Source organism: Pseudopodoces humilis, chromosome 6 (genome assembly GCF_049639895.1).
Source record: "Pseudopodoces humilis isolate 2021_Gansu_Grassland_sample_001 chromosome 6, ASM4963989v1, whole genome shotgun sequence".
Lineage (NCBI taxonomy): Eukaryota > Metazoa > Chordata > Aves > Passeriformes > Paridae > Pseudopodoces > Pseudopodoces humilis.
Genome location: NC_142205.1, coordinates 37,826,415 through 37,898,503, shown reverse-complemented (window position 1 = coordinate 37,898,503; position 72,089 = coordinate 37,826,415). Strand labels below are relative to the sequence as shown.

The following is a 72,089-nucleotide window of genomic DNA, read 5'->3' as shown; positions in this document are numbered from 1 at the left end:
AATTCATCAATTTGTAGCACTGTTTTCATATAAAACTTGTTTTTCATATAAAACAATAAAAATGAAAGTATAAAAAAGTCTCCTTCTGAATCTTCTATGCTTTTTTAGTGTTGAACAAAACCAAGATTTAATGGAACATTAAGGCAAGACTTAGCCTATAAGCCATAATTTTTATTTTATGTATTAGCAAGTATTGAGTAAATCAATCTCCTACCATGATTGTTGCATTGCACTGTTGATAATTTTCCTAGCTGGGTAAAGAAGTCTCTGTCAGTCTTGATGAAAAGTATATAATCATTATTCTGAACTGCATTTATAATCATCTTCATTTTAAAGTTCCTGCTTTTCTTTGCTGTGGCCAATTTTCATTAAAGCCTCCTGCTGCTGTTCATTTCCACACTACACTCCAGAACTCCATTTCTAGGCAGGGAACATCACAATCATAAAAATTTCAAAACTGTTGAATTGCTAAGTTTCCCCTTTTGCAGGACAAATCAATGTGTATACGACAAAGTAGGCAGTCTCAGTTCTAAGCCACATGGACCACCCCTATTGCTCATTGACCAAATGCAAGGAAATCATTCCAGGGCAAAACAACAATTTTATTTTCTTTGCACTTCTGAGAGGAACACTATGATAAACGACTTACTGAGTCTTCTGTATTTAATTTGGATTGTGCAACGGGCTTGTTGCTTTGCACAACATTGACAAAAAACAAACCAAACCAAAAACACACATACACACGACTTCAAATGAGTACAAACCCTCATCCTGACTGTATTCTTGAGAAGGCTGGATACATACCTGAGTAATGAATGTACTTTTACCCATTCTTTCCATTTTTTAGACTTACCTCAAGTGAATCAGCCATTCCCACTTGCTAACCAAGATGCCTTCAGTAAACAGGGTATCACAAATTATCAAAATACCACCAGAAGACGACAGATGACAAAGACTTTCACTGGGAGGAGCTGGCATGCAAATCAAGGCTCAGAGCTAAGCCGTTGTGCTTGACCCTAGCTGGAATTCTAGCTAGGCTTTCTGTAGGGTAACCAAACACAGGAGCTCTCAGGCTCACGCATCTAAAGTCTCTCTCTAAAGATCTACCTTCATTCTGGTTATAAGGTTCTCCAAGCAACATAGTAAGAGCACATCTTGGTTAGCATGAAAACATAATTAAAAGCATGAAAATTAAAAATTTTTTCTTAATAGCTTTTTGATTTATTAGCTGAGTTTTACTTGTTGATTGGTTTTGTTGAGTTTGTGATCTTGGGTTTTTTGTTCTTTGCTTTTATAGCAATGGGCTGATACTGTTAAAAAGTAATTTGATTGTTGTTATTGTAAAGCAGAATTTAAAATTACAGTGGATTTTAGTATATGAGTTATGGCCCAGGTTCAAACTTCACTTATATGGCTCAATATGGAACAAATCTGATGTAACAAATTAGCCCAGTTCTCCTAATGACATAACTAGATCTCACACTTCACAGCTAAAATGCTATTATATATGCTACAATATACTTGCTCCCAACAGCACTGCCAAAATTTCAAAAGAAAAATCTTAAAATTCAAAATTAAATCAAAGTATTTTATACAACTATTATATATAATTACTTTTTTTCAACTTCTCATATGGTATTTTTATTGTTGTAATCTCAGGTATGTTTCTGTTGGCAGGAGCCACCAATACATTTGAAAAGCTTTGCATTAAATTGCCTTTCTATGCCATTCTGCATGCTTGGCCTAAACAGAACAATTTTTTCCTCCTTAACTACTTTAAACCACATGGAAAGAAAGAAATTGTAAAACATGATTTCCCATATGAATTATCGCATTTCTTATGATTAAATTTCAGGCAGTTATAATGTTATCTGTTTCTTCTGACAAGTACAATTATTGTTGGCATGAGCACCCAAATTGTATTTCACTTTCTGAAAAAAGAGCTCATTACAACCAGGAAAGTCTCTAGTAAAAGGAAGGCATAGGAAAAAGTACTTTATAAATATTGACTTACCCTTAGTACCTGTCAGCAAAAATGCAAATGGTCACAAATCACAGCTGTAGAGGAAATACAATAAAACTCAGAAACAGATAGTATTATACACTGGCAACAGTAAAGTGATTTCCAGATTCCCATTTGTCCAAACTGAAAACAACCTAAACAAAACAAAGATGCTCTAGATGGATGTTTTTTTCCGTAATTAATATATTATTTTTTATATATATATTTGTATTCTGTATCATTATAGGGTAGAATATTTTATATCAATGTTGGTTTTGCAAAAAAGTTCAAAACCAGCTTCTATTCTATTCTGTTCCTATTCTGTTCCTTGCCTCGTATATTTGACCACAGATGTTAAAATGTTTTAAATCACCCATGATCTAAGGATGCAGCCTGATTGCTGATCTGAACCCTTCTGCTGTTGCTCATCGTCAAGAAGCAAAAATTTTACAGGTATGACACTGAGCAGTTAGTTAGCAAGTGGATCCTTCCCTCTTGGAGAAATGGTATTCCCAGACCTTCAGAGGACCTCCATACCAAATATCATGTTTCCTGATGCCTTACAAATGAACTTACTGTTCCAGCAATAAGATTGGGAACATGGAATAAGATTTCTGAGGCTACTGAGGAAACAGTTATTTCTAAAATCAGAATTTAAATATTTATAAGTATAGTACCTCAGTGGTCACTACAAAAGACAGTTTGAGGAGAGAGAGGGGTGTAGTGCAGGGTAGAGAGAGTGCATATGCATTCACTGCTGCATTCCCTTCCCACACAGTAAATTAATTCCTTGAAAGTTTATTGCAATCACTGTGAGTCGTTATCTGCAGTGGCTTAGTACAGTTCATATAAATTTTCCCCACTCTCAGTTCCAAGCCTGCAGCCAGGACAACTAGGAATGCCTCCTGACTCCTCAGGTGAAGCCTGAGGTCTACTGGGATCTGTTAAAGTTTAGCACTTTACTAGGATCAGAACTCTTTTGTCCCCATTGAGCCTCTACCTAGAACATTTTGCACTCAGGTAGCTGATCACCCAAAGCAAGCTAGAGGAAGATATATCCTGTACAATGGCTTATCCAAGTAGATACACTGGTAATTTCTGTAGAAATCCCTGAATTAATTTATGATTCAAGCCTCAAGTTGGCTCATGGTTTTGTTTCTGTTATGGGGATCTTTTTTATTTTAAATCCCATACAGATACAGAATTAAGTGGCTCATAGACATGTCATGTAGAAAAATAATTCAAAATACTACTTTATTCTTTTGCCTTATGCTTCCAGTCTTTTTTTCTCCTCTTGAACAGAGACCAACTTCATATACATTGCTGAGACAAAACAATCTTAAGTTTCTTTTTCCCAAAAATAGCTTTTTGTTACAGGGCAGAAAAAAAAATTATTCAATTTTATATTTGTTTTTTCATAGCAGTTCCAGGCTTTTACTGACATTATCATTGCAGAAGCACAACCATTTAACAGATTTCAGAGATTTTATTTAGTGATGTCATCTGTGCTTTAGGTACAGGTATAAGCCTTGATACGTGGGTGTGACACATTCAGCAAGGACTGGCTTTCTTTTTACCTACATGAAGATATTTAGAAAACACTGATTACTTAAAAAAAATTAAAAAAAGCAAAAAAACCCACATATGCCCTTTTTTCCAAATATCCTGCTCACTCTAATATATCAAAGGTTGACTGAAGAGCAAACATTGTATGGGACAAAAAATACAAGAATGCACGTTTTATCAAACTTATAGAGAAAAGCAGGGCAGGGAGGAGGTCAGTTGTAAAGGTAACAAATGACAGATGGTAAGAAATACAGGGAAGTTACCCTGTTCATCTTGCCTGTTAGATGAATGATGTATACTGCTGAATGTCTGTAGAAAGGTTTCATGAGATCTGTGAAAAATGCAGGGGTATTGTTTGGGAGAAGAACTGCACATCTGGAACTTGGGAGACATTTCTAGGGGTATTTACAAGAAGCCTCAATCTTCCCCTTAGATAAATCAGAAGGATTTCTGCCACTGGCTTTAAAAGGGAGTGAGATTAATCCTTTGGGTTTCCTGCCAAGGGAATGTGGAACAAGGCTGTCCATGAACTCATATGCCAAATGGGAAAAAGTAAAGCAGGTGAATTTAATATTTAATATTTTATTTTAATACTTCAATAAAGCACTGCCATTCAATATAAACATCCAAAAATGAGAGCACTAAAAAAAAGAAAAAAAAAAAAAGAAAAAAAAAGAAGAAAGAAAAAAAAAAGAAAAAAGCTATTTTTCAATATATGTCTCTTATAAAAATGTAAAATAGTCTATGAAAAATACGATCAAAATTTGCAAGGAGAACAATAGAAGATAACTGAAATTCACCCAAGGTGAAATTAAAAGAAAATAGGGCAACAAAGATCAATTATCAAGTATAATTGAATAACCAAGAACAACAGAAGCAATGAGAATAGTTTTAAATATGGAATACTCTGAAAAATTGAAAGGAATTTAAAATTACTAGGTGAATCAGAAGCAGAATGAAGAATAAGAAAGAGGCTGTCTATTACAGGAGAAGAGAAAAGAGAGATATTCATACACACAGAGAAATCTCACTCCAGGAAGATCTCTTATAGTATGCACATGTAGTTCTTTAAAAGTCAGAAAATTAACTGGATGTGGCTATGCCACCTTCAAGCAGAAATTCTATCATGAGTCTGAATTAAGTGTTCCTGTAACTACTTTTAAAGATGTACAGTCTTAGAATCTGTCTTTGTTCTATATAAAACACAGTTTTGTTTCTTTCTGTGCTCATTTGTCAGCATTAAAATATTTTCTTTTAAAATTTGAGATAGTTTACCTGCTCATGCAGCTTGTGTTGGACCACATGCCACACAAAGCCTGATTCATGTCACATACTTACTATTTGGTCAGACATTCTATGTCTGAAAAAAATTACACTAGAAGATTCCATGAAGGAATATTTTTTCAGCTTAACTAGAAAAGTTTTTGTCTTTGTTTTTCCCATTATATTGAAAATGCAAACATTAAAGCAGTAATTCTTCCACTGCATACTCCCTTATGTACCTCTACTCCCACAAAAATAAAATCTCCTTGGTTCCCTGAAGCATAAGGCCAAAGCTGTGTGTCATATTATTGTACTTAATTATTTCAAAATTGCTTATTCCTCTTGCTTTGGCACTCAATTCAAAATAAATGAGGGATTTTATATTGCTTCTGAATGTTGATGTAGGTTGTAATAGTAGCAAGTAGCAATACATTTTGGCAGTTCTATGGAAATCATCCAAAGGTTGCTTTTAATACTTCCCGGGTATTCATTTAGGCAAAATAACGAAATACCATCCATGTGTTTCCATTTATTAACAGTCCCTCAGGAGTGCAGGCAATCAAAGTCTTGACTTAGTGACTTCTCCAATTTGCTTTTAAAAGTGTTCGGTTTGGGGATTTTTTCTTCATTTCTGTCTATAGAAAAGTATTTATTCTAGCAAGGACATAGTGTAAAGAGAGGGGACATGAGATTTATATTTGTCAAAATTCCCCGTTTAGTCCACAGTCTCAAGCAGAGCCTTTAACAGTTTCATTGTCATCCAAAATGAGACTTAATTCTAAGTGGGATGGTGCATCATGCCAGTTTTCCAAAACAGGTTTTATGCTGTAATTTCTTAAATTCTTTCAGATATCTGAAGTCTTACAGAGTTCCCTCAGGATGAAGACAGAGATCTTGAACTTGCTTTTACTTTCTGACCTAAGCCTGAAGAATAGGAGGGTTGTGTCAAAGATGTTTACAAAAAGCTGTTTTGCTGATGAGATTTGCTTTATGAATGTGCAGAGGTTCATGCTTCCTAAATTATGAAAATTTTCACTATTAAATCAGGTTTTCACAACAAAATCTCCTGTTCAGAAATTGCAAGAAGAACATATATAAGCAAGACCAGTGATAATGCTTCCTTGCATATCCTCCCTATCACACAGATCAAAGTTCAGAAGGCAAGCAATTAATAGAAAATTAAACTTCAGCTAGGGAATGGAGTGCTCTTAAGCTTCAGCACAGCACAGAATGAGGTGTAAAACACAAGTGTGGTAATACACAAACTGAAAACCTTTGTGCTTTTCCTTTTTCTTAGCTAGAACTTCTCACAAACTGAAAAACTTTGTGCTTTTCTTTTTTCTTAGCTGGAACTTCTATATTTCTTCATGCCATACAATTCTTATCAATTCATAAATAACTATACACATAAAAATGATTAGTTTCAACTAACATGATATCTCTGATACTGTAGCAGAAAAATAAGATTACACCTGGTGAACCTGTCACTGCTCAGCAAGAAACGAAAAAGAATTCCTTGTAACAATAATGTGCCACTATTGTCATTAAAAGTATGGTAATCCTCTTGAAAAGAATAGTTGCTAATAATAGTTGCTAAGAATAAGAAGCTGACCTTGCTGGAATTCAGCCCTGAATTTGTTGCCAAATTATTTGTGCCAAAATGCAAGAAATTTCTTTGGGTTACAGGACTGAAAATGAAGGCAATTGAAGAGCATATTATGCATATTATGCATCCTAGGTACCCAAGACAAGTTCTGCAGGGGCTGGAGCTATGCACAACATTAACTATTCCATCAAGATTTACTATATGTTATTAATAAAAAAAATATTAATTCACCATAGAATCCTATTGCTTTTTGTACTATAAAAGTTAGCTATCATCCTGTCTTGGTTAGATGACCAGCCAGCCCTAAAGATAAAAGTACTAAAAATGCAAATGGAGAATTGGAAGACTCAGATAAAGGAATGGCAGATTTATTAAACAATTACTATATATTTTCTGCCCTTAGATGAAGAAAGAAGATTGATGGACTGCTGTGCACCATATTGAATGGTATAATACAGTTAGCAATTGTAGTGCACACCCAGCAATGGAAATGGGTCTGAAAAGATCAGTCATGTATTAAAATAGACAAAGTACTCTGTCTAGTGATACATTGCTAAGAGACTAGAAGGAAATGAAGATGGAAATGAAGAAAGTTTTTTTGTCACACTAATCAAAAGCCTGAAAAATATTAGAACATTACAACTACCCAGAAAATAGCCATAGAAGAGACTCTGGTGGTTTTACCCAGTCTGAAACAAAACTATTGTGACACCTTCTTAATTCACAGCCAGCAAAAAGAAAAACTTTCTGAAGGATGAGCCTTCTAGCACTACCTAAAATACCACAATAGAGGTGCATTTGTAATTTCCCTGACAACAGGGTGCAAAAACCAGAATTCTCCTTGTGTGTCGTGGCATAAGCTTACTTACCCTGGTACTTCAGAAGGTTTTGGTGCATCCACTGATCTGTATATCATGGCAACAAGACTTCTGACTTCTGGAAGTCCAATGACTGCAGAGCAGATACGTACAAACCATAGTCTGGCTTGAAGAAAAAGCAGAGGTAGAAAAGCTCAGTAGCTTTTCTTGCCTTGAACCTTCAGTATTGATTTCTCCATACGACTACTTTGGCAAAGAAGTAAATGGAGATTTGAGGTATTTAATAGTACAAGTTCACATCCTGCACATTAAGATTCTCTTTTTATAAAACTTAATGCCACCCTCTCATAAATGACAGAAGATACAGTTTTAAGGGAGTGTTCTTATAAGGATAATGTCATACTTGTAGTACAAAACTAGGTTCAGTGTCTTTATAAAGTAGTTGAGCACTGAAGAAGGATGAACAGAGTTACAGACATATTAATATCAGATTTAGTACAAAGGATATATTCCACAGTGAATGAAAAACATGCTCTGACAGAGACCAAACATTAATTTAAAAGAAAAATGTCCTCAGTGACTTGCAGGAAATTTTTAAATGTTTTACCATTACAGCAGGCGTGTGGAAATACTGCATACTTTAGTTTTTCAGAAGCATCTGATAAGAGCATAACCCGAATATCACCTAACAGAAAAAAAAAGGCAAGAAGGAGACATAACAAAAGATCCCAGCACCACTTGTGGGGTAAGAGCAGAGCTGAGGTAAACAGAAGCTGGTGACTGGGTTGTAGGCCAGGCCACATGTCCTCATGAGGATGCAAAGGAGGTGTTCTGCTATCTCCTCAACCCCTCTGTGTGGGAATGCCAGGCATTTTGTGCATGAAGCAAAGGACTTCTGCAACAGACAGAGTATCATTTTTGCTCCCAGACAGGGAGGTGAAACCGACACAAATTAAAGGGAAGAGAGATGGGAGATACCCTGCAAGTAAGAATGAGAGAATTTACTTCCCCTCTGATGTTAAGCAATAAGTGAGTTGTGATTCAGTCCTTCTCTGATCCCTGCTGCTTTCCAAGACTGTGCACTCCTGAGTTGTCAGAATCCTGAAGAGACCTGCACCAGAATAGCCAAAGGTGGGTTTATAGGATCAAATAAATGTGTATTAGAATGAAAACAAAACCGACCAAAGAATAACAAATAACCAACCAACCACAAAACCAAAACACAGCTTGCTGCTTGCGCTCTTATTATTTTAAAAGTAACTTTTAATTAAAATTATTGTCAAAGTAGGACAATTTGTATTTTAAAATACATTGGAAAGGTCTGCAATTTTGCATCCACTTAGAGAAACTGATTTGTTGTAGCCTGTTAGGAAGTGGGGGCAACTGCCTGGCAAGAGACAGATTCACATAAGATGCATACAGAGAGAAAACAATGTGAGCAAGATGGCATTGCCACAGTAAGCAACAGAGCAAATACATTTTTGTAAGAGGATGAGAATATGGAATAAATCAGGCAAGTGATATCAGAATTCCCTGGGAGTGATTTTTCCTAGAAACCCCACTGAATAAAGTCAAGCTTTTCAAACCATGAACCTTGCACAAATGCAATAAAGTAAAATCTTCCAAGACCTTATTTTGCACTAGTTTTCTCCACATGGATTTAAATTAACAGGTGGGCCTGTTTTCTACCAGATATTTTATTGTTTCAGGGATTTAGAACATGTGTAGTGAATAAAGACAGGGGCTTTCCCAGAGGCAGAAGCTGCTCCTGTGAACAAGAACACAAATAGCACAATGCTGAGCTGGATGCTACCGCTCCATCTGACAGGATCTATGTCCACAGAGCTGTGCTGGCTCCACTGAGGCTAAACAAAGCAGACAAAGTGGAAATGCCATACTAATGCAGATCTGCTGAACTCTGCATGTAAGCAAAGAGCTGTAACTGTGCAGCAACACATTAATGTGAACTGTGATAGAATCACAGAATCACAGGATTGTTTAGGTTGAAAAATACCTCTAAGATCATCAAGTCTGACCATTACCCCAGTACTCCCAAGACCACCACAAAACCATGCCCCTAAATGCCATATCTACGTATCTCTTTAATACCTCCAGAGATGGTGACTCTACCACTTGGCAGCCTGTTCCAGTGCTTGACAACCCTTTCAGTGTAGAAATGTTTCCTAAGATAGAGTCTAAACCTCCTCTCACACATCTTGGGGCCCTTTTCTCCTGTCCTGTCACTTGTTAGCTGTGAGAAGAGACCAACCCCTCTACAATATCCCTCCTTTCAGGCAGTTGTAGAGAGTGACAAGATCTCCCCCAGATTTCCTTTTTTCCAGGCTAAACAACCCCAGCAGCCTCAGCAGCTCCTCAGAAGACTTGTGCTCCAGATCCTTCACCAGCTCCATTGCCCTTCTCTGGATTCTCCAGCCTCTCAATGTGTTTCCTGTAGTGAGGGGCCCGAACTGGACACAGGGCACAAGGTGTGGCCTCACCAGCGCTGAGTTTAGGGGGACACTCCCTGCCCTGGTCCTGCTGGCCACACTATCTCTGATTCAAGCTGACGTGATGCTTGCACAGTCATTGCTCTTAAGCTTCACAGCAGGATACCTATATAGTTTCTACTTATATACACACATCTTGAGACTCTGGAGTTTGAGTCACTGAATAGTCACTACTGCGTCTAAAGCTGATCAGAACTCTGCTTTTGAGGCATGAAGTCTGCAATGCAAGCTCCTCCAAAGAGGAAAGCCAGAAGCTGTTCCAATATTGATGTTACTTGATGTCCCAGGTTTTCTATCTGGGAAATGGAACTAATGGAATAATATCCCTTTTCTCAGTATCATGAAAATTAGTCTGTGCATTTGAATAGGATAAGGAAGACTTACAGAAAAGCATATGGGTAAGAGATTTTGTACCTCTAGGAGGATTAGACTAACAACCAGTAGATAAATTTGAGTGTCATATAAAGAGCAATAAGATTAAAAGGTTAACTAATGGTTTCTACCTTTTAATTGCAAAGCCCATTCTGCACATTGAATAAGTCTAGGGACTTAGAGGGGTTAAGAGAGCAGTGTGTGGCCACATTGAGGTCGTTGCCACTCATATATGCTCAAAATGACAATGTTGAAACGATCTTGGCAAGTAACCATTTTGAAGTAGTTGACTTTGCAATTCTAGAAATAAAGTTAAATTCTTTAAAAAGGCTACAAGTTGGGCCATAACTAATGCAGAGAAGCCAGTCTGTCTCCTAATACATTTTTATGATGCTCTTCTCATCTTCTACTCTTGCATTTTCCCAAAGGGCAGAACTTTCCCCTTGAATCCAAAATATGTAAATAAACTAAATGCAAAGCTATTACCTTCCAGACATACAAAGGCCTAAAAATATGTGTCACAGAGCCAGCACAGTAGCAGATCTATGGCTAACAGGAAAGAAAAATGAAGCTTGTATCAGGTTAAAATAGATGTCCAGATGATCTTATTTCAGGGTCTGGTTTTTTTTCCCTTGTCCCTATCCAATCTCAATGTAAAAATAAATGAATCTATGACTCTTCATGGTGGTAACAACATATCCTAAATACACTGCTCTCTGTCCCTCACATCACTGCTCTTGAGCTCCCACTTGTAATCAAAACCATGAAGAAAAAGGCTCTACTCTTATGTCAGACCTAGCTTCCACATGGACAAGCCCTGAGATGGTTTTACCACAATTGCCTGGAAATGTAGTCATGTTAGTACAACCAGAATTTGTATCTGCTGGGCAACACATTAAAAAGAAAAATCAGTTGCTATCGGACTTTTAAGTCCAATAGGTTCTTATTGTGAACAGATAACAACACAACTACACATGACAATGACTTCACGGCCATCACTCAGTTTCAGTGTCAAGCTACCCTTACCCACTAACAGACAACGCTACTTTTACTATCAGTTTAATCACAAGAAAATGATAATCTCATCACCCATCAGTATCAATTGTGCATGGTGTCAGATCAGTTTGAAGAAATAATTAGTTTCTGTGGTGGAATTCCCCAGGTAGAGTATATTAGCGCACACACACATAGTCTTCATTTGAACATAAGCCGTGTAAAATTATAAACATATGGGTGCAGAAGTACCAAACAATTAAGTATAATAATACCAAAAAGAAATACCAAACCAGAAATAATTGAGCAGCTTTATATACTCAGATCTTTTCATTACCCTCCTGGCAGCCTATCACAGAAAATACACATTTTATCCTCATTCTTTCACAGGAAGTTTATCAAAGAGCAAAACAGAAGCATTTAATTTCTTTTCATTTTTTTCATTTTTTTTTGCAAGGGAAGTGTCTGTATTATCTAGTAAACTAAACAAGGATATGAAATCTTTGCAGGTTTGTGTGTGCACTCTGAGAGAACACAGGCAAAGCCGCAAGTTAGGCTCCTAAGCATGACTGCAGGTACGCATGGAAACCATCTTTTAATGTTGCAGGATGTTGACAGTCTTTCTAGTTCTCTATTTAAAAGCTCAAAATGATGCTTTAGCATATAAATAGCTTTTCAGGACCCAAATATACTGGTTTGAGTCTTTACATGTAGTACTTAGATGTGCCGTTAGAGAGCCTCTATTTATCCCTAAATACTTTCTATCTCACTGTAATGTTAAAGAGACGAGGCATTTAAGACCACCCAAAAATATAAATTCAGGATGGAGTTCATAGAGCAGTGAGTTTGATGCAAATAAATTATTTTTCAGATTTTTTGTTTGTTTATTTTTTTCTGGAGGAACAGTTCTTTATTATGACCTGACACCAAAAATAGACTAAATTTACTGTATTTCCTTTTTTTGGACTCTTTTTTAAAAAGCGTTCAAGGAGACCTGGAGGACTCATAGATTATAGATTGGAAGCCACTGTTTTAGCACGCTGCTTTTTCACCATTAGAAACCATCGAAGGTATCTGAAGTTTCTACCCTGAGGTGCTCTCCCAAAGGCAGCTAGGCTGTCTGACAGGGAAAAAGAAAAAAAAAAAGAAAGAAAGAAAAAAAAATATTTCCATGCCTAGCCAATGTTTCAGGCCTAGTTATGGGGCACCCCTAGGGCAAAAGTGCCAGAAGTGTCCACCAAAGGACTAAAGCATCCCTTGCCCTAATTTCTACATCTTTGCAAAGCTTAGGTCTAAGAGTGAGATGGTCAGACTGGGGCAGCTGCATGACTTCATCAAGCAAGAGGCCATGCAAATGCCAGATCAGATAAGGAGAAGGTAGAGTTTTAGGGGAAGATGTTTGCTAAATGGGACTTTTTTAACAGAGGTATGGACTTGAAGTCTGTTTCAATTCCGTTTTAATGTTCACTGTTTTTCTGTATGACTCAGTAAGACTTGTAGGCGCCTGTGTATTATTGAAAGTCAATGAGAAGGAAGTCCTGAGTCACCAAAGCACATTTTCTTTATTGTTATTTCCATTAAGCAGCGTGATGTAATTATTTAAGTCAAATACTACAGCAAAATTTTTACAACACAGAGATACAAGACTTTCATATTGACATTAGGTGAGTAAAAACACAATGTTACATGAGTTTTATAATCCTAATAGAGAGGAAGTTAAGTAGTCCTCTGGACTATTGAAGCTATCTAAGATAAATGAAAATATTAAATTCAATTATTAGTCTGCAATGTCTCTTTTTTCTTCTCTGTGTACATAATTACTTTTTGAAAGCAACAGAACTGATTTTTTAATTATTTTTTCCTACACATCTTTTGTTCATTATTATTTGTCTGTACTTAGAAAAAAGGATTTGTAAACCACAATTGTTCTTTGAAGTACATCCAAGCTAATTACACAAACAGCAATATAAGCCCAACATATTTCAAGCAATTTTTAGCACACACACATACTCCTTTTTTGCTTACAGAACTTCCCAATTTGTATTCTGAGACCAAAATAGCAGTCCCTTTCTCCTACAGACTTAATCTTAAAAGGTATGCAAGTATTGTTAGTACACACTTTGGAATGCAATCCAAGATATGCAACTGACACCTCACAGAGCAACTGCTGTTCTCCACTGATCGGAGATTCCACTGCAGTGCTGTAAGCCTGGTATTGTTAACTGCAGGAGTGCAGACCATTAAGTTTAGAGACAGCACATTTAAATTATTTTTTTCTTTCTTACTGAAGTTTGCTACTGGAGAAGAACTTCAGCTTTGAATTGTGAACTCTGAAACAAAAGGGAAAAGTGGGAAGTATCAAACATTTTCTAGGTTTGTAGCTAACACTACAACTTCTGTCACAAAAGGAAAACTTTCAGACCCTAATCCAGAAACAGTCTACAACAGAAGGCAAACGTTTCTCTGCAATCATCTGAGAGTCAGCAAGTAAGAGGTTCAACTGCAGAATCAGGAAGCGCAAGGGATACAGCACAGTGAGTTTTTTAGCATGGTGCAGAAACAGAATTTGGTCTGCTCAGGAAAACTTAGTAAATATGAAAGAGTGTATTGGCAAGGACAATAGGAAAGGGAGAAAGACAAAGAGGCCAAATTACTTGCCCAATTCAAATATCTCAATCTGTCTCACTCTGATACCAGCCAGCGCATGTACGGTTTACCACTTATTTTCCATTCTGCAGAGAAATCAAATATTCTGCTTTTTTACTACAAGAGCTTCACGACCCATAAGCTCAGTTGTATCAGAATACAATTCCCCCCCTGAAGCAATGCCACCACTCCAATTTAGGACAGCTATGTGGAAGCAGCTTCCTTGGAAGTGCTTTTCCCCAGAAGCAACTTTCTACTGTAAACACACAAGCTTGCATAGACTCATCAAGCACACCAGTCTGCTACCTTGTTCTCAGGTCTGGAAACCTGGCCTGACACCAAAGCCTCCTACATCAGCATTAAAGTAAGGTTAGCAGTCTGGCAAGGACACATATCTCTTTTCTAGAGCACTGTATCAGCTCTCCAATATACAGCTAGTCTGAAAACAGCAAAGCCAATAGATGAGCAGCGTGCTCTCATGTGCAGTGTGATCAGTGCTGCCTTAGTCACTAACACATGTCCATTGCTGGCTTTGTTGTACCTTGCATTACCTGTACCAGTATCTTTGCCCTATTCTCAATGAAAATAAGAGCAAGTCACAAATTACTATACTTTCAGGTAGAGGTAACAATATACAATGTGTTTCTACAGCACTGAAAAGGAAGCTATACAACATCTAACATTGGTAAAGAGCTCTGCAGAGTTATAGGTCTTTATAGGAAATCAAGATAGTTTGGGCATTCAGAAAGATCTGGCAGACCCTTCACATATTTAAGCAAATCCCAGTGCTACACTGCAGAAATGAAGCTATTCCTCTTCCACTGCAATGGTAGGCAGTGACGACACAACCACCTCTGCCACCTTTCTGTGCGCTTTTGCTCGTGGCACAGCTTTAGCTTCCCTTCCAGCACAGAGGCAGCTCAAGAACAAAATAGACACACCAAGCTGAGAGATGAAGAGCAGTAAATCTTTCACTAACCTCATCTCCTTTATGCCTAAGTGACCCCTTTGGTGGATGAAGAAAAAGCCAGGTCATGCCTTTGGGTCCCAATAACTCCATGCAGCACTACAAGCTGGGACAGTGCCTGGGAAGCAGCGCAGAGGAAAAGGCCCTGGGGTGCTGGTTGACAGCAGCTGAACATGAGCCAGCTTTGCCCAGGGGGCAAGGAAGGCCAATGGCATCCTGGCCTGTATCAGCAATAGTGTGGCCAGCAGGAGCAGGAGCAGGAGCAGGGCAGGGATTTTCCCCCATTTTTTTCACTTGGCACTGGTGAGGCTGCACCTCGAGCAGTGTGGCCAGTTCTGGGTCCCTCACTACAGGAAACACACTGAGCTGCTGGTGTGACAAAGGAGCTGGTATAGGGTCTGGAGCACAAGTCCCATGAGGAACATCTGAGGGAGACTGGGGATGCCAACCTGGAAAAAAAGGAGGCTCTGGGGAGACCTCATTGCTCTCTGCAACTGCTCGAAAGAAAGGTGTAGCCAGGTGGGGTTTGGTTTCTCCTTCAGATAAGAAGTGACAAGAGAAAAGGGCATCAGGCTGTGCCAGAGGAGGTTTAGATCAGAGATTAGGAATGACTTTTTTCACTGAAGGGGCAATCAATGATTGGAACAGGCTGCTACATGGTAGAGTCACCATCCCTGTCGGTGTTTAAAGGACATGTAAACAAGGCACTTAGAGCCATGGTTTGGGGCAGGCGTGGCAGTGCTGGGTTAATGGTTGGACTTGATCTTCTTAGAGGTCTTTTCCAGCCTAAGTGGCTCTATGATTCTATCCTCCATTAATGCATGAAATGCATCGTAAGGCTTAATGCACTCAAATTAGAGACCCCTGCCAGGTGATCACAGAAATTGCCTGGCAGTTATTCCATCCCAAATGTGCTAGATGCCAAGAGGGAAAGCTTCCATTTCTTCAGCTTCTCTCATTTCTTCCAGAAAAGTCCACTTAAACTTGGAAAGAATGCAATTTCACTTTCCAATTGCAGGACACAATTTAAATGCATATCTATCACTGAGAATAAATTATCTTAAGAAGTGCCAGGAGGTCATGATGTTTATTCTATTTATAATTGCTTAGTTTTCATTTTAATTTTTCAGCTTTTGTTTTATTTATTCTGTGGAAGATTCTTGTTTGTGTCTCGTTTGGTTTTTTGCCCGTATTGTCCTTGTTACATAATATTCATACTTCAGTAACATAAATAGCCTGAAACTGGAAAACAAAGCCCTTTGAAACAGAACACCTTCAGTACTTACCTTTCAAAAGTGTGTATCATAGTTACACATTCAAGTCCATAGACTAGCATGTCCAATTAAGCATCTAATTATGCTGATCAATGCCTTTGTCCGTTTAAATACCTGAGTGAGGCCGGTTTCTCTTTCTGCAGTCTCTTATTTAGGCATACACTGATTTTAAAAAAAAATAAACTGATAAGCATGAGCTCTGTGTGATATTTTTCCCATTTTCCTATTTTCTTAAGTACTTCCATTACTATTACTGTTTTCCCAAGTATCAGGTATTGATATACTTTAAATTCAGAGGATAATTGAGTCCTCAGTTAAGTGCACAATAACCCAGGCAAATATGCAGTTCCTGATATGCTCTAAAATTTGTATTTCTAAGTAACACGCAGTATGTTTATAAATTACCAGCCTGATAAAATTTACTTTGCTGATACACATTTAGCTCTGTTTTCAGTCATTTCTAGCAGGCTCTTGGGAAGAAACAGATGACTAATGCATAACAAATTCAAAAGTGCATAGATGTATATAAATCAAGAAGAAAGCCAAACCACCAATGTTGCATCTTAGTTTTGAAAAAGGATAGGGAATTATGGAAAGGAACTTTTACTCTGATGAGTTTTCAATAGCCTGTATTTAAATTGAAGGCTTTGGGATTTCTTTTATCTGAATTTGTAGATGCTTCTTCACGAAGTGTTACTAGTTGAATATAAAGCTCAATGCAGCTCAAATAAAATGCTTGTTTATTCACTTGAAAGAATAAAAATCTCCTAATCATCATTATTTCTAAATATTTAGATGTTCTGAAGTGAGTTATCTTACATATAAGGGATAACATTCTGTTACATGAATTTGCACACATCTCAATTACTGCCTTTACTGCAACTTCAATGCTTTCAGAAGGCATCCATTCTGTTTTGCATGTATAAGTTAATCCTGAGGAAAAAATCTGTTGTTAAATCCCGACAATAAACGTGTGTGCTTATACTAAATGGAAGCCACATATGCATGTGGATCTTAACCCTATGGAGCACCATCTGTCTACTCTAGTTGGAAGATATGCAACAGGACAATGGACGAGAAACAATCCTAGTCATTCACTTAAAAAGAAATAGTTCAACACAGCCTTCCCTTGCAACACATTAAATACGATAGCCAGAAGTGGCAGGGTGCTAATTACTCTAGTGATGTGATCCATTTTCTAAATAGTGAGAACATCAATAATTCAGTGGAAGTGACTGTTAAAAAATTTAATGTCTGACAATCTGAGCCTGGCAAATAGAAAGATAATCTTTTGTGTCTACTAGTTGGCATTCAGGGCTTTCTTTTCATTAGAAAATATAAATGCATTGTTCTTGCTTGAGGCAGTCTAGATTATGAAAGATGGCAGATGTATAATGTGTCTAGTTTTGATTGTTCCAGGTAGGAAGGCAGAACTCAGCAGACAAAAATGCAGATGCCACATATTTAATGAAAATTAGGTTTACAAATATGTTTAATAAACTCTGAATGGTTTCTGCTAATAGTAGCAGCCCAATTACATGGAAGTGAGTATTGCTACATTAACATAAAGATATGAAGCAATCAGGTGGCTCTGCTGGCTGGATATTGCACTTCCAGTTAAGAAAAATCCCCTGCTTATTCACAAGAATAAGAATTCATTTAGCTGTTGGCATCAGCATTTCAGAGAGAGAGCATTAACAGCTACAAAGTCAAAGCGTATTGAAGAAATGGACTGGCAAGGCATTCTTAGCTTACATAGATTTCTAGCTTTTATATTTCTGCAGCAATGTAAACAAAATAAGTGATAAAAGCCTTCCTGTTTAACCATGTCAGACTGTAATTCGCAGGTATATGTTGTTTGAATAGAAAAGGTTAGAAAGGTATTGCCTAGTTTAACCAAAAATTAAAACAGGTACCTGCATAAGCTACAACTCTGAAGAGAAGTTACTGGTAAGCTATTCCAAGGTATTGGAATATCCCATTCTGGCAAGTCCAGGCTCTCAAAATCAGTGACAATTAGGTGGTCAAATAAGAATTAGGTTCTCAAATAGCTTTGTGGATATGGGCCTATGTCCCAGACCTAAACAGGTTAAATGCTTCAATTAGAATTTAAGTGGATCATAATATAGTAGTCCTACTACAAGAAAATGGGTTTAGCAATTTTATTTCTCTCCTTTAGCTGCTCAAACAGAATTTTAATGAAGGTCTTATAAAACAATCTCAGCGTAGACAAACTGCTTAAACACCCAAATCCTTGAATCATCAATATTTCAGCCCTCATGATTTTTCTCACCATAGACCAACACACAGAGCTTTATATTGTTTTCAAAGTCCCAAATGTAATCCCTCATTAAAATTTAGATTGATCCCTAAAGAAGATACTTCACACATTCTTGCTTCTGATAACTGATAATTGAATTTTATTAGTTTTATAATTAAAGTAGAAACTGAGAGCATGCTTCAATTATTTGCCACATAATGTGATGCACTTGAAATTTTTACTTTCTAAAATTCCTCTGACATTAGCTGCTACTTTTCATTTCTGTCCACTCACAGTTTAACATTTCATATTAACCTCAAAGTCTTCTCACAAGCACAAGCTACCCATAAGCAAAGAGTGTCTCTAGTCCAGGATTAACAAGTACCTACAGATAGATACCAGTGATCTTAAATTATTTCACTTTAGGTTCTTGAAAGGAAATTTTTCTCTTATTTGTCTATCCAGACCTCTTCCAAGGTAACTCAAGTTGAAATTCAATCATACAAGTAGTCACTTCTCAAAACTTTGGGAAAAGTGGAAGTTATTTCTTTTCTGAGAGTGGGTCCATGAAAATCCAGAAATAATCTCTCAAAACTTAGAACAGCCTATGTGAGAATATGGGTGATCTTGTAGCATGTATTCCCTATACAGCCAAGATCTAAATGGGCTGCATGCATGTCAGAAAAAATGTATCTGTGAAGTCAGCTGAAAGAACAGTTCTCAAAAAACTATAAACTGGTAAAACCTTATGCCAGGAAAACTGTAGACAAAATCATTTAAACTCAGCTTGAATGATGAGATAGGAAAAAAACCCTCAAAAATATTTATAAAAACTCCACTAACATTAACCTACCCACAGTGAGTCTAAGCAAACCATTGTAAAAATCTTGCAGCATACCTGATACATTAAAAAATCTAAATTATTTGTAAAGAGATGATATTTTGCATGAACTCCTACCAGAAGTGCCCAGCCTCTATAATTAAAGGCTGACTTTAATACTTTATCTTCTGTCTGGATCATTTAAGGCTTATTAAATCCTGCAGTTAACAGTTAACCAACTTTGATAATTGTTTTTCTCAAAAAAAAAAAAAAATCAATTTTACCTCTTTTCCAGTCACTAAATAAATGTCTGGGAAAAATAAAGACATATTTTCATCCCTTTAGATTTATTTTTTTTTTTTATTCTCGATAATCACAGGTATTCTCCCCACATATTGCAGTGTTGAGAATATAGTCACTTAAGTATTAAAGATTATTTGTGTAAGTCAAATCTATATGATAATAGGGAAAAACCTAACCAAAAAAGAAAACACCACAGATACTTTGGAGATTATTACATCTCTTCACTAGGAATCAGTCCCATCTGAATGGGAAATAAAGAGGAGGAAAAACCCAAACACATAACAAAAAAATCCCCCAAAACCCTCTAACAAACAACAACCCAAAACAAACAAAAAAACCAAGAAACAAAGATATCCACTGAGCCATGTTCTGTGGCTCAACTGCTTCTGACAACATAAGCAAGGGCATGAAGGGAGACGTTTCCCAAAAATGCTAGTAGCTCAGTGTATAGTAACTTTCAAGGCTTTCCTTGGGGCTCATCTTATTTTCAAGGCCAAATTAATCCATGTCCCCAACTAATATTGGAAGAAATGCATTTCTGGGGATGCAAACTTTTCAGTGAACAAAAAACTTACTGACTGCAGCTGGCTGGAGCGCTGGATTTTTAGGCAGACGTCAAAAATGCAAAACAATTATAATTTAGTGGAAAGTTAGAGTTAAATTTCACAATAACATGAATATTTTCCGGGTTTTTTTCCTGCATTTTGTGTGAATATATTTTTTAAGGCCAGCTTGGATAAGGCCTTGAGCAACCTGATGTAGTGGGAGGTGTCTCTTCCCATTAGGGAGGGAGCTGGGACTAGGTGATCTTAAAGGTCCTTTCCAACCCCGTAGAATTCTATGAATATTATATGGAATTATGTTGGTATGTCAGCATAATGTTGCCTATGTGCAAAGATAACTGGATTTTAGGAAAAATATATACAAACTTAAAATTAAATCTTTTAAAATTTTTTCCCTTGAAAAAATGATACTCTCATATACTCAAAGCATATTGATCCACTGTTCTGAATATTAGAAATGTTAAACTCTATTCAGCACTGTGTTTTATGGAAGTCTTCTGTAAACTTTTCTTCCCATTTCAACTTAACCTACAAAATTTTTCAGAAGGCATTTGCTAGATTGCATCAGCCCATATCACCATCACTTAGTGTACTTCCAGCTGCTACCCTGGAGCTACTCTGGCACAGGTTCCTTTAATCTGTACTGCATCCATTACTTTGCACAGCTTACCAAAGTCTTGGTAACTTTAATATTTAATATTTTTTAAAATGTTGTTCTGTCCCAGTTTGCAGATTAAATACTGTGTGTGCCTATTCAAAATCCTATGTATTTGGTATTTTTTGAGTTATTCCTTTGTATTACCTACTAAACATGAACACAAACTGTAACAATTTAACTTTGGAGAAATTCCTAGTGCCCAAGTTCCAACTATTATATATTTTGATGACTTACCTAAATACTTTTTTGGATATTTTTCCCTGCAGTAGTTAAAATATTTACCATGTAAAAATTTTCCTTTTATTCCTCTGCAGGTGGTTAAAGCATTGCTTTTATGATAACTCTAAAGGTCATCCCCATCAGGCAGCATTAAAGGAAATAATCTTTCACAGATGTTTGTTTCCAAAACAGACTACAGAGAAGTCATCAGAATGGTACTGTGATTTTGTTAACTTTGGGGAGTGCTTATTATTTAGCTGTCATCATTAAAAATTCAAAGCAGTGCATTGGCAAAGCAATCTGAAATGAGATTCTCCCACCACCCACATTTACGGGTAAACAACTGGGGAAAGATGGATTTAAAAAAAAAAAAAAAAGTGAAGAGAGAACAGGTTGCCCTTAGAAACAGTAACTTTAGGCACTCCAAAAGCTGCAAAATTTGACTTGAAAATCTACAGATTTACAGTAATTTTTTTTCCAGAAACTTTACCTGACATAAACTTAGGCAATTACAAGAAATAGGAAAGAGGCAGTGATTTGAACATCATACTGATTTGAAGAGCTGAACTCAAGATTTGGACATAACCAAGCCCCTTTGGGTTTTTTAACCTTAAAAGAAAGACCTCTGTATTGTGCACCATTAAACCAGCAACAAATTCTTTGCACTGGTGTGGTATCAAGTAATACATTTGTCATGACCAAAACCCTTTACTTTGTCTCTTTAAGTCCCGTAGGAAGGGAATAAGTACCTCAGATTTCTTCATTGATTTGAAACTGAGACTGTGTTCTGGAGATATGCAGGATCTGCCACATCTGTCCTTTTGCCAGTATCCACAGCTGCTCAAAGAAACTGAGAGGTAGGAGAGAAAGGCAGCTCAGACCTGCTCTTCATCATTGCCACATTCCCAAAAGGGACACTACAGCCCTGGGTAAGAGCTCTGTGCAATTTAAATTTTTTTCCTTCTTTTTTATTCAAAATTAAATTTATGGTTGATTTCCTACGTCCTACAAAATTTTACTAGGAGACTGTCTGAAGGGGCCAGTAAAGGAAGCTAGAAAGAGGAATGTACCTGAAATGTTACCCTTCCCCAAGTTTAGACATTGATTTATAGGATGTAGAGAGCTAATTCTTTTGAATTAGAGAAACAATTCAAGAAAACAAGTAGTTCTATTCACCTCACAATTTTGTCTTCAGTAGTTAAAGAATTCACAGGAAAAAAAATAAGCAAAAAATCCACAAGCAAACAAACAAACAGAAGCAAAAAAGGCAAAAAGCAAAAGAAGCAGGAGGGACTGAAAGCTGCTGCCAGGGTCCTTAGCCCAAACTATCAGTTACCCTAGCCCAAGAACGCTCTCCCTACTGAAACCATGATAAAACACAGGAAGGCATTTTAAGGCCTGTAAACTTAAATTAGTCATCCCTATCAATCAATTAGCACTTAGCTGAGGATTTCCAACCCATAATCTAATTAAGTGCCTTGGGCTGAGTGTAGCTACCCAGACTCTGTTGTCAAAGGAACACCAACATCACCTGCCTCTATGGGAGTCACTCCCTGAGGGCCTCTTGCTGCATCACCAAAGTGTACAAAAGGAGCAGAGAACATTTTATTTCTCAGTTTAAGCATCTTGGTTGGAATCTTAAAGTTCATAGAGATGAAACTGAACTATAGGATCAGTAGGCTTAGAGAAAAAAAAAAGGCTTTACCAGCTTGGCCAAGCCAAAACCACAATTTGTCTCATATTATAGAGAAATGTGCCTGTATAGAAGATTGAATTAGGTTCCCTCTGAGTTAGGAATGTGGTCTAAGTGGATTTCCATTACTTTTATTGACTCTATTTATTATTTTATAATTTATTTATTATTTTATTTTATTTGACATTTATTCAGCCATTTCATGAAAACTAGTGAATTACCTAATACCTGTGTCTATGACGTAAATCTTCTGTTGACTTATTTTTGTAAAGCACTTGCCGGTCATGTACCATATGTTATAAAACCCAGACATCCTAAAAACAAATATCTGTTCTCCATATGAAAAGGAAAGGACACCACCACAATCTATATCTGTTTCAGAGTTTATCAAAAAACATTAAACCTATAAAAAACTAAATTTGAGGTTAGAATAAATTCCTCGGTTACTAATAAAGAAATTAAAGTATTCTACATATTCCAAGGAGAAATGTGATATTTGAAGGCTTGAAGTTATATTTGTTCCACCTGGTATATATTGTTAAAATCTTGGTGCTGCTAGTTAGTTAATTCTATGCAGAGAGAGTAAATAGTGCCTCTACTAGCTTGTGTTGTACCTGTAACTGACATTTTTGTCCTTCTGTAGGGCTCCCCCCTTTCTCTGCCTCAGTTTCTCATTTGTTACATGACAAAATCACATTTTCAAACTTGATGGGAATGTTAGTACTACAGTATATTAAAAGGCTGAGGGGTTTAGATATTATACTTGATACAGACTGTACAAATTGTAGTTCTGTCATCTGCATTTATAAACACATTAATGAAGATAATCGTAGAATTATCTTTCAAATCCACTTTGAGAAAACCATGGTGGTGTTGATAATCTGTTTACTTTATTCCTATAGAAAAAATGGCATCTGTAGAACAAACCACTAGAAAATAGAATAAAATATTACCTTTTCTGTAACACTCTAATTTCTCCCCTCTCTGTTTCATATGCTGTATTTTCAAATTCCATTAATTCGATTTGCACTCCTTCAAAATTATCCTGTCAGGTTCTTCAGTTCCATTCTTTTATGTTTAAATAGATAATGTGGAATGAAGGGTTTTGGGGTTGGGGGGACTGAGGGGTTCTGCCTGCTGGCTGATATCATTGCTCTGTATTAGCATATGTTTTCAAAAGTGTGTAGGCATATTCAAAGAAGTCAAAAAATAACTCCTAAAAAATGCTACAAACCTAAAGCTGTAGCCATCTGGAGCAAGAGCAATGCCTGCCATGAACTTACATACCTCAGACTCTGAAGGGTTTTCAAGCTGAGTGAATTCACATCTGTCAGAGAAACAGGCAGAATTTTATGCAATGGAATGCAACATGGCATCTAGATGCAATTAGAACTATAATTAGAGAGCCTTATCTAGTGTGCTCACAGTAATCTGGGATATTTTTTTTTTCTGGTAAAGGCAGAAAGGAAGGCCCAGTCTAGAACTGAGGGTGATCTAGTGGCTGCTGACATGTTATCTCTTTCCCAGGAATGGCTCCTCTTGCTTGGAATGACCCCAGGCACAGTTAGCTGCTGCTGTTCCCATAAAGCTATTTATGTTTTTCAAAGACAAAGAGGAACTGTTTCAGGTTCTTAGACATATATCTTTACCAAATAAGGTTACCTGATTTCCAGCATAAATTGCCTCCTAACACAGGTTAAATAAGAAGAAAGATGTATGTTTATTAATGCTGATACCCACTGGAAATCTGAGCCAGCTATGTACTCCCTGCCTGTTTTGTTTGATTCAGACAATTTAAACTTCAGTCTATGGGTCTGAGGCCTCACATGAACAGGGCAAAGCTGCCCACTCCATTCGTAACCAGTATGTGGACAGATTTGTCATGGGAGAGGCGTAGTGTGAAGTGGATTCTGGCCTCCCCCCAGCTGAATATTCAGCAATAAGATGGGGCCCTGCATGGCCAGCACTGTTATAGGGGTTGCCCATACATTGGCTCCATGCCCAAACGTCCTCAATGAACATTTACATCACTTTAGTGTACTCTATCATCTATGATCATCTCTTTTTCCAAATTTTGATTTGTATTGTTAAATCTCTAAATTCAACATATATATGAAAATGAATTTGGTATAAAATTCAAAGACTAGAAAGCAGCTAAAAGGGCATATTTTACCTATTGTCATTTCACAGTATGGATAATTGAGATTTACTTACTATGCCATTCTAAAAGAACGTAACAAGTAACATTAAAATCTGTTTTCTTTAGGAGCTCTTAGAAATGACAACAATTGTGTTTCTAGAGTTTACATATGTAAAGGAGTGATTTTAAATATTTCAAGGAACCTGATCAAATTTCTCTACCTGCAAGAGACTTATCTTTGTGAAATATTTTGCTTTAAAAATATGAATGCCATTATAGAAGGGCAGGGCACAGACTCACTCTTCTTGACAAGCTCAAGGCAATGATTAATGATTACTAAGAGAAAAATCTGTCATTATCGTTTTTAGTACTCAAGGGAGGGGACAGTAAATAAGCCACTGAGTGTTCAGAAACACGGTGGTATTTTCTGCAGGTGTTGTATAAAATAATTTTTAATAATTGTCATCAAAAGCACGAAGTTCATCAGCTGTCATAATGAAATGACAATATATTTTGAACAAAGCTGTAGTCCTATAATTTTAAAACTGAGTCTTCAGTATGTGAAAAATCAGGAAATGAAAAGCAAACATCTCTTCTGAATTCCATTTTGTTCCCAGGCAGGCTTACGTGAGATAATTGCATGAAAATACAACCAGGATGCTACATAACACCTACAACAGTTTAGGAAGAAACCATCTCATTATATTTAGGTTTCTTAAGTGTAACAGGCAAATTTCTGTGATCTACTGATTTAGTTATTTGACTAGGAAGACTGGGGTTCTCTTGTGGAAGAATCTGAGGAAGTGGAGCTGGAGCAAAAAGAGTATTTCCTGACAATAGTCTTTGATGTTCACAGCAGACTGCCAGAAAGGTCCACTATCAGGAGGAACAGTGTCCCCAAGCTGAGTGGTAGGTCTGTGTCTCCTGAGCATCTCCCCTAGTTGTCAAAATGCAAAGTTGAGACTTCCTTAACCTGAATTTCAGATAGCTTGCTTCACTCAGCAACTGAGACAGGTGAAGAAGATTCATTCTGCCTGTTCCTGTAGGCCAAATGAGACAAACAAGATCTTGTCAGGCAGCAGTAACACAGCTGAGATTTACCATGGGTTTGAACCCTGCACCATGCACAGGTTTGCTTTTAGCTCAAGTGCCCTGTCACCTACAGTCGGGGTCCTTAAACTTCACCTGTGGCAAGCGTGCATTAGCAGGTGACAATTGTGTCCTTTAGCTGGGGTTACAGACAGTTGCAGCTGACTTTAAAACGCTTAATTTTTTTCATTCAAAAATGTCTTGTAGAATATAAAAGCAGTTTATTCTTTATTAATGAACACATGGCAAATTAAGGAGTTCAGAATGGTTATTTTTTAATGAAAAATATGCTTGAGTGCATTGCTGTTATACAACTGACATCATGAAGAAGAGCAGGACTCTCAAAAGCATCTTTGGAAGTGACTCTGTTAAGAACACGTGACGCTTTTAATCCATTAGCTCCTGTCTTCTGATGTCAATTCCTGACTGCTTGAAGCTAGTGGTAGAAACTCCAGGTATTATAGACAGGCCACAGTCCCATTCCTGATGTAAGTTACAATAAAAATACAAACATTTAGTATTTACATGCTTAATTTTTTGGCATTTCTCTCCTTGTGTCATCACTAAGCTTAAAGAAATGATGACACAGTTGATGTGGATTTGAAACTCTCTGTTTCAAGAATATCATCTTTCATGAATCTAACATGTTGCCCACAGCAAAGAGCTCACTACCAATATGAATTACATACATTCAAGTGTAAAGAGAATGATCTCAGAACTGGAAAAGATATTGAAAAGCTGAAAATGTATTGAAAAATACATTGACTTAGTGACAAATATAAATCACCATAAATAATGCTTTTTCAAAAGTCAAAACTGCCAGTGCCATGTTGTTGCACTAAATTATGCAAGGAGAGTGCCTGAGGCACAGCCATTTCAGAACTCTGGAAGACACATTTGGAGATACACCTTCCGTACTGCTTTATTGAATATCACTGTATGTTCTTCCAGTCCATGGTAATGGCTATGATACCTCCCACAAATATGATAGAAAAAAAAATGAACTACTACTCTGCTACTAGGAAAAACATCACTAAGAAGCATTTATGGGTTTTCATATCTAGTTCATACAAATTTAAAGACCAAAGTTTGTATTCAGTATAAGCAAGGGGATAATTTGGCCAAAAGCTATAAAACCTCATATACAAATAATAAAAGTGTGACTATCAATATGAAGTATTTGTTGTGTTTCTGGAACATGGAGAATGTTCTATCAGCTCAACAGAAAATAATAATCAGAGAGGGATCAGAAAGTTGCATGGGAAAATAATACTGTGGAAAAAGAACCTACATTTAACCGACTTTTGGAAAATAGTCTACAGATTTACTTTAAATGTATAATGATTTTTAATATAATGATCTTTTTTAAAATACAAGCATGATAAAGGGTTCAAACATATTCAGGTCAATAATTCAGGTCTCCCTTTCATTGAACAGTAAACACCCTTACTTTCACCTATGAGTCTCTGTGTTCAGACCAGCCACCAGACCTTGCCTTCTTGGCCTGTGTGGCAATTCAGGAATGCAAGCTCAAAGTCTTAAGCCAACAAAGTCAACAAACCTTCCAAAAAACAGAGTTTGAAGGTTGCAACAATCAATCAGATGAAGTGCTGTAAAGGCATGCTTATCTTACTCTGCTAGCATCATTGTACATCATTGTTGACATACAAGTCTAAGACAAAATATTTCTGTATATTTTGAGTTTCATAAAGTTAAACTAACAAAGACTTACAGAAGCAGGTGCTTGACAGGAAAGAAGACCAGACTACATTTTTCAGTTTCTGATCCACAGATCCTCTATCTGCAGCTGACAAACATCAGACATTCAGATATATAGGACGAGAGTTGGTTCCAAAACATATCCAGCATTCCACGTGTGCATTTTATGGAGGTGTTAGGACCATGAGACCCTTGAAGTCATCTCTCCTCAATTTTTGTCCTTTCTCATATCAAACATCAGCAGATTGACCATTTTTTTGGAAAGTGTGCTGGTGTTTGGCAAAGCATTGAGAAGATTCTTAGCCCATTTTGATGATGAGTAGAATTTTTCACCTGCACAGTCTAGTACTCTGGTGCTTGTTTTAGTATTGGGCCCAGACATAATGTTAATCAAAAAAATTGAGGTGATTACAAGCTTGGAGATAATAATCTAAGGCTTTATCTTTGAAAGGTAAAATGACAGACACATTTAAGCATAACTGTTGTTTTCAGTTGTTGTAAAGATCATGCTTCCCTGGGGAAGTACACAGACTGCAAAATGAAAGAAACTGAGTTTGATTTTACTTAATTAAAATATAAGAAAAAGATATTAATTGGAGTGGAAGTTATATTGTAATTATTTGGAGGATTTCAATTAAAATAGAGTGCTCACTTCTTGGAGTCTAATTCTTGTGTTTTTGTGTGCTCAATAAAGATGTCACATATTAAGCTAGAAATCTGGTGGGCAATTTACATTTTAATAGCTCAGAAGCAGGTTTCTGTGGAGTGCTGTAGAGGAGCACATCTCTCTTTTGGATTATCCAGGCATTTATTATGTGCACTAGTCATCCAAAATTTTTCATGATGTTACTTTTTCCAACAGAGTTTAAGCTTCAACAGATACACAGAAGACAGCCATTCAAATAATATAAAAACAGAACATATAACTAATTAGATAAGGCCACGTCTTGAAATACCTTTTTATCCATCTGATTTTCACAATCCTTTTCCCTTTAAAATAATTGTATTATTACCATTCTGCAGTGATTCTATTGCAATAGAACAATTCATCTTTCAGACAAAAGTATATGTCTGAGAAATTACTAAAAATTCACCTTCTTTTATAGTAACTAACTTTCACCATAGTTTCAGTACACCACTTAACCTTTTCTGTATGACCTTGAAAAAGTATTGACTAGCTTCACAAAGCCCTGTAGTTCAACACACCTCCAGAAAAGAGGTCCATTACCCCTTCCCAAAGTTACCCAAATTGCTGTGAAATGAGCGTGCGCAATAAGTAAAACCTGAACATTAAGAAGCTGTGCTTTAACCACAGCTCTGTTTTTCACTCTGCCAGGGTTACCAGTTAATACACCATGATGGAAATGGAAATGCAGTCAGCAACTGCTCCTGTACCCATTTAAGCTCTCCTTGTTAACACAGACCACTCTTTGGGCACTGGACACTGAACGGCTGCTTGTTCCTTTTCTAATGAAGTTGTCCACTAGTGTCTGAAAAGTGGTGTCCCTGAGAGTACAGCTTCAGTGGAAACAAGTGAATTGCATGGATTTTTCAAATGGCATTGAGTTTGTCTTCCAAGGAACAGTATAGAATTACTGCAAAACCTCTGTCAGTGCTTTATATATATGTTTGGCTGATACATTTCCCATTTCCTCAAACACTGGAAGCAATATATTCTTTATTTATTGTACTGTGTGTGCCTATCACAAGATGAGGGCTATTTTAGCTGTTCAACAGCATTTTTAATAGGTTTTCAATAACCTTCTCAATGTACCATCAAGGAAATGAAAAAGACTATTGTATTATTTTGAGAAAAAACCCAAAACTCAAGAGACTAAAGTTCAAGTCCTGAAGAAAGTAGACGTTTTAATTCAATGATACTTCTATACAATAAAAATATTGTACAGAATATTTCAATGGTTATTTTACTTCCATGTTCTTAAATTACAATTCCTTTTTATTACAAAGTTGTTATTGCCAGAAATAAATTGAATTTACTTGCTCGGTATAGGAAATTTGTAGCCTTTTATGTTTTGAGGGAGACACTAATAGCTCCTGAAGCAAATAATAAATAATATTTGTATCATTGTAGATTATTGTAGATTATGGCATTTCTCAGTGGATAGATAGGTCTTACTATGCTAACTGTTTTAGAAAAAAATTACTAGTAGGAAGTAGTTGCTTCAGTGGAAAGTTTATTCAAAATCAACAATGGTTTTGAAGAGAAAAAGAATAGATTCTTATAATATCCTACATATATAAAGTATATTGTTGGTTACCATCAAAATTAAATGCAGCTCAAATGTGAGAAAAGCAGTATAACAAAAAAAAATGGTGACAGTATCAGTATCAATTGAAAATGATATATGCACTAAGCAAGCTGAAGAGGTAACTCGTAGTTTGTGTCAGCACCGTGAAATATTGCTGGACCAGCAGTTTTCTTTTAACAGATGTTTTACTTTGACCTTATTAGTTTGGCTTTTGCAAAGACATAGCTGTCAAATTTACAGCAAAAATGGAAAAAGTGTTGATCCTACTACTCAGTAGTGCAGGGGCATCCTTCCTTATTTTTCCCCATCAGCACTATTTTATTTCAAATTAATGATTTGGTATGATTTTCAGAACAACAAAAGAATTACCACAGGGGGTAAAATTGATACATTCATGTAACTTAGCATGAACACTTTCACTGGAACTAATACTTTTAATTCAATATTGAGCTAAAGAATACTATTTTCCTCATTCCAGTTGTCTTACAAGATTCCTACAAGACACAGGTTAATTACCTTTCTTTTTTTTTTTAAATTTAGGTTTTAATGCTATTATCAATAGTCATGATGTTTCTTCAAATTCTGTCTTTACCTGAACTTACCCAAAAGAAGGCTAACACTTGTTGTTAACAGTAATTATGAAGTGAATTATAATCCACAGAGGGATAGAAATTTCTAAATTCGGCACTTGAAAGGAGACTCAGAACTGACCCATAGGAATTGGGGGGGAGGGGGGAAGAGGCATAGTTAGTCTGTACTCCCACATTTATTGCTTTTTTTCTTTTCCCTAGCTAATTTGACATCTCTGAATTAGCATTACTTACTGACTCTTTACTGTTTATCATCAGCTATTGCTCTAAATGGATACTTTTGAGTCATTCTCCTTAATACTATTTCAGGAGGAAACTTTAAATGTGCTGCTTCATAGTCTAAATTCACTTGTCCATGCCTAGTGCAGACATTTTAATTATGATTTAGCTATCTATTCTTCTCTGATACATCCTTGGGGGACAATGACCCATAGAGAGTAAATAAATAGGGCAGGGGAGACCCACAGTTCTTTGCAGTAGTGACTGGAGGGCAGGCAGGATACTTTAAGACATCTAAACTGCCACTAAATGCCAATATTTATGGGAAACCAAATTTCACCCTTAGAAATTAAAGATGGAAGAATAAAGGAACTTGACCTGCTCACTCACCTTTTAAAATGATCTTTTCCAAATGAGGTTAAGGAAGACAGAGTATTGATCCCTACTATGGCAAATAGAACCCTCAGCTGTGAATCTCTGGCAATAGATGATAATTAATAGGAAAGACTCTGAGTATTTAGAGGAGGATGTGCATCAAGGGCATGTATAACACAGTATGAAAAAAAAATCATATGATGCACCAAATACTATTAAGAGGACAGAGTTAAAAAACTATTAAAAAAACTTCCTGGCTCATAAAAATCAAGTTGCCAAATAGCCTTTCAAATGCTATTTCTCTTTGATTACCCTTCTGCTTGAGACTCCTGACCAAACAAAACTAGAATGGATTTTTAAGAAGTGCTTTGTGAAGAATGATCCTGCACTAGAAGAACAGAGACGTCCCCACCCAGAATATCTTTTCTGATCCCTACTCACTGTGTTACATACAAGAATATCCAGTCAGACTTTTTCCAATACCATATGCCATTAAAAACATGATTCATTTTCACCCTCTGTTTAAGCTGTCTTGAGTTTTGCTCAGCTATTAAGATCCATGGGTTGTACATATGGAGATGCTACTTTTCAGGGGGTAATAGCCAGGAAAGGAAAGCAATCAAAGCATACTCCATACTCTTAATTGTTAATGTGCTCCATCAGACAGTTTGGGTTCTTCAGTGTAAGGCTCATTGGAGCAATGCGCAGGCCAGGTAACAAGGATTCCCTCCTGGCAGAGCAAGCAAAGTCCTCTCACTTTGGAGAAAAGGCAGGTTACCCAGAAAGGTGCAGGCCATGCTGTCCTACTTGCCCCCAGCTACCTTTGTCACCTAACACATGTGGCCAACACAAAAAAGAGGAGATGAAGAGACAATGAAGTCGTATCTCAGTCTTCTGGAGTTCAGTTATGACATTTTGGCGCCTTCCTCTTGAAATACTCCTAGAGGATGGCATGGGGTTCTGTCACTGCAAGAGATTCACAGGCCTAAAGCATGAAGAGCCCATCCTCAGTAAAAGTAAACCTTGGCTAGCAAAGTTAAGACATTCAATTAGGGGAGTCTGCCATTTAGATACACAAAAAGACTAAAACTGAAAAGCAGAAGCTTATCTCTAACCCTGGTAATTTAGCTGTGATTTCTTCTGCTGTGACCTTCCTGTGAAGTGCTTCCAATAGATATAGGGCCTCCACAAAGAGCATGACAATCACCCGATAGTTTCTGTCTCCTCCAGCGGAACTAATTAGCATAAAAATCAATACACAGATTCTGCTTAATTATCATAAATAACTCCAATGAGTCATTAATGGTAAAGGACCCTTATTTTTCAGGCACAGGTGAGTTTTCTTGGTTTAACATACCTAAAAATTACTTTGGGTTTTTGCTTTTGCATTTGTCTAACATTCTGTTTGGTATAAACTCAGAAACTTCACTGTAATAGTAAAAAATAGAAACTTTTGAAAAACATTACAGTGGAAAGGAAAATTTCACTGCAAAAAATTCAAGAAAAATGAGCATAATGGGAAAAAGAAAAAGAAAACTACAGGAATAAATAACAGAAATGTATGAGTGAGGACAGAAGAATGTAAACTTACAGTTCTACGTGTATTTCATGGCTATTCACTCAACTCCTGCCCCATTTTGGTCTAACACAATGTTCATGGTAAGGCACCACGTTTGCTGAGAACAGCACCACATCAGGTTTGTTTCAATGAATGTGTTGTCCTGTAAAATAAAGAGATCTAGTTGGATAAATATTTGGTCTAAGTGAGCAAGAAATGTGTGTGAGCATGGTAGAAAAGAATATACAGACAAATATGAACAAATATTTCCAAGACGCAGTTTTATCAGGTTTTGATAATCCTCTAAAGCAGATGTTAACTAGGATAGTATATTAGTAAATGCCTTTTATGCTTCTGGGAATTATATATTATATTTGAGATTTAAAATATAGTCTGTGTGTGCTACCTATAAGAAAGGTAATTTAACTCTGCCTGCAAGAACAAGAAAAACTGAAGAACTACAAAAAGTGTATTTTTAAATATATATTTATTTCACCATATATAAGTACAAATTAATTTGTGAATTAGAAAGTCTTCTGTGACTTTTTAGAATGGAACAAATTTACTGACTACATATTATTTCTTTTCTTGTAAACTCTCATCATGATTAAAAGAAATATTTGTACTGCTGAAGAAATTCTAGATTTTCAAATATATATTAAGAGTGTTAGCAACAGAAATAATGACAGCCCATTAGACTAATTGTGTTATGGATATAAATATGTGTGAGTCTCAGAAAAACATTTCTTTATTTAATCTGAAGATCATTATTTTTGTTTAGAAAGACACTTCAGTCTACTGGCATGATGAAAGAGTACCATATTCAGCACTCCTTGATAGGAGCTGCTGAGTCATTAGAAATAATCCTCATCCAGTATTGCCTGTTTTATTTTATAAGGAATTTGTATTAAAAAGTTTCATGCCATAGCAATAATCTTCTCCACTAGGAAAAAAAAAAGCAGTATGAATAGGTTACAGACAAACATTTCTAGAAAAGCTCTGAGTAATATAATGTAAACAAATGCATATAATTTTTGTAAGTAATAGTTAAAAGCAGCAGTAGTAGTAGTACTAGCACAACTTTCCTTCTCCTACTAATACTAGTTTTAGGGTGAAACACCTCAGAATCTCAGCCTAGGACCCAAAAAAATGGGATTGCCATTTTCAGAAATTTGAGTGAAACATGGGAACAATACAGTTTTTATAAACAATTTTTTTAAGTTTGCAGGTTTGTGTCTGAGGTTTGAACTTGATCCTAACCTAAAGTGTACATAAGCAATTGGAGCAAAATGCAACTGAAAGAAAAACTGGCCTTGCACCATCTGAGTATTGTAACTTAATGGCTTCACAGAATTTTTTATAGGATATTACAGCATTGCCAAAATTATTGCTGAACTTTGCAGAGCATCTGAATCTGCTGCTTTGGGACTTCAGCTATTATAAAGCAAATTTGGAAGCATAATTTGCTTTATGTACAAAGTCCTATTCCTTTCCTCTGAAGCCTTAGTGCTTGCCTGGACAAATGGTTTGTCATCTCTTTCCAGTTCAGGTATTTACTTTACCAAAAGTAGATTTTCCAAATTACAGCTCTTGATACAGTTTCAGCTGGCATGCACTGTGCAGTTTAACCATGATTTATAACTGGGTTTAATCCAAATATATGATATGTCACTTGTGTAGCAGACAACCTTTAAATGACTTAATATAATAATAAAAGCACTTGCTGTATAGCTCGATAATTAACTGTATGGAAAAACTGAGCAATTTTTCTGCTATAGTTTAATTTCCAAAAAAATGTAAATCACCTATAAGCTGGTAGCCTATATGCAAATACTGTTTGTGTACTGTAAGTTTTCAGTTTCCCTGTCTTAATTTGCATCCTTTTTATTTGTCTCATCAAAATGCACATTTTTTCATTAAAATGGTTTGAGTAATGATATAGGGATGATATTCTTCAGGGCCTATTTATTTTCAATTCTAGTCACCTGTGAATTATATATTCTTTAATACTTGAGTGAAGACATGCCATTAGTAAAATCATAATAAATATGACTTGTTATCAGGATACAAATGGTAAATAAAACTATACTCTAAAAATGATGAGCCCCCTGGGATGAGTTGGTCTATGATTTATACTAGGCCCCTGAAGACTATAAGGCTATAACAAACCATTCTCATTACCTATGCTCTGTCTGCATTTATCTGTTGCATACTTCAGGGCAGACAGTTACACATTTACAATATGCTCATTACAAAAAAAGAAGGGCCGATAGAATTCCAATGGAGTTTTACACCATACTCAAATAAGAATTTGAATGGTCAGATTTCTTATAAAAATTATTGTTAAATTAATCTAAAAAACTGCTAGCAATATTTCGGCAAGAAAAGTAAAAATACCATTGCAGACATTACTCACGTCAAACAGGCTCTCTCCTGAACACCTCTGATTTGGGGTGAAGATGGGGGAAATGACTGGGTCTAAGAATTTTCCCTGTGTGGAAGGAACTTCAGAGCAGATCATCATCTTTCACTCCAAAACCTCACCCTTTTCTGAGACCCTTTCCCAGTCTGTGAGGAAGCAGAGTGGTTTGCAAAGGCCTGAACATACTATGCTGTTTTAAGGCAGACAGTATTTTCCTCTCTGTATAAAAAGAGATTGTATCTTAGGGGAATTTTCCTGTACTGTATAATAAACTCACCTCATGTGGCTTTTTTTCTTTTATTCCCTGCTATGTTTTCTAATATTTTACTATCCAATAAAGGTAGAAATTAAGGGAAATTCTGCCAATTCTCACCCAATAAGGTGCCTAGCAAAGTTAGCAACGCTGAATGTGTAACTTGAAAGCTGCTCTTTAATTCAACACAAGGTGCCAGTTGCTAATCTAAAATATCTCACAAAAGGAATATTGCAAGCCTGAACAACATGAGTCATGTGAATTTTCATGAGTTCGATGCGCAGATTATATAGAATATATTTGCACAGAAAGAGCAAGAAATTAAGAGTTAGGGGGTTTTTCTGTATGAACAAGTGATGTGCATTTTTCCTTCTACAAAACAGTAACTGTAAGCAAGCAATTTTTTATCACTCTCCCTTCCATCTTTGTCAGAATTCTGCAACATAGCCTGTCTAGGAAACATTTCCTAGCCTCAAATCAGGTTTTCCACTTGCTTTTTCAAGAGAAGTTTGTTCACTTGGGACCATTTTACTCTGACTGAGCTACATCTTAATCAGCAGACAATTCACTGAATAGACTCAGTTTGAATTCTTGTTCCATCTAGTCACACTCAATTGAGCATAGATGCTGGTGATCATTAAAGGCCATGCCCCTCTTCTGGCAGTTTTGTGGAAAATGTCCAAAATCCACACAGTGACTGAATTTTATATTCCCCTGAAATGAGAGGTGTGCACTGTGCAATGAGATGACCTGCTGCTGCTCTTGCCCCAGTATACTCACACGTGGACGTTCTCACACTTACAGCAGACGGCAACAAGAAATAGTCAGGAAAACAGAGAGCTACAAACTTAAGGCTGAGTAATCCTACCAGATGTATCTGTTATCTCAGCTTGCTGGGAGCACAAGAGACACAGTTGAAATTCCTGGACCCACTAAGTCAAAGGCTGCAATCTCCACAGTGCGTGTAGGTAAATTTCATGTTTTCCGCTCAGTGAGCTTTCACCGGGAGTTTTAAAGAGAGTCCAATCCAGGATGAAACATATGCATGCTTGTATACCTGGGACTTATTAATATAAATATCTCCTTTGTTTCTTGGTATATTCTCAAAAGGTTTCAGCCATTCCTCTCATCCATAACTTCAAGACAGCTTTATAATATTTGCATTAATGCAAAGAAAAGTATTGTCTTGAATATATCAATGTCATTATATAAAGCTCTAAGATATTTCACAATCTCATCTTTCAAATGGATATTAAAAAAGGCAGGGGGGCTCAAAACTCATTTACATGTAAAAAAATATTCAGACACTGCCTTCTGATCTCACTTCAGCAAAAATGGTATTGATTGAATCACAGCAGAACAGAAAAAAAAGTCCAAATATAATGGAAATGAAGTAAATAAATTTCTATAAGAGGATGACAGAAAAATATTGGAATTTGGCAGGTTTTATGTTGACCTCGGAGAAGAACCTAGGTATGCTTTAACCAGAAGTATAGAAGCAAAGTAACAAAGTTTTGTTCTTCCCAGTGATTCCAACAAAAGTAGTCCTTAGTCATTAAGAATAGAGAATATGCACTAGGTCATGTATTCCATGTATTCATGTATTCCATTCCATGCATATTTCTGTCATCCTCTTATAGAAATTTATTTACTTAATTTCCATTATATTTGGACTTTTTTTCCTTACCGGGCCAAGACACTTTGGCTAATGTACAAGTCATTTGGAAAAAAAAAAAATCACGTTTTTTGCGCATAATAGTATAACTTGTTTTAATAGCTTTGAAGTAAGAGCAATATTGGAACATAAGGTAAATAAGCTCATACTTTAATTATTCTACTGTTTGGCTCACAAAGATTTTCCACAAAGGTTTATCAAGAAAGTGGTACATCAGCTCACATTATGAGTGCTGGTTTTGCAACGCAAGCCTGTTTATTTATTTATAAGTGACAGCTTAGATTCTATCAGCTGCAGCATTGTCAGGCAGCAACAAACAGCTGACTCACAGATGCTGAGGGGCCAGAGCACGTTCTGGCAGAAAATCCTGCCAGCACAATGGCCAAGACAGAAACGAGGTTAAATCCAACCCTCACGGTGTCAGATGAAGTTGCAAAATTCACCTTTTTGGTAAAGACTACTCCCAGAATCAGTGGTCTTAAAACACTTCTGTAGATAGTCACAGTTTTCTTCCTTTCAGCATCTTGCTCCAGATTTTTCTAATCTCTGAGGCTTTTACTGAGGATTTTACCCTCAGGCAATAGTTACCAATGTTTAATGTAAACAGCCAAGCCCAATTATAGGACTTACCCTAGTGTACGGTGAGATAATAAGGTGCCAGTTCACAGTGCATTACACAGGAAAAGAGCATGTCTCCATTTTGCTCCCTGTTCACTGTTGGCTGTTAAGGGAGGTAAAATCTCAACATCACAAACAAGCGATAGACGAAACTGAAGTCATTAAATAAAGAGTTCTGTGTACTCTCAGACCGCAGACACAACCATTACGGCAGACGGCATCTTTTCATACTTGTGGATATTGGGCAGATATTTAAATTCACAAGAAATAGAACTAATAAGCAGGAATTTCAGGAAGTAAACAAGTAGGTTATTAGATCTGCTTATGACAGTAGATAATAATCCTCATATACGTAAGGCATCCAAATATCGTCACTGCAACTGATTATCATTTGCTCTCCCATTTTTTCTGTGTGTACTTAATAACATTTACTAAGCAAATAAAAAATGCATGAAGCCCTAAAATCACTCTATGAATGCTAATATGTCAGATTTGTTGTAGGATTATAAGACACGTGAAAAATATTTATATTTTCATATAATGTCCAAATGGGGTAATCTGTATAGATTCAGACTGTGGAATTGTACAGAATATGCCACCTCTAGCTACTCTATTCACAGAACAGGGTAATTTTTTCACACATTATTTATACAGTACACAGAGAAGAATTTGAAGTGATTGAAGAGGCTGCCAAACACCATACTCTGCCTTCAGGATATAGATGATACCTTTAAAATGGGCGAAAGGCTAATTAATCTTGAACTGTTCATGTATGATGTATAAGATAATATGCCTTAGCCTGACAGCATTTTGGGAAGGCAGACAATTAAAAATGGAGCCACAGTTTTCTTTGCAAGACAGCACACATACAAAAATCAGACAAGAGAGTTTAATATACAGATGCATGAGAATTTGAATGCCACTTGAAATACAACTTGAAACTCAATCTTCCCTGGGATTATCATAGATAGCTACAGGGAAGACTGGTTGAGTTTGACAGAATCCGCAGCTTCAGGCCTTGAACAGGTATTTTGCTGGGGGGAAAGGCTGCTATACGCATTTTACTGTACTACAACTTTCCAGCAATAAATCTGCTGCTTTCTAACAGATGCAGCATTCATGGCAAATTACAAGTGCATTCTTCAATTCTCTCAAAGAGAGCCATCAAGATATATTCATCCCATAATGAGGCAACAGTCTTTACTGTTTCATTTATGCTTGTTCAATATATGTAAACACCTATCATTATTGTTCCAATTCCTTATCATCTCTAAAATGATTTGACAAGCTTCCTAAACAATGAAGTCAACAGAAGTTCTGATTTTATCCTGAGTGAAAGAGAATTAAAAGATTTCATGTCAAATAACTCCAAACTTAGAAAAAATAGAGAAAATAAATAGTAGAATAGAATAAATAATAGAAATAGAAAAAATAAGTTGCCGTACTTCCTAGATGAATTTTGCATCTTGCAGTGTGCTTAATGGCTAGATTTTTTCCTGTACCTGATCTAAGATATTTGATTGACAATAATCAAGCTATTTTGTTCCACAGAAATACTACGTGGAAACTTTTGGAGTTATATGAGTAACAGACAGAACGGGTGAGATTTTTGGATCTTTATGTGCTTAGTGCTAGGCTTTCCTCTTTAGGTACTGAACAGTAAGAAATATATGGGACATAAAAAATTAACGATATAAGCATCTTTTTCCAATTGCCTCGATGGGTAGACATAATATCTGAGTATATCAAAACTAATCTGCATGAAATTTTACTAGGACATTCTTCCTGGGTGGTGGGAGAGGGCAAGGCAGAGATGACATGGTTTTATCACCCAAGAGAACAGGCTTGTCGAATCTATAAATTTCTCTTTCACATATTTTTAAGAACATTCTCCTGGCTTACACTATTTCATGCTGTACATAAAACAACTTTAAGTGCAGTCAAAAGCAGGATTTTATTTGCAATGACATTTGAAAGAAACATTTGCACTTTTGCAAATAATATCAAGAATGATGCCTACCTCCTATTTAACCTGCTGGAAGTTTGATTACTAGCAACTGTCCAGATGGGTCATTGCAGGTAGCAGATGCCCCCTGTGGCTCACACATTTTTAGCATGAATCTGTAACGTAAGTCTTCACCCTTGCTTATATTTCCCAAAGTACCTTTTTCAATGGTTTGTTTAATTATGGCTTCATTTGAAATGGCCTAGCACAACACTTACTTGCACACTAGAAAAAGACCTGCTTTCACAAGTAGTGTTTTTGATCTCAGATTTCTGTGTTTTCTTTGGGCTTGTTTTTTTTTTTTTTTTTTTGTTTTCAATCCAAACTAATATCACTATGACATCATGTCCCTACTATCTCACTTTTAGCGACTCAGCATGACACTACATAGTAAGAGCATATGCCTCTACCAGTCAAAAATCATTTATTTATCATTCACAACACTCCAGAGTTTCAGTACCACTCAGGCTAACATAATTCTCATACAACTTTCTTAACATGTCACTGTTTGAAGGATTGGCAATGAAAGCAGACACCACATACTTTTGCACTTGTACCATTTTTTGTACTTATTTGTCTAGGTACCGGGATGTATGAGAGACGTTTGTACCACCAATATTTCTGGGACATGAACCATAATTAAGCAAGTGTTTAGTTCTGGAAATGTCAGCTTAAGAAAAATTAATGAGGCTGTGTCAACATTCAATGATGCAAAGAGACAAATGATGCAATGTTGCTCTTTCATTACTGCCAGCCTATAAAAGGTCTCTATTTTTATTTTATAACTTTTTTTCAGCCAAGTAGCATGTTCTATGGATAATCAATAACTCTAAAACTGAGATAAAGATATCAGGAGTGAACTTCTTTACAAATTAAGCCTGTGTAAACCTCTCATTCTTGCATCATGAGATACCATTTCTCCAATATTATGAAGTAAAGCTGTATTTACATATTTTTTCAAAGAACCTTACTGTATACAATAGTATAAAATATACTACAATACAGTAAAAATAGGCATATGTCGCTACCTTGTAACAGCAAGTGAGTAAGTGAGTGCAAACAATTTTGCTAACAAATTTATTAGAATTAGAGAAATACTCTTTTTGGAACTTTGTCGGTGACTTGATAGCTATCATTGCATGAGGTCAATAGGTGACTGAACTATTGTGAGTTTAATTACTCCTGGTAAAATACTTAGCAGTTTCTGAACAGAAAAAGACTTTACAGCATTCTAAGTGGTTGGGTTAACTCGCCCTGGGACTGACATACTAACAGCACATAGTCCCAAATTTAATCAAGTAGTTTTTGCTGTAATACAAGTAACTGGTCCATTATTAACTCAGAAGAAAGTCTGTGTCAGTGTTAAGAAAACTGAATGTTGCTTTCCAAATGGAAACATGGAAAAAGGTAGGTAAAAATTCAAAAGTTGGTGTCTGGCAAAGAAAAATGGATTTTGTTATCAGAAAAATATTAAAAGGCTAAAAACTGGAAACTGCCCCAAGGGCCATCAAGCCTTGCTATGACAAAAAATGTACATAACAAATCCCATTTTAAACTAATAAGAGAAGACCGATTAGTTTTGAGGGCTTCATTCTCCATTGCTCCTGTTTCAAGGCTATTCCAGAAGATACTCCTCCTTTTTTTCTTAGAATATAAAATATGTTTACTCAGGTTCATTACTGTTATTATTAAAGCTTTCTTTACCTTCCATCTTAAGTAGCAGCTTTCTGTATCAATCTGCTTAGCCAATCAACCAAAGGCATCAACAGGATGTTGAGGGAAAGCAATCCTACCCTCCTGTGACTGCCAGAGGGTGTCATGAATGGTCAGACTGGAAAGTTTCCTTAACGTAAGCTAAGCAGGGATCTTTCAGTCTTGCCCCAAAGGTATGTCCTCGGCTGTCCTGATCACTCCACATGCTCATTGGAGAAACTTTCAGTTTAAAAGTTCACTATTTTGAAATCCATAACTTGTAACTATTTTCAAGTACAAGCACATTTGAAACAGCAAATTACTTGAATCAGATGGGACTGGATCAGGAGTAGTAGTCTGTAGCTGTGATGGGCTGTGGCTATAAAAATGTTAAGAGAGAGGCACCTGCCATAATGAAAGAAGAGTCTGAAGTCATCAGGCTATCATTTAATTTTCTCTTACAAGAACAAACATATCGTGGTTCTGAATTAGGAGGCAGGGATTTGTTTTTGCTGGGTTTTGTGTTTCTCTTTAACCAGATAATTCTTGAATTATATGCATGAAAGTATGCTAGTGGTTTTGGAATATGACCATGATTTCACCAAGACCTTTTACAAAAACACAAATACTTTCTCTGTCTTTGAACTTACACATTCTAGGAAGGCTTTTGTCTTTTTCAAAGCTCTATTACATAGAGATTCTATTATTAACTGTATCTCTGTCTTTATCACTCATTTTTAATTTAAAGTAGACTTTTTATTAGCAGTTCATAAGTACCTGACCTTGTACTAGAACATTTAATTCCATTTCTATTAATGCTGTTTTAAGGTCACCCTGATCTTCCTATGTATTATTCTCATCTTCCTGTGAATTTTCAGTGTCTCTTGATTTTGACTGATTGCCAGATTTTTCTATCTGGCCCCTGACATTTCAGTAGTACTTCATTGTTTCACATCATTTAGGATGATGTGGATCACTGAGAAACAGTGGCAAAGAGCAGGTGGATGAAATACATGGAGCAGGTGAGAAACACTGATTTCACTGACCATCACAAAATTAGGCACAAAGAAAAACAGCTGGAATGCCACTGCTCCATATGGGCTCCAGTGTCACATCAATACATTTTCAGCATTGAAATAAGATCTATTATTATTTCTTATACTATCAATGATTTTCAAGTAAAATCACTTTCAAACATTATTCAGCCAACTCAATACATAACTCACCATTAGAGCTCAAGTTTCTAATTTAGAATCCTAATTTAGGTATGATAGCCAGTGCCCACACTTACATGGAATTATCCTGCACTTTTGTGACTAGTTTCCAAGTAATAGAAATCAACCTAATCTAAACTTTTCTCCATACAGTAGCACTTTAAAAGATGAAAATGAAAAAAAAAAAAAATAAATGTATTCATCAACACTTTGGAATTTTTCCAATGGATTATTCCATGGACTTCTTTCTAGCAGATTTGGTCCTCTTAATTTGAAATTGAACATCCATAAAACCAGTATTAAAATACAAGTACCACTTATGTGAGCAAGTGTATTATGCACATCAAACAATACATACAAATCCCCTATGTGCATTTTGTACTCACAATACAATACAAACAATGGCATTTATTTAGCTACTTTACATACTTTGGTGCTTTAAAATGATAACAAATAATTTAATTTATACTGGCCTTTATCAAGGTACTTTACATATAAATGCCATCCCAGTCACAGATTAGGACCCTTCTCTTCTGGATTCAATTAAGAAATATTTTCTAAAATGAGTCTTACTCAGTCCAATTTTATCTACAACAGCATATTTTCTGTCTTAAAAGGATAATTCATTTATTGCCTATTCTGTCAAGGATATTTTATATTAAAAATCTTGTTGATTGTTTTCAGTCCCAATGCATGTGTGATATTTTTAAAAACAGATGTGAGTGGGTGAACAGAATAGTTCTTTTTCAATTAATTACCTTAAAAAAAATAAACCAAACAAACAAGAAAAATACCCAACAACTTGTATCAGTCAATACAGAGCCTTATAACCAATACAAATCCAAATGGGCTGGACAGAAAAGTGCTGTGGCTCTGCTGCCATGCACCTGTATAGACATCCCTGACTGCTGCTCTCAATCCTTCAGTGGCAGAAAGGATAATATTATTTCAGGATCACAATTTTTTCTGTTTCTCTACAAGATGCTGGAATGAAGCGTCAGCCCCATCTCCATGTCACAATTTTCTGCTACCAACTTGCTGCAAAATTTGGGTTCTGAAGTTGTAGAGGGGCTATTTGGGCTGTAGTAAAGAAAAAAATAGGCAGAAAATGGTTCCTTTTGTTAAACCACCCAAACAAGTATCAACAGGTACAACATGGGATTTTGCAACCCAAATTCTATTTCTGTTCTACATTCTACTTTAGGATCATAAATGCTTTTATAAGCTTTCTTAGATTGAGTAACAATTAAAGAAAGGAGAGTGATGTGAGGCTTAAGCACCTGAGCAGGAACTCAGACAAAGCGCACTCTTAAAATTTGTGGGAATATGAGAAGGATATACAGCACCTCCCAGTGATGGGGCACTGGGAGAGAACAGAAGCATGTTGCAAATCAGCCAGGGAAAAGAGCAGGATATTTGTTGTATCCAGGGAGTCAAAGACAGACCTTCAGGATAAGAAATATAGCTTTTACATGCAACCACAGAAAGGAGAGATTTGCCTTTCTGAAAAGGAAAAAAAAAAAAAAAATCTTTCTTTTCTCACCTTTTTCAAAGAGGTATGCAGCCTGGAAGCTGTAGGCACTTCCTATTGTGCCAGGCATTCTGTTTCTCCATCTGCATTTTTCATACACTGTTTCTGCAGTGCATCTGTTTTTTCAAGGCCAATCCGGCATTGTTCAGTACACGTATATTTCTGTGTTGTGCATCTGTCTATGTAAAGGAGATGAACAACATCCTTCAAGAAAAATCTTAAAGAAGAATCTAAAAGGCAATAGTTTTGAATAAGAAATATAGCATTTTCTTTTCATGAGAAAATGAAAGCAACCATTCTTCCACAGAACACCCACAGAATCAGCTGAAACATTAATGAGCAAAAGGGAACCCATACCAGTTCCTTTGCCTGCTTTATTGGCTGTGCTTTTCCATGAATGGCAGAAGATAAAAATATTACTGTTAGCCTTGGGGCTTTCTTCAAAAATGCTTGTCTGTATCAACTCATATTGTGAAAAAGTGTCAGTAGCTGTGTTAAACCACTGCAGGCTGAAACTGAAAAACGGCACAATAATTTTTTCAACCAGTGCATGCAAGATCAAAGCTGTTAAGAGGGGATGACAGGTGGCATAAACGTCCCAAGGCCCTGACTCACTAGACACATAACAGCATCCACTATAACTCTCATAAAAACAGTCCCAGTAAAAACATCATAAAAAGCAGCAAGTAGCCTGTTATATCTTTGACCTTGGGGTCATTTCACCAAGAGATCATCTGGCAGCCCAGTGAGACATGTGTAATTGTATTTTATTCTCACACACTAGGCTGAAAGTGTCAGATATTAAAATACCAGAAAGACATTTTAAAAGACATATTTATATTAATTGCAACAATAAAATCAATGCCGAAGTATGATCTCCTTATGGAAACCCATTTTCAAAGAAATTATATTGTTTTACATGACTCTGCTTTTGTTCTGCAATTTTGTTAATGTTATGTTTTCAGACTTGTAGCTCTTCATTTAAAATAATTATTTAGTTATAGTTAGTAGTTAATGAAGATTAATGCATAAACTATGTGATAATTAATAATACCTTGTAGCAGGTGGTACAATGTGTCAAACCTAGACTTCTAGTAAACTCAGTAAACTAGTAAACTGATAAATCATATTAATACTTGTAATTTAAAAATTAAAATGACTATACCTTGTCTTTGAAGAAAGTTATGAAAATAAAATACTTTTTTCTTCTACAGTCTGTAATGTGTTTTTTTCAATTTATTTTTATACAACTATAATCATATTGGAAACAAATCTGTCTAACCTAACAGTTTTTATATGGACTACTTGCAACATCTTGAAATATATATCAAAGCCGATAGATGAGTGGTAGTTAGGTATCTACTTTGGAAAGAAATAGAATCATGGAACTAATAGAAGAAAGGATTTCAAGTATCAGTACTACACAGATTAGATTTAGGTGTTAGTTCTTTAGGTTGAAGGAAAACAACTTGTCTTTTCTATCACAGTACATAAAATGTAGTGATGTTCACTGTGATAATAACCCAAAGGCCTTAGGAGACACACAAAACTGCAAAGTTCACACAGGAAAAAATAAGGCTAAAGCATTATTTATAGGGACGTGCTTGGGCCCTTAACCTGTAAATAAATCATACTGAGATTTTTTCATGTGAAGGAAGCTTCAGATTTATTCCTCCAGAGAAAGACATGAAAGCCAGCACTGCTTTGTGAAGCAGACCTGGTACAACAGTAGCTTGGAGGTGGAATGGAGTTCATTTGAATGTTATTTAAGCACCAGCTCTGCAGTGTTTAAAGCGGTCTTATATCAGCCCAGCTGACCTTTGAGGAACAGACATAAGCAGAGCTGCAGGGGAAGGGGCTTTGCTCTGCAGGGAATAAGGGTACATGCTCACAAAGCAGGCTGTGAAACCCTACTTGTTCATAAGAGGAAGGTAAACTGGCCACTGATAAATGGCCATTTTCAGACATACACAGTGCACAGTAAATGTTTACCTGTTGTTTTCAGAAGTAGCACAGGCAGTAATTAAGCACATCACTAAAACTTCACAACTTATTGAGCATGATCAGCTGGGCACTCTGATTTTCATGAAGTTGTTTTGTACCACACTACAGCTCAGGTTTACCATGTTCTTTGCAAGTGAAGGAGACCCACTGCCAAGTCCTGGAGAACAGCTCATGATGGGGCTGCTGTGTCACATGCCCTGTGAGGGCAGAGGCACATCCAGAGCCCTTTGCTGGTGTCACCCAGCTGACAAACAGTGTCCTGCCCCACCTGTGCACCTGAAAAGGTGAGTCTTGCCAAGAGCTCCTGGGAGACAGACACCTCACTGTTCTGCAGACAAACCAGTGACTCCTGGCATGCAGGTGCAGTCTGAGCATGCAGATTATCCAGGCACATTTCTCACATACATTTCAAGGTCAGTGTGCTCAGCGTAAAGAATTATTTTTCACATGCTCTTTACACCATTGTTAAATATGAAAATTGGTTCTATCATTTAAAAACACAAGTTTTTTATGAACTCAAACACCCCAAGTCTTCCACATGGTAATTTTGGATGGACACATTTTTCTGATGCCTAAGTTAGAAAGGTAAAGATAATATTTTAATGAGAGGAAAAAAAAAAAAAAACCCACCATCAAAAAAACTCCCAAACCCCTACCAAACCAGTTCCCAGACATTTCCCAACCTAATCATGTTTTGAGAATGCTGACGTTGACTGAATAAAACAGTGAGCCTCAGCATCAGACAGTTACTGCACTCAAGCTGAATTGACAAACGCTTCCAGTGCTTTAAAATGTATTTATGTCTCTGTCTTCAGTTAGTGACTGCTTCATAACATCAAACAGCAAATGAAAGGACAAGAGACTGAAAATCAAAGCCCAAAAGGGGGATATTACTCTGTCAATTTCAGTTTACAATCTTTTTTTAATTGCCAGATATACACATTGGTTTTCCATCAAACAAGCAAACAAATGTGTTTCTGTGGAAGAGACATTGCTCTTCCTTCTTTCCTCTTACAGTTAAGCAATTATGAAGTTAAAAGAACAGACAAGAAGAGGCAGCAAATCTTCTTTCCTTAAGTGAACAATTGTTCAGAATTCTCAACGTGATAGTTCATGTAAGGCAAGTAGTACTTGCCCCTAAAATAGTTTGCTGGTAGAGACTGCGTGTTACTACAGAAGCACATAGTGCCTAACATTTAAAGAAAAGCAAAACATAAGTTTAAAAATAAATCAGGCATACTATGTGTTTTACAGGTGTAAGGATTGCTGTTGTAATTTTGCTCAGTGCTGTGAGAACATGCCCTACCTGCTGTGTACAATACCTGCTGATCAAATTTCTCAAGAGCAGATGTAACTTCAGTAGCTGATTTCTAAGAATTATCTGTTTATCACAGAGACTACTATAATTTTCTCTCTCTTGAGAGATACCATTATTTTTTTGCCTTCTACCCTTTTATGCAATACAGCTACTTGTCCTATATCAAATGCCTGCTTGAAAAGGTAAATGCTAATACCAAATAATTTACATAAATGAAAAACAAAGCAATTTTTTTCTAATTGTTGGCATAAAGCAATTTGCCTTTTGAAGCAGTAAAGATAATTGGTGACAATATTGTTACAACATATTTAAATGAGTAAAGCATTGATCCTACACGGGAGCATAATTAGCACAGCAGAAGTCATGTGGGGAGTGACTTAAAAAAATTATTGGAAAGTGACTTGAATTTTAAGTAAGTTATATTGCTATTTTTATAATACTACACATATTACACATAGTGTTGCCCAGATACCAAGACACTGAGTCTTGATGGAATAAAGAAGAGCATGAGCTACAATGATTTCTTTCCCTAATAAATACTTTAATAGGTATTTTCATTATTATCCTTCCTGAAGAGACTTTAAAGGCAATGCCAGGAGGTGCAGCCTTGCATGTTGGTTTCAAGCAGTGTGGCTCGGGCATCCCCCCACACGTGGCACTGAGTCCCTAGGTGGCCCAGCCCAAAGGTGGCAAAAGAGAGGTAAGGAGAGCACAGGAGCTGCAGCCCAAGGGCTGAAAGTGCAGGGAAGCAGGACTGAGCAGAAAGCACCAGCCATGATAGCAGCAGAGGCAGAAGGAGCAGGCTCATAATTGAGAGCAGAGTTGCACCATCCTGAGTGCTGCCTCTGCTCCCAACATGTTGGGGTGAGGAAGGGAGACTAACACCCCCTGCCCATGTGGAGCACGTTCAAGAAGAAGGAAGAAAAGAGGAAGGCAAGATGTAATTTTTCATTTAAAAACCTAGACTTAAGCCAGATGATGTAATGCTTATGTTATATAATTACAACTTAAATCAAAGAAGCCAAAAAGCAGATGGGCTACTGCTATGATACAAAGTAAACTTGGAGGCCCTGCAGACCAGTCTCTGTGGGTTTGGAAAAGCCTCCTACCAAGGCAGCAGGGAGGGGTTCCCGAAGTGCCCGGAGCACAGCACAGCTGCTGTGGTCCACAGGTGGAGCAGGGCAGCCGGCTGTGCTGAAAGAGCACCCGGAGATGTGCACAGGGTGGGGCTGCCAGAGCTTAGAAGCATCAGGGAAGGTCCCACACACTACAGAAGAGGGATGTGATGACACTGGCATTCCAGGGGCTACCAGGAGGTGACCAGAATGTGCTACATCATTTTGAATGTGTATGGGTTCCCCGTTTGTGAGTGGGGAATTATAGAAGCTGCTTTGACTCCAAAAGTAAAGTAAACAGCTAGTACAGCTGTATTAACTCTTTGATATTAATGGTGTTGCCAATGCAAGACTTAAATGTGAGCAGCCTATGCAGGTTTGGGCATCGTAGTATGAAGGGTAGCATCTTATCCTCTGATTTTCACATTAAAGGAATGTTTCCTCATGTCTGAGTCTCTGCTGAAGTAAAACTGTGGCTCTTTCAATGACAAGTAATCGTGAGAATGTGTTGGATAGATTCTGCCCAATTTCATTCTACCCTGACAACTGACACAGCTTTACTGCAATGCAATCATGATTCATAATTTATAAATAATTCATAATGAATTGTTCACTTACTTTTCCTAATTTTAAGTAATCACTGTGACAAAACTGTCTAATTGAAATCAGCAATAGAATAAGACTCAAGATTCCTCTGCAGAAAGTTTAGATTAATATGAGAAACATATTCTAAGTTGCTATACTTGATCATTAGGGAAAGCTGGTCAATTACCATAAAGTGATTATAACACAGGCTGAAGTATAAACCGGATTGAATCCTGTGATCATCAATGTGCTCAGGAAGTCTGGTAACTAGGCTTGTCATCTCTAGAAATTATACTTTATGAGATCTCTAACCAAAGCTGGCAGCACATCAGAGAGGAGATGTAAGACTGAAAGGAAAAAAAGGAAAAAAAGAGTAGAAATATCTCTCAGCTGACAAGTCTATTTCTCCAGACAGCCATTTTTATCCCAAAATCTAGGTAAAAATCCTGGGAAGGAGAGAGCCTCACAGTCACCACCATCTCACTGAAGCCAGTGAGTTAGGACCCTCCAGCTCTCACAGGTGGTTGTTTTGCAGCTACAAATACTCTCTAAGCGCAACTATTTTTTTTTCCTCAATTATTCAGCTGCCAAACTTCAAAACTTTGCCTTGTGCTACATAAAAAATAGAGAAGTTGCAATCTATCATGCCAATTTACAATGATGATAGAGGAAAATAGCCCAAGAAAATAAAAGAAATCAAGTTCAAGCAAAGGATTTTTTTTCTTCACTCAGTGTTTGCATAAGAGCACTCATATCAGTGAAGTAGTAGGGAAATAGGGAAAGTGGATGGAGACACTCTTAAGAAGAAATTTCAGGACAAAGTGGGTGAACACTGTTCTCAATTGGATTAAATGACTGTGAGGTATATTAAGCATTATGGGAAGAAAGGGTAAATAGAATTAAGCTTTGAGAGAAAAATTCAGAGAGTATTCCTACAGTACTATTGCTCACTGATTAGGCTTGGAAGCTACGAAAAAATTTCTTTTACATTTGAGAACTAACAAAGCTATTTGGAATGAACCAAGACTACCTTACTTTTCCTTGCCTTTATTTTTTTCAATGTTTAGGAAATGATTATTGCCCAGTTTCTGCAGACATTGTTGAACAAAACTCATGCATGGGAGCTGCCCTAAGGTCAATGAAACTAATCACAATTCACATACTTACAACTAAATGCAAGCTTAAATTTAGCTGTTTACTGAACCACTTTGATGGGTTTTATTTTGTACTAGGTGGTTGAGCTTATACAAACACAACATATTCTTGCAGGTCCTACTTACAAAAGCTTCAAAAAATCTTTTTGTAAGTAGGTGCTGCAAGAATATGTAGATTTGATATGTAGATCGAAATCTACATGACAAATCCAGTTTAAAGGAGGAGCAGAGTATCTCTAGGTTGGCAATTTTTAAATTATCCTCTTAAAAAAATAAAGACACATCACAATACATTATTAAATGGGCTCACACTGCACTGATGAGAGCAATTTCTGTTCACAAAAAGCTTTCCACTTTCATTCGTTAACTCATTACATACTACACTTCAAACTTTAAAGCTATCACATAGTCTCAGGCCAAAGAGGTGCGCTCCTCTAAAAACCAGACTGATTTGTCCATTTGTCCAATCTTTACTAACCATCTGGATAGCCAATTCCTTCCTTTGGGCTTAATGCTACTCTTAATAGCTCACAGTCACTATTGCTAAGGTTGCCACAGAATCATCAGGAGATAAGGGAAAGTATTTTTAGACATCTTAAGCAATCTTCCCTCCTGCACACATTCAGATTTTATGTCAGAGCACAGAAGCACCCTTTCCTTCCCTTCTTTCCCTCTCAAATTAGGTCAAGGAAGTGGGATCAAATATGAGGCTCCCTCACATCTCATTGCTAGAGAAGTGGCTTCTCAGTCTGGTGTGTGGGAGACATTCTCTCCCTCATCCAACTGCTTAAGGTCTCACTGAGTTTGCTGTACTTCTCCAAGTCATACCTTTCTGGCAAAATTATAAACCATGGCACAGGAAAAAATCACAGGTTTTCTCTGTAGCCATTTAAGATGCAGACAAACCAGCTTGCTTTAAGTGAGAGGCTTTTACATTTACCCACTAGCTACTAGTGGGAGAACACAGCATTGCTGACACATTTATTGAGTGGTTTAAATTTACTTCCATCTTTAAATTAAAGCTGCACATAAGCATAATGTTTCACAAGTTGCTTGAGAGAGTAGTATGGGAATTAGAGGCTTAATGTCATTACCTCAGTGAGTGCCTTTCTCTGCCCCACTTGCAAATGCAGATATATAGCAGTGTTTTTCAGTTTATGAGGAGACTGTGCAAAACAGATTTACAGAGAAGAACTTCATCACACACTGACTTCTGTTGCCTCTAGAGCTTCTTTAATGTTAGCATCATATGGTTTTCAAAACTTAATAGATAAATATTCCCTTCCCTCACCAATTTGCATCTTTGAAATTTCATGCAATTAAGTTTCATCTAACTTCTTGCCCTTCCATGATGATGAGTTATGAACTGCACAATTCAGAGGCATGGATTAAAAAAAAAAAAAATGCCTTCAGAGCAACATCAATATGTGAATGAGTATACATCTTACTTCCATTACTCTTTTCCTGGTGGCAAGCAGAATTTTCAGAGAAAAATTGCTAGTGGATAATAAATGTGATGCCTGGTGGTCCTACAACAACACTACATTATATTACCAAGCTCAATTAAGGTCACCTTGATATAAAATTGATATGGGAAGAGATGAAGAAAGGAAAGTAAAAGGAACACTGAATGATGCATAAATCTGGGGAATAGAGTTATACAATGAAACTAGGCTTCTTTTTAAAAATGGAGAGACAAGGAAAGAAAGATATGGAAAACTATGAAGATAATAGGAAACATAAGCATAACTTCAGGTACCTAGTTCATACAATATGGACTGAGATGTTAATTTAATGAATCCCTGTCTTGAAGTTACTCAGTAATAAGATGCACAAACCGAAATCATTACAAAATGACACCTCTATACTATTACAGATAAACTGTAACCAGAATGCACACTCTACATCTTTGCTTTGAGAATGTTACTAAGAGCAAAAAAAACCCAAATCCAGTAAGTATTTCTTGACACTGTGAAAAGCTCTCTGCTAATCATACAGCTGATGAATAATAAGCTAATCCAAAAATAAACTTGTGAAAAAAATACTGTTGTAGAAGTTGATAACTATAAACAAATACAATGAACCAAAATTAAATAACCCCCGTCATTTAATTTAATCTAATCACTAGGTTCCTATTGAGACACAGCCCAGCTCAGCAAATGGCAGTAGGACAGTATGAAACTCAAAACACGCTGTTACCCCATCCCAAGCTGTCAACCTCACTAGCAAAGCTGGCACTGGGGTCACCTGGAAGATAAAGAGAGCTAAGGTGCAGAGCTGCTCTCTGACACCATGGCTGCATGTGTGTCAGCAGTGCCTAAGTGGCACAGGCAGCTTCAACAAAGCGAAACGAGGCAGGGCTGAGCTGCCTAGAAAAGACAACACTACCGGAAAAGCTGTCATTGCAGAGAGCTCCCTGGAAAACCTTCGCCTCCTTTCTCTCCTCTGCAAAATGAGTCTCATATCGTTTTTGCACCCTTCTGTGTCATGCCTTGCACTGACCCAGAGTTATTTACCACCTAGAGAGGAAAAAGTAAATCAGAATTTCTTCTTTATGTTCAGTTGTTGAGTAATGACTGTAAAGTTACAAAAGGATGGAACAGAAAAGTACATACATAAAAGCTTCACATCCTGGAATTTTCTGTCTCCTTTAAAATTTATGATGATTTTGTATTTCCAGCATTTATTTGATGATGGTGATATGAAATGAGAGCAGCTGCAATTTCATAGTGTAATAATTTTAGTGAATGAAAAATTGACATATAAAAATATGCATCTCCATCTGAATTCCTAATCTATGCAATTTGGCAAAACTTTTCATTCAGAAATAAAATGGTGCTTATGTTTGTCCACAGAACTTTAGAACTTCAAAGAGATGTGGGTTTTTTCTGGGATTTTGTTTGTTTGCTAGTTTGTTCGGGTTTTATTTTTTTTTTTATTCGTTTTTTTACTAGGGGCAGGGTGGCATGATATGCTTTCTTGTTGATGTCAAGTTTAAGATTTTCAGTATTAATTGTAAACAGGTTAAACAGGTTAAATTCTATGTTCAGGGAAGACATTCCAGAATATTTATTTTCTGTGCTGCAAGAGTGGATAACTGTTCCTAATCTGAGATTATTTTTGTGGACCATGTAAACTGAAATAAAAAAAAAAAACCAGGATGCAAAAGAAGACAGAAAAAGGCTTACGCTTTTTTATATCAAATGGCTAACAGAGTACTGCCAATCTGGAAGGGAGTTGATGAAACATTTTATAACAGGATGTTTTCTTTGAGATAACAGTTTTCTCTGCAGGTTCAGTCTTCAGTGACTAGAAAACATCACCTTATTATAAAAAAGAAAATGGAATAGCAGTTGTCTAATGTGTGTGTACAAAAGTGATTATATATAGCAGCAGATGATGAACAGTGCAGAATAGATTATATTTTGCCATACTGGCAACATGGTTCAGCCAAGATCAATTTAGAAATTTCAGCATAATGAATAAAAAACTGAGGATAACAGTGTTTGTAATTTTCTTATGAATTCTTAAAGCAACAATCTAACATAATGTCATCTTCTAAAATTTAATCTCAAAAAATCCTAAATTTAATCCTTAAAAAGGATTTTTCCTTGCTGCAGCCCAGGCCAGCTTCTGTCCCAGCAGACTGGTGAGTGAGCAGCTGAATATGGTTGCAGGAGATGCCAGTCCAGTCCACAAGCACACCTATGTGGTGTGTACTCTGATGGATTTAGGCGATGACAAATTTAAATACCTGTATAAGGACTCCTCTGCAATCCACTCCTGCCAGCAGCTAATAGATCATGAATAATTGAGGCATAACTGAGAAAAGAATGTATTTCATGTGTTTTACTACATGTTAATATGACTCTATTAAAGCTGCTGTTGGGTAACCTCTCAGAGCCTTAGCAGTATGTCCTCTTAGAGCCTGTGTCAGATCTTTCACCTCTTAAGTTCTTCAAAAGGAAAGAAGATGCTTCACTTTTACTTGCAAAATACCTCCCAAATTTCACATGTCTGGCTGGAACACATAGCACAACACCTCACAGAAGGGTTGCATTGTGCTCTCATATGCAAATTTTACTTTTTATCTTTTTTCCTTTTGTTCCTTCCTAAATTGCAAAGTAAGAGCTGTTTATATGAGAAGTGAATTGTTTCTATTTTTGCAGGGCAGTAATAACACCAATATCTTATGCTCCTACTTTTCTGCCATTTGAAAATTTCAATTCCAATCTCCATTTATTCTTCTCAGTGTGGTTTACAGACCTTTGTCCCTCAGAATCTCATAGTGATTTAGTATATCTAGCCAAGCAATCCCCTGTGAGAAAAACCACTGCAATTATGTTATAAATGTGAAGTTGTATCAGAGAGAGATTATAGGTTAAAACTATGCAAGCGCCTGGGTTTTGTCTACGGGGCATTTGAAAACGACAGGCTGTTCAAGTGGGACACATAAAAAACCCCCAAGCCATAATATTACATACTCAGCTATTAATCGAGAGAAAATGTTAGGGACAGTAACCCCCACAGATTGGTTCTCTAATACACACAGTCCAAACAGAGATACTTGGCACACAGTAGGGTGAATAGCAGCACAGTTTATACCAGTCAAAGCCTTTTTCTCAGAGTTACAGTAACTGATTCAGGAGAGAAACATATCTGCATACTGAGCAAATCTGTGTAGAATCAACTGGAATAAAAAACAATATAAACTTCAGTCTCCTGACCAAATTTACTCCCACTTGTTGTATTGTTTTTGAGCTGAAAAAGTGCTTGGTTGAGAATACAAGAGTGAATTGGACAGCAGGTTCACTTTAACAGGACAGCTGCTTCCCTAGCTGCAAATACATGAAGTGAGGCACTTTCTACAGTATCTTAAATTAAATGCATATCATTCCCTACATAATTAAACTTATTTTTCATATAATTCCCAGAGCTCCCTTCATTTCTAAACATAAAAATGCTTATGCTGTCTGCAAGCAATTGGCCTTGACACTATTAATTTGCAGGACATAAAACAACAGACCATGTCACAGAGAAGTAAGAATGCTAATTAAGCACTTCAGCAATTAATTTTACTTTTTGAGTTTCCATCAACACAGGCAAGCAAAACCAAAACCCCAACAACTGTCTTCTAAGTAGATTCTTGAAAAAGATATTGCATATGAATTTACATATCACTATGAAGGAAAGCAAGTCAAAGCCTTCAGTGAATATAATTGACTTCTGACTGTTACATCTGAAGAACATTATTTACTGTTCGGTTTATGTCATCTGAATATTTCTAGTCTGTAGCAGAGAGATAAAGCTACCATTTACTCATCATTCATTTAGTTGTTTGAGTGCACAGAACTCCACACATTATTTAGTTTATGGTAATTTAAGAAAGAATATTTGATAATATTTCATATTGATACTTGGAGATAGAATAAGAAAGTAAATTGGTGTGTACAAGTCTGCACAAGCTGCTACAAAAGCAGCCTAAATCCTCTTAGTTTTACATAGGTGACTAGGAAGTTAGGCAATGCAAAAGTCAGAGATCCTAGAGGCGGGTGGTTCTGTGAGAAACAGACCTTTTTTACAGGCAAAAATCAGGCAAGTAAGTTTGCACACAGAGTAGCCTTAAGTCTAAAATAACGTGGATTAAAATGCCAGCATATTGGATCATTAAGATCATTGTACCATTATAAAAGATAGTAAAATCAGGATTCAGCACCAGGATGCTGTCCCCAGGTACTGTGTGCATCCATGCAGGGCATTCTGTCTGCAGTGTCCAAAAGCTCCTTTAAGCACAGATTAAATACAGATTTTTCTGCCCTAAAAAGCTAACTATTTATTACTTGTCTTCAAAATGGGCTTAACTATTGTATTTAAACAAATATATTTATTTTTTCATTATTTATATGTGTACCAACTGCATATATTTTATATTCAAGAATCATACAGATGTTTTGTGTCATATCTGAATTGCTTCTCTTCCATTACTCATGTTATAGACCATTAAACTTTTCAAGTAAAATTTTTTTTCTTATTCATTGTTGTGAGAATTTGGTCCATTTGAGCTCTTTAGTATTCTACTATAAATGTCTAGTAATCTACAGAGAGCTACAGATCACAGAATCTCAGAACAGTCTGGGTTGGAAGGGACCCAGAAGAATCATCAAATCCTGCGCTTAAGTGAATTGAACCCATGACCTTGGTGTTATTAGCACTGAGCTCTAATATATGGCCCTATATTCATAAATTTTATTTCTAGATCAAGTTCTATTTGTAGCAACCACCCTAAATCACTCAAAATTAGTTCTAAGAATGGGAAATGCCTTGACTTGTTCCCTTCATCAATGGCCCAGTCTCCAATATTCTTTAAGTTGTCAGTGTTTAGATGTCAGAATAAAATACATTTCTACCTAAGTGGCAAAACCCCTATCAGACTCAACAGAATCTCTTATTTAATTTCATACATCAACTGCCACTCCATGCTGAAATATGGAGCACTATAGCTTCCTAAAATAAAAAAAATGAAAAAATATAGTTATTTAATAAACAGCTGCTGGCCCTAATCACATTAAGGTGGGATGATGGGTTTGGGTAAAAAATAAAATTTAAAAGTCCTATGGCAGATTTTAGCAGAAAAGTTTAAAATTTTATAGTGTTATTAGTGCTGAAAATATCCTGACAAAAATGAATGGACAAAATCAATTGTCTTTTAAATAATGGCAGAAATTGAAATAATATCAGATCTTTTAATCACATTTCTGCCACCCACACCCTCAGCTACTGAATGCCCTTGTAAGGCTCTCTGAAAAAATCCCAAGCAGTATGTTTGATTATTTAAGGTTACATCACAGCACCACCTGTCACAAGAGCATTGTGCTCTTTTGTTTGTAGAATGCTTTATCTGCATGAAAGCACTGCCTGGAAGAAGTGCCTTGAGAATGTGCAGGACAGAGATTTACTAACTCCAGAAACAAGAGCATGCTGGAAAATAGATACCACAGGTGACAGATAACTCCTAGTTATAAAGTGACTCAAAATGAGGAGCCAGTTGTGTAAAAGGTTGGCATATATAAATTTAACAACACAGATTCATGGATTTTATGGCTGGAAAGGATTATTTGTTTGATATTGTTTAGCTCGACTCAGTGTATATCGCAGTTCTCCTGTACTAGGTAGGATCTGCCATTTGTGCTTAGCTAGACTATGAGTTCCAGGAGGGCATTCTGTCCTGATCTGGGGATATCAAGACATGAAAAAATCATGACTTTCCATGAATGCTTGTGCCAAAGATTAATAATCCCCAGCATTAAAAAAACAAACAAACAAACAAAAATGGGTATAGGTAATTTAAATTTGTCTATCTTCCAATCATTAGATTACAACCTTTTGCCAAGTCTGTTAAAAAGCTTCTTAGTCCATTATAATCTTGAAGACTCTTAGTCACAATAATAAAAGTTTTTAGAATACAAATCAAAGAAAAAAAATCCATCACTTTTCAGATCCAGATGGCTATCTCTTCTACTCCAAGATATCTTTTTGAATCAGCTTCACAGTTTCTGATTGCATTATTACAATCCTTTGAAACTACGAATACTAGAGCTATATGCAATATCCTGGTCATATGTCCCTAAATATACACACACCTATTTGCAAAATAATGTATAATCCTACAGTCTGCCTTACACACCAACTCTATTTGCTATCTAGTCACTCAGAGAACTCTCAAGCAGCTGCATGCCCACTCTGCACCCTTTTCTGGTAGATATCACTTTGGAATCTATTATTGCTTTGGACTATATCCAGGCTGGTGTCTCAGACTGGATCTTTCTCAATGGCATGGTTGGGAAACTGATTTTAAAAGCATGTTCTTCATCTGAACTAGGGTATCAATACAGGCACTTTACAAAACCTAACTGGTTTCAAAGTCACTGCTTTCATGGATAGTGTCTCTAAACTTGTGGGCTAAACTACTTGTTCTTAGATACAGTTTGTCTTTGATTCCAATAAAACACCCAGTTGCAAATTCACATTAACCATCTGCTTATTTTAATTATTTTTTCTGGGTTTTGTCGTGTCTTTCATGAGTTTTATCAGTAATTACTTTATAATTACCTTTTTTATTATTTATGTAAATCATGCAAAGCATCAGGCTGAGTACCAATTCTGTAACAATCATCTCTGGATTTTCACAAGAAAGGAGAACATGTTACGTCCTATACTGCTGGAGTCTGCCTGTGTCCATCCAGCCAGCTGCAGGAAAAGCCTTGAGAGACCTCTTGTAAGACCAACCTAGGATGACAGAGGAGGGGGGTGGCAGGATCATCGGGAGTTAATTATCTCAAGTAAACAAACCCTGAGTTACCTCAGGACAGATCCATTTCAGCTGGCAGTGGACTCTGAGGGATTTGTCACTCAGGGGAAATGGCAGACCTCTGCTTTGGCCATTTATCCTTGGGCTGCCCACATTAAAGGGCAGAGAGAACGAGTGACAGACGGACACACATTGTTGAGGAACAGATGTTGTAAAAAAAATGTCTTTGCTACTAATGAAACTCCGTAAGGCAAAGAAATAATCATCCTTTCTCACATTTGCATTATGAAGGCCACTGAAAAATTAATTTATTCAGATAAATAAACATATTTATTCTTTTAAAGAATGAAAGAATGGATAATTTATCTTCCTATTTTATGAAAGAACCAGGTTTCCATGAGTGACTCCACACTCTTTGAAAAATAAAGGTAGGAATACCATGTCAAATTAATTTTACATATGTTCATAGGTTGGACCTTAACCTATGAATATCAGCTGTAGGGCGTGCTTCCCATGAGCCATGTGATTAAAGTACTCCATTCCTCCCATAAGACTCAACCAGCACCCCTTTCCACTCAGAATCAAAGGCTTTTATAGCATACAGCCTGTCTGCCAGATTTTGTCAGCAGGAACAAATGGCTGTGACCAACCGTGAGATGAGGATAACTGAAAAGAGCACCATGCAGGAGCAACTGTGTGCAGTAAACAGCTCTGTGAGAAAACAAGAGGATGAAACTGTGGCAGCCAAAATAGTTCAAAGGAAGGAATTGCAGGAATGTCAATGGGACCAGAATGCTTTTCTACATCAGAAACAGTCAGGCAATTTTCTTAAATAAAGCAAGAGACAGCACAGGCTCAAAATCCAAAAACTTCTGGGCTCTCTGGATTCCTTCCTGTACTTTTCCAACATACAGAAAATATTAATTTATTTTACACATCATTCTCCATTTCCCACAACTATACTGTTTTATGGGGCTGACTTGACAAGATATATTCCTCATCATAAAGCAATTTTTTTGGAAATGGCACTTATAAAAGACAGAAAGTAATTTATATTGATAACAGCAGTGGGAGTTTAAAAGCTCTGAAAAAAGGCAGTACCTTTTAAAACTACTTTTAACCTTATCAGCTGGCAAGAAAGAAATCTGAATTTCACGTGAGTTTCTCCCACTGAAGCTGCTGGGAATGAAAAGTAAGGACTGACTCCAAATATTTTGCACTTAGTGAAATAGTGTGCAAGCTACGGCCCAAGACTAAGACTATAATGTAAAATAGTAATTCTTAACTTATATTTTCTAATTATTTGTATATTGGCTATTATCTGACCATAGTTACAATGGATTATCAGATTATATTGATACAATTTTTTTTCTTCAGAGGTGGGCTATACAAATCAGCTATTCTGGTAAGCACTAATACTTAAACTCCATCCACAAAATAAACTTATTTGGTATGGGAATATTTGTCCATAAGTCCATTTTATTTCAAATTAAAATTAGTTCAATTGTTTACAAATGTACTCAAAAAGCAGACAGGAGTATTTTCAAGAAATTATAGAAGGACAGCAAATGTAGTTTTTGTCTGCACAGCCTCCTGTTTAACAGGGGATGTGCATCTAAAACACTGCTTTTTTCCTCCCTGTTCTTATCTTTGCTTCACCTCTTTGTTAAGCCTATAGCTTGTAAATTATTGCTTTGCCTTTATTTAAAATAATAAAGTTTGTTTATCAGGTAAAAACAGATGCTCATACTAGATTCTCTAATTATCACATAAAATGGATCCATACATATTTATGACTTTATCAGGTAATAACAGGTACTGAATATTTATCCCTCCAGTCACAATGGCTACATATTACAGATTTATGACTGCACTGTATCTACCGTGCAGTCTTTTTCCAGTAGGCTCAAATGGACAAATCTCACTTATCTCTCCTGGGGCAGTGATGTTTTCTGGGTTTGATTCGGCTACATTCAGTTTGTGTAATCACAACTGTTATGCCATTGTGGTGCCCTCAAAAAACACACACAGATTAATACCCAACAAATTTCAGATTTTGCTGCCAAGGACCACACAAATTAAAATTATTAAACAGACAAGTGATACTTCCAAATCAAATGAAGACATTTTTCATGTGACCTTGAGGTACAGCACTTGAAGCATCTCATAAGTTTTCCACAATGATGACCTAAGATGAAATCCCTATAGCAAACAATAAAATCCAAAGCTCTCTGTCTCTGAATAAGTACAGGATTATTTATGTTTCACTGAATATAAAAATAGCTTTTTCCCTCCTTACTGAAAGGAGAAACTTCACAATATGAAACTAGGTGCCTAAGCCAACCTGATCACTACTAAAGCATGTACATACTTTCTCAATGTACCGTAATCATGGAGTACAGTACCTTTACAATACAAAACAGCTCAAGTTTCTATTACTAGGTTCTTATAGAGCACACACACTCTTGCTAGCACACAGTGTGTGTGAGATTATGGAAAAATCTGATAACAAAATTCCAAATCAGAAAAATTGCTTAAGTAGGATGGGGCAAAGTAGACAGCAAGTATTAAGGTAAAGTATCTGACATTGTTATCCTGCTCTCAGCATCTCCTCAGTCACCACCTCTCAAGCCAAACCCAGAGCAAGGGTCTTGGACCATTTCAGCCTTGTATCACACCTAGATAAATTGTTTTGAGTATAGTGACTGTAATAAAGCCTAGCTCCCTATAGCTTTGTGCCCTTTGATCCTTTATTTCTTACCTTCAGCTTCCTTTTTCCCTCCTCCTACCTTCTTGTGTCACTTCAGTGAGGAAGAATCAGCACATTCTGCAGCTGAGACCTGTAAATCTACTAAGTGAGTAGCCAACACATCTGTGCTGATTAACCAGCTGGCTGCCACCAAATAAGACACAGCTGCCCTACTCTGTGTGCCTGCCTTTTGTAGCAGCGCTTCTGTTTCCATTTGGTACCAGTAGTTTCCTGTTACACTAAAGCAGTGCTCAGGCTGAAATCTTCTGTACTTTGGCTCCAGTGGCACCTGCACAGCTCTACCTGAAGTTACAGGTGCCGTGTTTTGGGCTTTCCTAAAAAAACTAGTACAAAACAAATGGAGCCTAGTCACACATTTGTTAAACTGTTCAGCCATAGTTTTAATGTATCCTTCTGACTGAAAAAGGGAAAATATAATAGCTCTTGGTTCATAAAATGTTATATAAATATTTATTTTTTTTTAGTGGAAAGGACAGTCTGGTGACAGAAGCAACAAGAAATTCCTGGTCCTGTCTTCAAAGCACGGTTTGAACAAGATTCATAAATCAGGAAATACATCAAATATTTCATTCATAGAGGTATGAGACTAGAAACTGATCTTTACATGAGTGCCATGTACTCATGTACTTGTAAGCCAGCAGGCTTTGGAAATATAATACATGATGAAATAATTAAAGAAAAAAATTACAGTTAGCATGGACTATTTGTTTCCTGTTCCTAATGGGAACATTTCCCACATCGTTTCAGCAAAGGCTGGCAATATTTGAAAACAGGCAAAACAAAATTGGCAGACAATTAATAGCCTCAGCATCAGAGAGAAACAAGGGAAGTAATTAACACTTGCAGTCACTGGTATTGTTTTAATATATTCATTTTCATTTGATGCTAAGAACCAAGAGATTTCTTTCCCATTGTAAAGAAAAGGTGAGTCATACTGAGAGTAAAAAACTCTCTCAGAATGAAGATGAATGACAGCTTTCTATCCCTGTATTCTGATTACAAAATTTAAGCCCTCAATTAATTAAATATCCATATGCACAGGAAGTGTTCTTTGCACAGTATCCATTGCTTTAAAGAACAGATTTTTAAATTTTTTTTCTTCTAGAATGTGAGCAAAAACAAAAAGCTAAATCAGCTTAGAAGTGCCTACGAACACCTAGACATATGTTCAAAATGCAGTGATATATCCAGTCATTTCTGTCTCAGGGCTTTCAGTTATTCTCCTTCAGTCTAAAAGAACTATTTCAGTTTTTCTAAATCAGGATTTATCAGTAGTGGATCATGATTTTGTCTTCAGAAATCTAAAGGGAATTCTGGTCCAAAGACTGTTGAATCTCAGCCATTACCCTAATCTCTGCTCAAAATACATTCCCCTGTGTTATGCTACAGCACAGAAATCCTTGGCTTTCATTCAAGAATATAACATGTCAGCTTTTGGAAGACTCTTAAAGTGATTATGTGTGCATATTTAAATGTGAAGCATGAGATCATCAGTCCTACAGAGATCATTGGGATTAACAAGGCACCTCTTTTAATTGAACAACGCAACTCTGTGAATGAGCTCAGCATCTTTTTGCAGTCTACCACCTTGAAAATGCTATACCATCTGCTTCTCTTATATTTTTAATTGTTTTTCCAAAGTGATACGTGACATGTTTGTAGTGCATAGGATATTATGAAAAGGAGATTATGATAGACTTTTTCATTATTCAGGATACAAGTATTTTTGAATGTGGGTATAGCAAGAGAGGTATTTCAGATGAGAACTTGTCTGTGAAAAGAGCATTATAATAATGGGAAGAAAAATGTCAATGCCAGTTTTCATATTTACACAATGGGTATTGATGGCTTTACTCCTTTGCTAAATTTGATTATAATGTCTCCTTTTCTTGGTTTTAAAGGAGGATGGGTAAACTATAAGAAACACATGACTGTCCCACCACCAGATGCATACAATTCTTTTTTATTTTACCTGGCTATTCCTATTCTTTAGTACAAAATTGGGTGCAGATAAAGAAGAGAAAGTTTGTATTTTAACAATAGAATTCTAAACTTCAAAGCAAAATTGAGAGATTGACCTTTTGTTACTGAATGTCAAAATTATTTTCTCAAATCAATGCTGATACATAAATGTCATCTTAATATGACTGCAATAAACAAGCAGATATAATAAATTAAACTAGCATTGTCTTATTATCACTCAATAACAATAGTTATTTTACTTAAGCTAGTTTGACACTGCTCTAAAAATTTATTCAATGTTAAAGGGAATGAGACTTTTTTCAGGCAATGGGTGCTCAATCTTTTGTTAGAATGGCAATTTAGGGAGCTTATTGTTTTCATTTTATGCATAATAACCTTCCATCAGAGCATGCAAAAAGTCACAGACTTGCATCTGACTCTCATCTCAGCTTTAAACCTACAAATACAGGGAAAATCTCTTACAACTCCAAGGGGAAACTTTCCCAAAGCCAAACACTAATTTTCAGGAAGTCAGATCATCGGGGCCACAGAGGATAAGACAATTTTAACTCTCTACCCAATAAAGCATGTTGTGAGGAGTATACTCACTTTCACAGACTGCATATTTTTCAGTAAGCCATTGAATAGAATAGATACTGACATGATAGTAAGGGTGACAGTGAGGAAGAGCTTTATGACTTGCACACCCAGATCCGATGCTGATATTTGGAATTTTGCAACACATAAAAGTGTACCATCATGTCAGGTGCCTCAGAAAACTATGCAGTAATAATTTTCTTATTCATGTACATAACCCAGGAGCTTTATTTATAATGGTCATGTTAAAATGCTAGTAAATAAAACTTAGTAATTAAATACACATGTTGGCACATGAAGATATCATTAAAACAAATTCACTTAAAATATGCCATAAAATTCATAAAATTTTATTTTATATCAGACCTTGGCAGAGTAATTAAAGAATAATCAAGCCGTTATCAATAATTAACATAGTTAGCAAGTCTCTATGATATTTGAAATATGAAAATCAGTTGAGAATTTTCAGCATTTGGCATGATTTTGGTGGGTTTTTTCTCTCTTGGAAGGAATTTAATAAAGAAGCATGTGAGAGCAAGAGCATCATTACACTTACTGGAAATCAAAGAAAGATAATGAATGGAATAAGAGGTTAGAAATCAGGAGGTATCAATTTATCTTGCTTATTATGCTCCATTAAGTGAACCCATGCTATCAAATAAGAATGATTTTGTACATTGATGTAATTTTTTTCTTTCCAGTTTGAAATGATGACCTCCAAACATTTGTATGGGCTCCTCAGCTCCAATATGTTTATGACAATAGCCTGAGTTTTCACGTCTTTTTAACTCTACTTGGACTGAAGCCCCAGAAAGTATTTAGTGTGGATTTTGTCTAATTAAGACATTTGAGAATTTTCCAGTAAAGGATTTTTTTTTTCCTATAAAATTAAGATATATCAGCAATGACCTTTTGATGGGAACATGAAGTTTCTGCAAATTTTTCTAAGTCAGAAGCATGTGTCCATCAGAGACCATCTTCAGTTTTTATCATCCTGACGTGTGTTCAGGTTCCCAGATGGAGTCTGTTGTTTTAAAATAACTTCAGGAGGCAAATTAATCCATTCTTGGGAACTTACAGGGTTTGAGTTGCCTTCCTCCAAAAAGGGCAGATAAAGGGAAGGAAATACCATTTAGGATCCCAGGACTATCAGCACCCATAAGACTTTCTGCAGTCTACCTTTGGGTTCCTGGCTGTTTAGCACAGCATCAGGTCTATGTCCTGAGTATTTCAGGTCCAAGCAGAACTTCATTTCCAGCTTTACAGAAATATCTGAAGCTTACCAAACCCTCAAGAGAGACCCCAAGGCAGGAATTCCTTGAACAAAAGAAGTAAGCAATCTATTCAGGAAGAAAACAGAGAATTCTGTGATACCCAACAGCTAAATTTAAGCAGATTATAAGTATGATATCACAATAATATATTAGTTTCTGTCACAGGGAAATAATTTAAGCACTTTATTCTTTTATCCAGATATCTCTTGCAAGCAGCCCATACTGAAGAGACTATTCTAAAGTCTACATGTCATGTTCCAAACTTTGTTCTTTGGGCATGTGAATCATGACTAGACAGCCCAAAGTATGTATCTATGCATATTTAGGAGGAGCAGGGCTGGCTCCAAGAAAAAAAAGGATACCTTTGTGGCAGTGTAGATGTTTGTACTAAACTGTCAGGTAGACTAAAAATAAAAGCAAAATCCCAAATGGTTAAGAAACAACCCTAGAAAGATAAGCTTGAATACACAAACTGAGCATGAAGGGACAGTAGCCTTTCAGATGCTCACCTGTTGGTTATATGACTTCTCTACAGGAGTGCATGAATATGAAAAATGTTTCTAGCAGCTTCAGATGCTATGACATATTTTATTTGAGCTTCCAGCACAAAGAGAAGTATAAACACTGTTCTTTCCTCACATCACCAGAGAATGAATTCTGCCACTTGGGAAAGGAGAAAACAGAAACCCATGATCCCTTTTTCACACAGTATGAGAACTAAAATGACACTGAATATATGCATCTCATCTAAAGAAACAAACAGTATCTACATCACTGTCATCAGACATTTTTGGAAGCTGTTGCATTTCAGATTTTTTTTTTTAAGAAGAAAACAAACTTGTGTGTGAATGGTGAAACTCATTTTGCCACACTTTGGACTTGAGCATGCCCCACAAATAAAGCATGTCCATAATTTTAATTGAAGTATACTGTAGTATCTTAAATAGTAGCATGAGTCTCAAAATATTTAGCAGTTTGCCATTATCAGGGAAGCTTTATTTTTTAAATTCTCTCCTTTTATTCTATTTAGCTATGAGAAAAGTATTTGTGTTCTTCTTCTTTTATTCTTTCCTGTGGTTTTCATTATTATGTTCTAAATCTATAATGCTTTATTTTCTCTATTTCATGGTCCAGAGCCTCTTTGCAGTTTCTTCTTTCTGTGTACTTTGCAGAAAAGCCACTGAAATAGTTCTATGATTCTTTTTTTCCCTGTCAATTACTGATAGTACATTGATTGTACTACTTTTGCATAGAAGAAACGGTTTTTTTCATGATTAAATATTGTTCTTTAGCACAGATACAAACAACTATAAAACCAAATCTCCACTGCAGTTATAATTTTGCTTTGCTCAAGAAGGTATACTCTGGCTTTTCTTCCATATTTGGTTTACATGTGCAACCTAATTTGGGTAATGCAAGTGAGTAATAACACTAATTGTATCTTTCTAGCAACTATGAGGTGCTGAAACAATATTACGTAAGCATAGACATATAAAATGTAGTGTATCTCCTAATGCAACATTCTAGAGTTTGTAGTGTAGAATTTGGGTTTTAGTGTCTGGAATTTTTGCTTGCCTTTTTCTATAGGAAAATACACAGTATCCTTCTCTCAAGATGAACAGCTAATCAACAAGCTAAATGACAAATGGATGTTATAGCGGTATTAGAAGAAGTTCTGCTAAAATTACAATGTGATGGTAATCACAAATTATCTCTCAAAGTGGCAGGTATGTCTCAGTGTAGGACCTATAGCAAATTCACCAAACTCAGAAGTGTTTTTGAGGGAGTAATATTGGAAAGAACTCCATTGAAAGCTTCTATTGTAAGCTCAAGGCGCCAAATATCTACAACGAAAATTTTTTTTTAAAAAAAGAAATATCATATGAGAAGTGAAGTTGATGTAACATGGAAACTCTTGAGCATCTTCAGTACAGAACGTCTTCACTGCTGGGTACTTTCATATGTACTTCATAAGAGACATTTCTTGTCTTTCCTTGCCTCACAGTGTGGACTGCCTGAGGTTCCTGTTGCAAGAACCAATCCAGATCTTTCTATTCCCCTGTTATAGACTATCGAGACTATTAAAAGCAAAGGAAACCCTGACAGCTGGCCATATTTCAATACAGAAGAATAAGTAAAAAAGACTCTTCTCACTTCTCCTCAGAGAGCTAGAGGACTGTGAGAGGGGAAAGTGGCTTACTGCCTTGCTACTATGTGCACGTGCTGAGGGCCATGTGAAAGTGATGGAAATTACACCTGAAGAGAAGAGTTTTGGTTTTGTAGGATTTGTTCTTCCAGTTGGGTTTTACGCAAATAGGACCAAATTTGCGCACCTGACAAAACTTTGATTATGTCAAAATAAATACCTAGTATAAAAAAATTGAAATTTGTGAAGTTTTGTTAATCTAAAACTAAGAATGTGACAAAGCAGTAGCATGCAATGTGGAAAGCTACTGACATATTTTTGGAGAGGAAGGATAGTATCAAGCCTATGAGGCACACGTCCAAAAAAGTTTAGGCTGGATAATGCGCAGGGAATGAGAAATGAAGCTTCATAGAGAAAATATTACCTATAAAGAACTGCCAAGATGTTTTAGCAAATGCATTTTATCTAACCTTCAGTCTAATCAAGGCAAGAGTCTTTTGACAAATAAAAGCAAATAGCTAAGCCTTTACAAGCAAACATCTGAGTCAATTAATTTTAGATCACAAGTGACTCAAGTAACCTATAGCACCACTCCACTGTGACACACAGGGAAGAAAACCATTTACTCTGGGGTTTCTTTTCACACTGGTAATCTGTGTTAAAGATTAATTTGTACTTAAATTGTTAGTATCCTCTGTTCCATTTGTAGACAAATCTTATGAGACTCTCTTTGACACAATATTCAGTTTCCTTACTATTCTACATTCACTTCCATTCAGGTTTCTGAAAAAATTTGATCTTGGGGATGGGCAACATCCCCACTGTCCCAAAGGTGCCAATGCTGCAATAGCCACCAAAAAAACAGCAACTCTTACCTGCCAATCAAAATTGTTACTAATTTGCAAGAGCATCTAGAAGCCTTTACTATCTTCCTAGAAAACATTAAAGCCTTGAAAAAGAATTGTTGTTTACGTATCAAAAAACCTGACAAGTTTGAAATCTGAACATAGTATTTCTTTCCATAGCTGGATGACATGGTAAACAGAGTTTTTCCTATTCACCATAAGAGAAACAAATGCAAGCACTGAAAAGGAGTACTTAAAACAGGAAAATAAAAAATGTCGATGAAATCTCTCATGCTAAGAAGCTATGGCACTGATTTAATTCTGTGTTCCACAAGAAGAGTAAATGCCTGAGTAGGTACTACTGGATTCTCCACTTTAAATCAACATAGCAAATCATCTAAACATCTAAATCATCTAGTCATCTAAACACTGAAGGGTTTACTTTTTCATTATGAAAAAGTCAGAGATGTGGGCAATTTAATTATGTCAGTGAAAACACTGTGTATTTTCATGCATAAAGAGAATAATTTAGATCATAGATTTTTGTCAAATTTCTTTCTTCTTGTTTCAGAAATGTTTCTCAATGCCAAAAGTAAGCCCATACTCCACTCAGGTTGCTTTAAGCTGATTAGATGGTCAAATATTACCTACTTAAATGAGATAATGACTAAGAGATTAATCGAAGGTGAGGCAATATACTATAGATCACAAAGGAAAAGGCTGTGAGATGATTGCATGTTACCAGTGCAATAAAATCAAGAGGAAAAAGTATATACCACTAGAGGTTTGCCAATTGGAGTGGAAGTTAAATTAGAGATAATTTAATGAAATATTTATTACTGACTGCAAGATATGACTTTTGCATTTTCCCAAATGGGGCTACTTTGAAAGGTGTATTGATTAAACCATGTGCATTATCATGCTCATGTTCACAGCAAATCCAAATAACTTATCAAAGTTTTTATATAATTATAAAGCCCCTACATCTTTTGATAGTTATGATACGCTCTTGAATGTGTGTTGTTTATAAATGTTAAGCTTTAGTGCCTTACAAGTAAAAAATCTCACCATGGAAAGGAAAATATACCAGTGTATATTGTCAACATTTACAACAGCACTTCGTTTAGTAGCAATAAAGTATTTTGCAAGTAGTATTTTATGTGTATTTTGGGTATAATAAGAAGAATATCGACTCAGTTCCTGGTGTAACTGAATCTTATTTAGCAAAGCTTATGTTCATTTTTGTAGGATCCCCACAGATTGTTTTACACCATAGACAGAGTTAGCTTCTGACCCTCTTTCCCTTAAGAAAGTTAAGTTAGTTTCTTCCTAACTTAAATAATTAAGTGAACAGGGGTGGATTTGCTGAAGGACTTGAGAAGGCCACAGTTGTATTAAGATCCCCATTTCTGCAGTGTCTGAGTATCACACCAGGTGAATGCATCTACGTTCTCACAAGTCCTTTGCACTGCTTTTCAGAATTTCAATGTGACCTGAAGCACAGTAAGCCAGACAAACACCACTTTCAGTTTTGCATCTCTGTTATGTGTTTATGTTACAAAATTCAAATTAGAGATATAAGGGAATACATAAATTTTTGGTACCTGATGTGAAAAACCCTCTGTGTTTATGATGAACCCCAGAAAGTGGTATAACCTGAGCTGTGATCAGAATAGGTCCTCAGTCATAATAACTTTCAACTGTGACACAGCGCTACCTATTCCCTAGTGTTGCTTGCATCAAAAGCAATACAATCTGTTAATGGATATGAATCCATATTCTTTCATCTTACTAGCACTACTTACATGTTCATTTCAATTATCCTAAAATCTGATCATAATGGTCACTGAACAAACATGTAGTCTGTGTGTAAGACAGTAAGAAAGAAAGAACTAGAACTAAGAGGCTTGTGCTGGGCTCAGCCTAAGGATGTAGTGAGAAGATAGTGGTCAGTGGAGGGACATATATAGATGTTTATGAGAATTCTTTAGAGAGCTCCTCCAAAGCAGGAAAGCAGTGCAGGAAAAAGTGCCACAGTGTTTGAAAACTTGGCAAGTGGATGATGGATAAGCAACAAAAAAGAAAGCTCATCCCACACACAAGAAAAAGCAAGACCTAGGATGCTAAGTGCTGCAGAATTCAATCAACTTGTGCTTGAGATAACAAAGAACTAGAAAAGGAAACAGGGGTTAGAAGTCAGAGGTTCGGAGGAGAACAAAAATAGTCTAACAGAATGTTCAAATAGGCATGTATCAGAACTCTTCATGAATATTGCTGTGACAAAACCACATTTGCCAATGCTGAAGAAAAGCCATGAGTGATGAGGTCCAGGACACCTTAAATTTTGTGCATATGTTGGATAACTAATGACGCAACTCTATAAAATTGTGCAGGCAGACAAGAATAATCCATGCTGGTTATCAATATTATGCAGAACAGAGAATACTTTTGTAAACTGGACATAGAAATCCATGGGTCCTGATGGAATGCCTGTTGAGGAAATTGATATTATTGCACTATTGATTATGTTATTAATAATGAACACAGTTGGGAGAGATGTTTGAGGACTGGACTGTCCAGTCTAAAGGGTTAAAAAGCAGGACCAAGAAAACTACAGGTTGGTCAGCCTGACCTCAATCTCTGAAAAGGTGACGGGGCAACTAATTCTGAAAATCATTTCTAGCATGAAAGACAAGGAAGTGATTAGGAGCAGTCAGCATGGATTCATCAAGGGTATGACACACCTGACCGGTCTGATAAACTTCTATGATGAAATGACTGGCTTGGTAGGTGAGGGAAGAACAGTGGTTATTCCCTTCCTAGACCACAGAAGGGTTTTTTGACAGTGTGTCCAATAGCATACCCACACAATAACCCTTCTTGAGCTGGGGGCTGGACCAGATGACATCCAAAGGTCCCTTTTAACCCCAACAATTCTGTCTGTGAAGTCAAAAGACTTTGATGAAGGATGGGATATAACATCTGAGGCATAGTAATAAACATTTTCTCAGATAAGGCCACATTTGATTTGAATAAAACTGAAACCACAGCTGCCTGAAAAATGCTGTATAGATCACACACAAGAAAAAAATGGCGAGATTAAATATCACCTCAGTCTCAAAAATCATATCTGTGTGGCACTCATTTTCAAAACCTCTCTGCTACTTCTTAGGTGCACTGTCTTCCAAAAGTTGTGTTTCACAGATATATTATCTATGTTATTTTATGTGCTACGGAACTACACTCTACTGTAAAACTTCCATTTACCTGTAAAGGGTTAACAGATGTTGTAATAGAGGCCAGCAGGTGAACAGCTGTGACTCTGAGACTCGATATCCTCTAATGCTGGATTCATAGCATTTTAAAACACAATCTATTCACATGTATAACATGCCCATAGTAGTTTCCTACTACGGCTTATTACCTATTGACCAACATAATTTTTTCCCCAGACTAAGAATGTGATAATTTGGTTATAACTATCTGTTTTCTCTCTTCTGAAATATGCTCCATTTACACACTTGTTGCTTCTTATGCTGGATATGTTTAATTTAATTTCTTAGGTATTATTTTTCTTTTTTCTGGTGTTTCTCACTGCATAAGGCCTGCATATTTAGCAGAAGAGTCTTGAACAGCATCTGGCTTGTGTATGGTTTATGTTAGAGCAGAATTAGTGAATACAGACTGAATAGATCAGACAACAAGAGCCATTCAGCTTCCTGACATGTACAGGGTAATTAATAGGCAATGTGGCAAAACAGAGGTATCTACTTATTTGCACCCAGCTAGTGAGAATAAGCAAGACCAAGCACTGGAGAAAGAGCCAAGGCTCTGCTTCCACCATTGTATTCTAACTGGTGGAACATGCAGAGGCATATATAGAACGATTACAAGATTCACAGAAAAGTTACAATTCAGAATTAATATCTTTGAGACATGATGTCTCTTCAGGATACTTATAAAATTTCCTTGTTAAATATGACTTCTTACTCATGTCAATGTTTAAAATTTGAAGCTACTACTAAATATTCTGTATCTGTTCTTGCACATTTGGTATTTTAACCTTTGACTTAACTTCAGGTGTGGTTTGATGTGGATGAACAAATTATCA

The 72,089-nt window shown here is 36.4% G+C and overlaps 1 long non-coding RNA gene across 1 annotated transcript; it reads right to left on the bottom strand.

The window, feature by feature from the left end:
• Nucleotides 1–29,777: 29,777 nt before the first annotated feature.
• Nucleotides 29,778–61,252, bottom strand: LOC148184151 (uncharacterized). The gene is made up of 3 exons (XR_015772730.1): nucleotides 61,146–61,252; nucleotides 32,524–32,653; nucleotides 29,778–31,898 (listed from the first exon to the last, which is right to left on the bottom strand). It is a non-coding gene; the product is annotated as an uncharacterized LOC148184151 (long non-coding RNA).
• Nucleotides 61,253–72,089: the final 10,837 nt, after the last annotated feature.